The following is a 61,891-nucleotide window of genomic DNA, read 5'->3' as shown; positions in this document are numbered from 1 at the left end:
ACAGGAGGGTTTTAATAAAACTGGATTTTAACACTTTGTTGCAAAACATGCTGAACCTTTAATCTGGATTTTAACAGGTTTCTTTTTTTTAAAGGTGGACGCCACATGTGCGTCTGACTCCGCCCCCTAAATCCCTGCTAATCCAAATATGGGCAAAGACCTTTTTTTTTTTTTTTTTTTTGTACTTACGCTGCGTTCACATGGAGTCTGACAGACAGCACACCGGATGTCTTTTTAGTGGACGAGAGAACAACGCTAAAAACTTGGAGGCAATGGCGTCTGAAGTTGAAATATTTTAACTTTCACCGTCCGCCGCCAGGGAATTCACAACCGGGTGTTTTGACGTTTTGGAAGAAATTAAACATGTTTCAGGTTGCAATGCAATATCAAGAGAAACCAGGATTTTATAGCCATGATAACACTAAAAAATACGCAACAATTATGTAAACACGTGTTGTCATGGAGATCTGAGTGATTTTGCAACAGGAAGTGAACATGTTTGTTCTGACTCCCTCTAGTGGCCGTTAGAGGAACTGCAGCCGGAGGACGACGCTTCACTTTATGATGACGATGACGTCGCTGCTTCATGAGAAAACGTCCTCGTCCTCGTCCTCCGTGATCTCAGGACATAACAATGTGAGGATGCTCCGTCGTCCTCACATGGTGAGGTGGCGGCGCCGGTTGTCAATGACGACACCCTGGAGGAGTAGGAGGAGGAGGAGGGTTGACTGACCTGCCTTAAAAAGGAAAACTATCCTGCGGAGGCTGAGGAGGGACGACAGACGCCTGCAGGAGAAAACCCACATTCCCAAACAATAAGTGTCATTAATGATGATATCATATGTCACAACTTTTATTCTGAAAATCCATGATTTGCATTTGATTAAGTTAGTGTCATTGTGTTGCGTTCAGGGTCTTGCATGTCCTTTTAACTGTTTGTGCACGTTTGGTTTGATCTGGTGCAGTTTTAGATTATCTAAATGAGTATTTGATTATGATATGACCTCATTTACCTTTAACCCCCACACACAGGCCCCAGTGTTTCCCAGCATCCTTTGCACCTGAGCACCTTGTGTGGTCAATAATCTTCTCTTATTAAATCAGTTGTTCCTGGTTGTTGTGATGTGACATTTAAATATTAACACTTACACCGAAAAAAATGTCCCTCATTGACGCTTTAATCTAAAGAGCTGAGGCTGTGATTTGATGCTGCGTTCACTGTACTGTGGTTTTTTAGAAACTCCATGAGGCAAAGACTAAACGACTAAAAACCAGAAAAGCTAAACTTTATTTTAAAAATGTGATCCAACTCACTCAGTCCCGTTGCTGCGGCTCCACTGCAGCCTGTTGCTCTCATCGCTATTAATAGAGTCTGAATCCTAATGTGTGTGTGTGTGTGTGTGTTCATCCCTCTGGGCTTCCTCAACAGCAGAGGAGACGATGTGAGCTGACAGCTGAAGCAAACATCTCTTCATCCTCCTCCTCCTCTTCCTACCCCCGAAGTGTTCATTCCTATATAAGGCCGGTTCCCGCGGTGACACGGTGATAAATGTCTGTAAACGAACACGATCCTCGTTTAAAAACCAAACCATTGATTTGCTGATTGATTTCTAACAGACTCCACACATTTCTCATCGGTCTGATTAGAAACCTCCCAAACACCATGTCGCTCCCTTGAGCATTTAGTCTCCTGTTATTTATAAGTCACTCTGTTCACACTGGCTTACAGTGAAACTAACACAGATGTTCCATGTGAAGGAATTCAAGTCAAATATTTACAATAATTAATGATTCAAATGACATTTTTTTAATTGCTGCTGTGCTGAGTTTCCCACCTGATGACGTCATCATTTATCTGTTTTAATTATTTCACAGATTTCTGCAGATATTCAATAAAAATAAAGATATTTGTTTTAAATGCACAGACTGTTTGCCTCTTGTGCACATCTGGTTTTCTTGTTTTATATCTTTTTAAGTGCTCTTATTTTATGTTTTTTCCCCATTTACAAATAGTGTGCACACAGAGATTGTGCACCTGCAGTATATTGTGTGTACCTTGAAGCTGCAGCACTTTGGAGCAATAAAGTTTATCTTATCTCTGCTCTGGTTTCTCTTCACTATATCCACTTCAATATTGACTAGCACCAGGTTACATCTATGAGTTGCTCCTCCCTTGTTTCTTATATCATTTTATCCATTTAATTACATCCATGTCTGTGTTTATTGAGTTTTTGTTTGATTTTACTTCTCTTGTGTGATCATTTCGTATTTTTATTGTGCTTGGTAAAGTTGTAACGACTTGCAGAAGGACATAAAACTGACTGAAATTATCAACCTGGGGGAATTCAGATCAATTATAAACTCTTGTGTTTGACTTAATTTGTAAATTTTTATGTTGTTTGTATAAATCTATGTTTGTGCACAGTTCTCTTAGTCAGGTTGCTCTTGTAAAAGAGGTTTTTAAATCTCAGTGAGTTTTACCTGGTTAAATAAAAGGATGAATAAATAAATTGAATAATTTTACTCATCTTGGATGCAGGAAAATGTAAACTGTAATCATATGACAATTATAATGACTTAAAAAATAGATAAACACCTGAAATTAAAGGTGTACAGAAAAGAAAATTGAATTTGAGCCCACTTTGGGTCATAAAATTAATGTGATTACTCATCTTTCAGACGTTGTAGGCCAAACTTTGTGCAAAATTCTATTTTTGAGTAAATCCGGGATGAAAGTGTGTATTTTTTTTTTCGCATTGGATAACGCAGGCGCACGGATTATACGTCAGCCTGTACACGATTCACCAGCCACTGATATTGGATCCGTCATCCGTCATTCAAACATCTGAGACACGCACACACACACGGAGCTCGGGCTCGCCCCAAGCTTTGAATATCCCGCCCGCTCGATAACGACCAATCAAATTTGTTTTCCTCACTCGGGTAAACTCGTGTTGCAGCTCGTCACAACTCGGCGCGACAAACAGGACAAACGGCCATTTCTGTACACCTTTAAAGGTGAAAACAACAAAGTATTGAAGAGATGAAGGAGCTGCAGTTCGCCGCCTGGCCGCTGGGCGTCAGTGTGGCGCTGTGTCTCTGTGCGTCAGCTGATCCTCTTCCTTCCTGTGGCTGTGCGGCGGAGTTCAGACTTTGAAAGTCCAATTAATGCAGGTAAGAGTCATAAAATAATAAAAACAATGACTGTAATTGTCTCTGTTGCTCCGCCACCGAGAGCCGCATTCACCTCGGACGACACGGGAAGAAGCAGAGGCCGGGAAGCTCGAGTTGGCTAAGCTAAGCTACAAACCGGTGCGCCCTTTATCGGACATGAACGTCCTTTACCGGCTTTTAAGGGGTTAAACTTATTATTATTAGGGATAATACATTATATTTCATAATTATTTATATGTATTTAACCAGCAGCAGATTGGTATTCATAGTTTGTGTGAGGTTTGACACGATTTCACTGCAGTTTAGTCGAGTGTCCGAAGTTGGAAGCACTAGCCGGTAGCTGTTAGCTCTGCTGCCTCATGTCTTGTTATTTAATCTAAATGTTTCTTCCTCATTCTGGTGTCTTTTTCTCTCAGTCTGTGATCATGAAGAGCTCCAGAGAGGCCGTGCAGTCCGCTGCCAAAGAGTTCCTGCACTTTGTCAACAGAGGCGTGTCTCCATATCACGGTACAGACACAAAAACTGGGGATTTATCCTTTTAATTTTCCACATTTATTTTATTATAAACACACTCCCTTTTCTCTGTTATTTACACTATTCCAACAGAAAATCTGTGTTATAGTATATGTGATTTGATATTCAAGTATTGCACCTCTTAATCCACAAGAATAATCCCATATATTGGTATAAATAATATATAATATAATGTTTTGTGTCTTAATTTAACACACAACCACTTGTTTTTCATAGTATAATTTAGTAATCATGAGTCCTGTTAATTTATGGCGGTGTCATCTTGTTTCTAGTTTATTCTAGCAGAGATTAACAGGTCAGATTATCCTAGTTGAGTTTGATAACAGCGACCTAGTTCTCTGTCCTCCTGTAACATTTAAACCAAGCCATGTTCATGTGTCAGCGTTAAACAGCTCCGACACGACTTTGAGCTCCAGATAAGAGCAGATATGTTTCATCACGTCTCTCACCTTCGCTCTCTGAACCAGGCTGTTAAAAGTCATAAAAATGAACCAGCCTGGAAACAAACGATAAAGTGGTTGAGAAGTAAATGCACAAAATGATACAAAAGCAACTTCAAAATAAAATGTGGGAAAAAAAGATCTTCATTTTATGACCAGAAGAAAAGATTTGTGTTTATTCCGCGAAACTCATATTGATCGATGATTAAAATCCTCTCATCGGCTCTTTCAATCACTGCTTTGATCATATTTTCCCTCTCTGCAGTGGTTGACGAGTGCCGGCAGCGTCTGCTGGCGGCCGGATTCATCGAGCTGAAGGAGACGGAGCAGTGGGACATCAAGCCGGCCAGCAAGGTGAGCGAGAGTCAGTAAAGTCCAGTAGGCGGCCGTATTTATCAAGCGTCTTAGATAATTTAAGTCTTTTAAGTGCTGAGAATGAGTGGAATTTAATCCTCACTCTCAAATTTAAGAATAAAAGTTAATTATCAATTTTCTCAAGTCTAAGAATCACTCCAACTCCTCCAGATATTTAAGAGACCTCTGGACTGGGGGTGTCGTAGTTGCCAGTAGGATCATCCTTGTCATGCATTTAATAAGAATAATAATAATAAGAAGAATTAAAGGTCGTCACATCACAATGCTTTGATTTCTCGCCACTGGAAAAATGCAACAACGTAACGCTGCATTAATGAAGATTAGGAAACATTTGTTTTTGATTCATTCTCAATGTAGGCCTTTATATTTTGTATTATTTTGTAGATTATCCTCAAAATACAGTTAAATATACACTCACATTGGCCATTTAACTATCCACTGAGACATTTCTAAGACATTTCTATATTCTTAGATCAGGATTTCCATTCAGTGACATCATCTGAAATTCAGTTTAATTGAGACTTCAGTCCTACACTTCACTAAAACTCTAAATACGGGCTTGATGACTAACTTTAAATGCAGCTTACAGCAAATAATTTGTTCAGTCGTAAGTCGACTCGTAGCAGAGTTGCTCAGAGTGATTCTAAGAAGCTCGATAAACACGACCCCAGAGGTAGAAACCGCCAGTAGAACCTCGGCCGCCGCCTGACGTCTGCTGCCTCTGCTCTGCAGTACTTTGTCACCAGGAACTTCTCCAGCCTCATCGCCTTCGCCGTGGGCGGACGCTTCCTGCCAGGAAACGGCTTCTCCATGATCGGAGCCCACACTGACAGCCCCTGCCTCAGGGTGAGAACACAACCGTCCAATCACAGCAGAGAATTATTCATGAGATGAAAAATGAAAGAAAAAAAAAGGTTACTGATCGGCCTATTTGATTTGTGTGTTTCAGGTGAAGCCGCGGTCGAAGAGGACGAAGCAGGGCTGCCTGCAGGTCGGGGTCGAGTGCTACGGCGGCGGCATCTGGAACACCTGGTTCGACCGCGACCTGACCATCGCCGGCCGCGTCATGGTCAAGGTACCTGGACTGTTATTGATACTTTTTATTTATCATTAATTAATGTGATGATGATGATGATGATGATAATGATGAGACACTCCTCTTCCTCCTCAGAGCGGCGGGCGGCTGCTCCACCGTCTCGTCCACGTCCCGCGGCCTCTGCTCAGGGTCCCTCACCTCGCCATCCACCTGCAGAGAGACATCAACGACTCCTTCGGCCCCAACAAGGAGAACCACCTGTCAGTCACACACACAGCTGCTTATTGTAGTTACACACCTGGAAAACATTAAATCAAAGTTTTTTTCTCTAGATGTGAAATAAAAAACAAAGTAACAATACTGGACCTGATTAATATTAATAATTAATAATAATAATAATAATAATTAGTACCGTGTGTGTTTCAGTGTTCCCATCATCGCCACTGTCGTCCAGGAGGAGCTGGAGACGGGCAGTTCGTCTTCTGGAGACGCCTCCGCCGCCACCACCACGGTAGAACCAACGTCACACGCACTCAAACGACATGAAATCTTTTATTTACGTGAGACTTTAAACGCATCGTCGTCCTCGTTGTTGTTGTTTATTGTTGTTGTTCGTCAGGCGGAGAAGCACCACCCGGCTCTGGTGAAGGTTCTGTGTTCGGAGCTGAAGGTCGAGCCGGAAGAGCTGATGGACTTTGAGCTTTGTCTGACCGACACGCAGCCGGCGGTGAGTCTGACAGGACACAACCGACCGCCAACTGACCGCCAACCGACTATCAACTGACCTGAACTAAACCGGTCATTGTTCAGTTTCAGAAAATATAATTAAACTTCTCCTCCTCCTCCTCCTCCTCCTCCTCCTCCTCCTCAGGCTCTGGGAGGCGTCTACGAGGAGTTCATCTACTCGCCGCGTCTGGACAACCTGCACAGCTGCTACTGCGCCCTGAAGGTCACGACCAGACTCACCACAGTTTTATTAGTTATATCATTATTTATTTCATTATTTCTGAACTCTTGAGAAGCCGCTCATCTCAATCACACACTTCTGTCTCTCTCTCTCTCTGTGTCTCTGTCTCTCAGGCTCTGGTCGACTCCTGCGCCGGAGACACTCTGTCCAAAGACCCCAACGTCCGCATGATCACGCTGTACGACAACGAGGAGGTGAGATGCTCCGATTCACGGTGACAGTGAACACCTCACGACAGCTGAAACACATAACTGCTTAAAAAGATATTTGGTTGCTTAAGCTCAACAAAATAAAAGTCTTGAACTCCAGAGAGATGGAGAAGATATTTCCTGTACTGACTGTGTGTCTGTGCGTGTGTGTGTCTGTGTTTGTGTGTGTGTGTGTGTGTGTGTGTGTGTGTGTAGGTGGGCTCCGAGAGCGCTCAGGGAGCTCAGTCCAACCTGACCGAGCTCATCCTCACCCGTCTCTCCGCCTCCGCCTCCAACCTCACGGCCTTCCAGCAGGCGGCGCCACTCTCCTTCATGATCAGCGCTGACATGGCGCACGCCATCCATCCCAACTACCAGTCAGTTTCCATGACAACAGTCAAACAAAGACATCAAAAACAATGAAGTTAAAAACTATAAAAATAAATACATATAGTATATATACACAGCTCTGGAAAAAAATTAAGAGACCACTCCCAAAATGGTCAGTTTCTCTGGTTTTACTATTTATAGGTATGTGTATCAACTACCGACAACATTTCTCCCAAAATTGAAATAAAAATATTGTCATTTAGAGCTTTTATTGGCTGAAAATGACTAAACTAGTCTAAATAACAAAACATATCAAGTCTTTTCAGACCTTGAATAATAATAATGCCAAGAAAACATCCTAAACAGTTTTTGTGGGATAATGTCAGTGTTTAATCCCAGCAGTGGTTTTTATAATCTTCTTATAAAGTAAGTAGAATGAGTTGTGTTTGTGTTGGTGTTTAAAAAAGGAAAGAAAAGAATGACTGTCATACATGTAGAGATGCTTTTAAGAAACATTTGTGAAAGTGATCTCTTAGTTTTTTTTCCAGAGCTGTATATAAATATATAATTTTTCTGATCATTTGTCCTCAGGGAGAAACACGAAGAAAACCACCGCCCGTCTTTCCACAAGGTGAGCCGATCGATTATTGATTGGTTATGGTTTATAAATCCTGATTTAGAGTCCGTCTGATACAAGGGAACTAACTTAACTACTTTTTCCTCTCAGGGCCCAGTGATCAAGTTCAACAGTAACCAGCGTTACGCCACCACGGCCGTCACCGCCTCCGTCGTCAGGGAGGTCGCCAGCCAGGTCGACGTGCCTCTGCAGGTACTTAAGAAAATAAGAAAACGTCCTGAGATTTGTTGTCAATCCAAGAAAACTCTAAAATCTGACCTTTAACAAAGACAGTGAAGTGAACACTCATTTAAAAATATTAATCAGGTTCATTGATTTCACCTGTGACGAGTCTGAATCACTACAAGAGAAAAAAAAGGAGGAAAAACTTTATTTATTTTCCACTAACGAGACACAGGAAACAACAAAACTAGTAGACCTTCAAAATAAAAGAGAGAATCACTGTGTAGTGTGGCAGGAAGTGATGGACATTTGAGGCTTTTATTTTGTAAATTATTATGGTCTCATAATGAATCCAGCCAGTGAGTAAAGAGATCTGTCTGATGCCTTCAAGTCCTCCTGGGAATTCCGAGCTCTTACGTGCTCAAGTGGTTTTGGCTAAAAGAAACAAAAAGATGCACTATATCAATTTATATTTGTATTATTTTGAAATTATTTTATGTAAAGTAATTTAAAGCAGAAGTAAGTGATATATTTGTGTTAATATAAGTCTTAAATAGTTATATCTTCCGACAGCAATCACTTACATAGAGTGTTTGGACCGAAACACGGGTCTCCCAGTCCCTCTGCTCTGCTCTGAGCCGAGGAGAAAACATTTATCGTATCCTACAGTTTTTATCCAATGAGGAGAGAGAACGGCATGCAGGGCTGTGTGTGCAGCCAAGGGACGCCGTGAATGTGGCGACGTAGGGACGAGGACTGTTATGGTGCGTTCAAGGAAACTCGTAACTCGTGTTTTTCCGACCTGTGAAGTCGTACCAGTTCGATCTGGTACGAGGTCACGGGTCAGAAGTTACGAGTGGCTGTTATAGTGACTTTCACAGGTAAAACAGGTCGGAAAAACACAAGTGGGTTGCCTGGAACGCTACAAAATCGTAAGTTGTGACTTGAAGCTGTGATTTACGGTTTCAAAAGCCTGCCTGGAACGCAGCATTAGCCAAAACGACCGGATCGCTTACTTCTGCTTTAAATAAAAACATTAGAAGTGGCGGCCATGTTTGAAAAACGTATGAATGAACAACCTGTAACTCTGACCGCTGCAGGACGTGATGGTGCGTAACGACAGCCCCTGTGGAACCACCATCGGGCCGATCCTCGCCGCCCGCCTCGGCGTCCCCGTGGTGGACATCGGCGCTCCGCAGCTCTCCATGCACTCCATCAGGGAGATGTGCTGCACCTCCAGCGTCCTGCAGAGCACCACCCTCTTCAAGGTGAGAAAACAAACACACCCTTTTTTGCATAACTCCAACCGCACGCAGGAATCAAACCTGTGATCTGTTGTGTTCAAAGTCTCTGACAGTCTCAACGAGAAGTGAACACAAAGCAACCGAACAGATATTGGTTATTTTTGTCATTTCATGGACAATATGATGATTTATTTCATCCAAAATAATCGTCCCAGTCAAAAATGAGGCTCCTGAATGCATCATGCAGTCGTGTTTTTATGAAGACGACGACTCCTGCTTCGTAAAACACTGGAAATATTTTTAATATTTGACAAAAAATGGACTTAAGGTTTGTTAAAACTCACGGATCAGAAGAAGAAGAAACTTCCAGCTGAATAAACTAAATCTTTGACTTTTATTTTGACGTCGCTGCAGATGTTTTGACTCTTATTTTGACTTTTAATTGTTTTAATTTGGACTCCACTTCCTGTCTGCTTCCTCCTGCAGGGCTTCTTCGAGCTGTTCCCGGCCGTGAGGAGTTCTCTGGTCGTCGATTAGAAGCAAAAACCGCAAAACTGTGATTTCTCTAAAACTTCCTGATCTGTAACCATGACGGCACTGAAATTGTTTAGAAAATTATTAAAACGCTGAGCAGCACTTTTTCCCGTGGACTCGTCTCTTGTCTTCTATCTCTGTGGAAACGCAGCCGTCCAGATGTGGCGCTCTGGACAGACGGAGCTGCTCCTCCTGAGCCACGTCATGATGCAGAGTGACGAGACACCAGAGCTCCACGCTGCAAAAAGTGACATTTAAAAATAAAAGCAACATTAAAATATGAATCATGGGGATGGAAAATGTTATTTTTGTGCATTTTAAAAGTTATTATATATCTATAATAATGATAATCAGTGTTCCAAAAACATGAAGATAAAACAACAACAAAATAAATACAAAGTAAGTGCCGCATGCAGCAAACTTCAAGAATATAAAAAATTAAAAATAAGGTTTTTCATATCGTTGCAGCTGATTGAAACTAAACCACAGGACTGTGTTTTGTGTTGTTTTTTTTTTATAACATTGACTTTTATTCGAGCAGTGAACAACAACATCACAATATTAAAACCACAACATGAAGAAAAGTTTGTGATTTCATGTGAATTGTTGGTTGATAAAGTTTTCAGTCTGTTTATCAGTCACATGAGCAATTGACCTAATAAAAGATCAATACTTGGTGTCTGGATATAGATACACAAAATATAACATTACCACTGATTTTATATGTGTAGATATTTATACATATATTTATATTCATATTGTCCATCGGATGGATGGATAGATAGATAGATAGATGGATAGGATAGATGAATGGATGGATGCCATGAAGGATAGATAGATAGATGGATGGATGGAAGGATAGATGGATGGAAAGATAGATGGATGGATGGATGGATGGAAGGATAGATAGATAGATAGATAGATAGATAGATAGATTTAAAACACTCTTTATGCTTTTACTTTGAAAGTCAGACTCCAGTTCCTCCAGGGAGGAGGAGGAGGAAGAGGAGGAGGAAGAGGAGGGGGAGGAGCTACAGGTGAGTGACCAGGTGTGGTCTGGTGCTGCAGGTCCAGAGGTTCATGAGCAGGTCAGACAGGAAGTGTTGTAGTGGAACAACAACCTGCTTTTTATTGGCTGTGTTCATTTCTTACAGTGTGGCGCCTCCTCTCGTCTCCACACCAACCCTTCTCTCTCCCTCCCTCCCTCCCTCTCTCCCTCCCTCCCTCCCTCCCTCCTTCTCTTTCCCTCCCTCCCTCTCTCCATCAGTCTCGTGCAGCAGCAGCAGCAGCAGCAGCGTCTCAGACATGGATCCCTGGTGAAGTCTCCCTCCTCCTCCTCCTCCTCCTCCTCCTCCTCCTGGATGGTGGATGTTGGATGTTGGACCATGAGGTCTCCGCGGCTCCGCGCGGCTCTGAGCCTCCTCCTCCTGCTCCTCCTCACCGCCTCCTGCCGCCTCAGCGCGGCCGCCAGACACGGTAAGACTCCGTCCGACAACACTTCTCCTCCTTCCCTCCGGCTCGCGTGAATCACGACTCCCACCACGGCGCGAGTCGCTGCACTTGATCTTGTTCACGGTGAAACGGATTTTTAGAAAAGGAGCAGGAGTTTGGATTTCATGTTTTTTTTCTGCAGAACTCGTGTTTAAAGCAGGAAATGAACTGAACTCAGCTGGATCCGGATCAATAACTGATCAGTTTAGGCCAATAATAATAACAATACCATAATAATAATAATAATAATAATAATAATAATACCTCAATAATACCTAGTAATAATAATGATAACTCAGCTTCTTCCTCTGACGCACACACTCTGAGCAGTGTGTGTGTGTGTGTGTGTGTGTGTGTGTGTGTGTGTGTGTGTGTGTGTGTGTGTCTGCACCAATTGATCGATCATTTTGTTGTCTGCAAACAAACAAATAATCAATCAAACAAACAAACAAACAGAGAGGGGAGGGGGGATGATCTGGTTTGTTGTGGTTCATTTGGAGCCATGCATCCGGTCTCCAGACCAGCAGTGATTATAGTTTATTGATTATATATATTTAATCCAGACCATCTGTTATAGATTATACTGTATATCAGGAAGCAGTAATTCCAATTCATAATATAGCCGACTGAAAACCACTGAAGCTCTTTATTATAACAAATCAATGATCAATGTGTCAGAAATAAACAGAGTCACGTACAGAGGAGGAGATTCTATTATAATATTTAGTATAAACACTTGTGCAACATCTGTTTCTACCTGCGAGGCTTTAATCCACACTGCAGGATCAACAGATGGGCTCCAGTCTGTCCACTCTGCCTCTGGGCTTTAAAACCAGTACGATCCAGTATAACTTCACTGCTGGGAGCCGCCGAGACACCAGATCTCGACATTATGAAGCCATTAAGTCTGTAATTGACTCATAAACGTCCTGAGAGGAACATGTGCAATAAAAGGGGCGACGCTTACACTTACACTGCCATTTACCAAAATAAAAGCGTAAAGCAGGAAATAACAGGGATCAGATGCAGGTGAACGGTCTGTGGATGTGTTGGAAATCGAAGCAACAGATCGTGACTCATATGTGACCTCTGGCCTCCTCCGTCTCCGTCTCGCTCCTCGCCGTAATTACACTCATTTCCTGTTTCCACGGTGCCACAGTGTTTCAGCACCACGGACAGAGAGCAGAGAGTTTCAGCACCACGGACAGCACCAGATCCTTTGTTTTTAATGTGAGAAAGAGACAAAAATAGGAAAAAATCCACTGCTCACACACTCACTCTGGGATTTATATGATTCACTTACACACACATGATCATTTTTAATATTATTTTAACACTTAAACACACTCTAAATGGGCTTCTGTTGAGTTTTATGATGCTTAAACTTTTCTTTGTCATCTTCGTACATGATGATAGTAACATACGTAATATTTTATAATAAAAACCCACTATGAAGCATCATTGAATCTATATTTTGTTATTTATAAAGCTATATTCTAATCAGTATGTAATAATAATTGTGTTTCCATCCTTAATAATTATAATAATATTGTAAAGATGGAAGAGTTGGATGTTTTATTAATGATGAATTATGTTTTTAATGATGCTTCACTCGTTGCCGTGACATGAATGCACATCATGCGGACGGTGTGTGTCTCCATGGCGATGAAGGGGGGGGACAAAATGTCGCCTGGAATCAGAGTGTGTGTCTGTGTGTGTGTGTGGAGCTGAGCGGCCAAAGGTCGACCAGAGAGCTGCGCAGTGTCACAGCCTCAACACCACACAGGTTTGAGTCTGTCTGGTCCAGGCTGACTCATTCCACCTTAAATACCCTCTGGCAGCCAACACACACTCACACGCACACACAGACACTCTCTGAGCTGCAGCAGCCACAAATGCCAGCAGCACCATTATGAAAACGACACTGTGGACGTTAATGGAGGGTAAAAGCGAAGCACAGAGACACTGGCGGTGATGAGTTCAGTGAGTCAGCCTGAATTTTCTCTTCTTCTAATTAAACCTTTTCACTGAAAACACACACTGAATATATATCACACACACACACACACACACACACACACACACACACACACACACACACACACACACACACACACACACACACACAGCTGCAGAGAAACAGTGAAGTCACTGTCGACACTTTCAGCTTTTTAAAAAATCTTAAAAGCTGCTTCAGTTTCCTGCTGTGGATGTGTGTTAAATTACTTTTTTAGATGAAGAATCCTGGACCATGTGGGCCACCGTAGACGGATTATTCAACATATATCACATCGTACACCACAGAGGAGAAGAGTTTCATACTTTGCATTTGTTTTAATTGAAGGATTTCCCCATAGAATTCACTATATAATATAAACAGTTCATATTTGGGCTTTTATTTTGACACAGCCTCGGCCCAGGAAACAAAATGGAGCTGGAGAGGCGGCGGCGTGTGATGGAGCCACAGTCTCTCTCTCTCTGATTGGATCTAAGTGGTGGGAGAAGTTGTGTTGTGTTGTGTTGTTGAGTTTCCCCCAGAGAAACACGAGCTGCTGCTGCTGCTGCTGCTGCAGCGACACAACAACGACTCTGAGTCACTTTCTGCACAAACTGCATCGAGCTGCACGGTTTATTTGTTTCTTTGTCTGTTTCTATGACTCCCAGGATTCAAACGCTGCGGCTGCTGCGTAGCCACACACACACACACACATACACACACAGAGAGAGAGAGAGAGAGAAGGTTTTGCTCTTATTTTATCAAAACAGATCTGAAGAATTTTAATGCAAATCCACTCTGTGCAGCAGCTTCACTCGTCCTGCTGTGTTTATTGTTCTTTGCTGACTGTGCAGACTGTTGAGAATAAACTACAGGAGTAGAATTAGATGAATCACCATGTCTTCACAAAAAATAATAATGAAAACATGCTGTTAAAATCATGATGGAAAATATTTAGTGAGAAAGACAACAACTTATTTTTATATTATAATTATTATTATAATAAATAATGTTTCTGCAGAAACGTTCCTGCCATAAATGTGCAGTGAGACTGAGGAACATTTTTTACAGTGCGCTAATGAGAGATTCAATTAGACAGAATGAGCAGTAATTAGTCCGTAATGTTGTGTTTTACAGGTGACTGATGAGGGAGGGAGGGAGGGAGAGAGGGAGGGAGGGAGATGTGTGGGCGGAGGAGAGAGCAGAGGACGGAGCAGAGATTAGTCATCATGTGAAGTTTGGATGGAGAGAGAGAGGGATGGATGGATCCAAAAACACGCACTTAGCAATAACAGTTAATTATGAGGACGTTTTGTTAAAATCCAGTAAAAGTGGATTTAAAATGATAATTTAAACATATTTTCTGGTGATCTGATTTAGTTTATTTGGATCCCTATTAGCTGATGCAATACTACACATCAACTATTCTTCCTGCTTAAAACATAAAACAATAAGAATACACAATCAAGGCATAAACCAAAACAAAAAGATTTTACAAACAAGAATTATCTACAGTTATATACAGTAATATAACATATGACCAAAAATTAGCAACACACACAAAGAAGCAGAAATGAATCATTTAAAAGTTAGGTAGGCTATACTACAATCTTGTATGAGCAGTCATGAGGTGTTACTTTTTAATTATTGAATTATTCTATTTAATGAACTTTGTGTGTTTGTTGTAGTTTTGATGTTTTTCTGCTCGTCTGTTTGCAGGTTGTTTGTTTGAGAAGAAGCTCTGTCCCAGAGATCAGCTGTGCAACGATGGTGAGTGTTGACCGGCGCTTCGTTGTGACATCACAAAGTACAGGAAGTCAGGAATAAAAAGGACACACGACACGGACGGACGACGTCCTCCTGTCCTGAGTCCAGGCTGCTTCCTGTTCAAACATGATGAGGACGTCGTTACAGGAGTGTGCATGTGTGTGTGTGTGTGTGTGTGTGTGTGTGTGTGTGTGTGTGTGTGTGTGTGTGTGTGTCAGCCTTGAGACACAGCTGCATTATTGATGGCCGAGTGTGTGTGTGCGTCTGTGTTTCCCAGAGACGTCAGAACATCTGGTTACCAAGGTGAACACGTAGAATCAAATTAACGTTTTATAAAATCTGAAACCTCTTCAGATAATCTGAATGAAACCAGTTTGAGTCCAGATTTCATTCAGAAAACCACGACTTCTTCAACATCTGGATCATTTACATAAATACGGATTAAAATCTAGATAAATAAATGTCACATTAGACAAATAAATAGAAACATGTCACAGTCTGTAATCTGTCTTCACACGTTAAACGTTACATCTGAGTGAACTGCAGCAGTTTTGTGTCACAGATGCTGAATTCAGTTTGTTTCACCGCTGCGTTCGAGTGTGTGTTTGCTCTGAGTCATCGCTGGAGTGTGTGTGCGTGTGTGTGCGTGCGTGCGTGTGTGTGTGTACGAGAAGAAAGACCAGTTAGTCCGTGAGGTTCATCACAGTGGCAGCGATAACCTGGCAGACACACACACACACACACACACACACATAGAGGATGTTGAACATAAACAAGGTCTCCCTCCGTCAGCTGCTCGCCGGCCAATCGCAGCTCAGCCTGCTCGTCTCTATGACAACAGTGACATCACTTGCCTGACGACTGTGTGTCTCCCTCGTGTGTGTGTGTGTGTGTGCGTTTGATGCGATGAGACGGGAGGGGATGACTCACCAACACAAACACACACACATTGTGCTTTACTCTCTGTGCAGTGGAGTGTGTTTTCACACTTGTCTCTGCACTGTGTGTGTGTGTGTGTGTGTGTGTGTGTGTGTGTGTGTGTGTGTGTGTGTGTGTGTGTGTGTGTGTGTGTGTGTGTGTGTGTGTGTGTGTGTGTGTGTGTGTGTGTGTGTGAACCCGAGGTGTTTTTTGTCGGTGCAGATGTGGTGTCATCCACATCGATGTGTGTCATATCGATGGCTGTGATTAATATTATACAGCCTATAATCACCAATAACATATATAGGCTATATTTCTATAGAAATAATATATATTTCTAGTAATAATATTCCAGTTACAGTGAACTTAAAGCAGAAGTAAGTGATATATTTGTGTTAATATAAGTCTTAAATAGTTATATCTTCCGACAGCAATCACTTACATAGAGTGTTTGGTCTGAAACACGGGTCTCTCAGTCCCTCTGCTCTGCTCTGAGCCGAGGAGAAAACATTTATCGTATCCTACAGTTTTTATCCAATGAGGAGAGAGAACGGCATGCAGGGCTGTGTGTGCAGCCAAGGAACGCCGTGAATGTGGTGACGTAGGGACGAGGACTGTTATGGTGCGTTCAAGGAAACTCGTAACTCGTGTTTTTCCGACCTATGAAGTCATACCAGTTCGATCTGGTACGAGTTCACGGGTCAGAAGTTACGAGTGGCCGTTATAGTGACTTTCACCGGTAAAACAGGTCGGAAAAACACGAGTGGGTTGCCTGGAACGCTACAAAGTCGTAAGTTGTGACTTGAAGCTGTAATTTACGGTTTCAAAAGCCTGCCTGGAACGCAGCATTAGCCAAAACGACCGGATCGCTTACTTCTGCTTTAAATTATTAAACTATTCTTATAGTAAAATAATAATATGATAATAATTTAGATTTCCTTTATTACTCTGATCCAAAACTATTTGTGTCACTCTCATTTTATTCAACGTTAAGTTTATTTATTTAGCGCAAAAAAAAATTTGTATAACGCTGCACAAGGAGGGAACGAAGACATACATGAGCTAAACAAAAACAAGAGACAAAAGATCAATAGCAGCAGGAATCAAGGTCGGACTTGAAGCAAATAACAGCAAAAAAATATGTGACAAAAGCAGAACGATTATTAGGTGCATGTGGAAAGTAAAAATTCCTTCAGATTCTTTTACTTTGGCGGGGTGCTGACACGCTGCTCTCTTCCTGCCGTTCAGACGGGTTGTTCGGACGGTGCCAGCCTCCTCGCCAGGACCCGGTCCAGTACCAGGTGTCGGTTCCCGTCCTGCACAGACTACAGGAAGTCCTCAAAGAGCTGATGGGGCAAGGTATGTATATTGCATGTTTTGATATATTATATTATGTATAATTATATTTATTCTGTCTTTATAACATGGATGGGCATGGATGAGTGTTTCTGCACAGGGAAAAGTCTCCATCGATAGGTTTAGGGGTCAGAACAAAGCGTGGGAAACCAGAGTGTGATGCAGTGTGTCGTCTGTCTGTGCTCAGGTCTGACGTGGAGGGACGACGTCACCCAGATGATCATCAGACAAGAGCTGAGCAACGTCCCGACAGTCAGCTCCTCCTCCTCCTCCTCCTCCTCCTCCTCCTCATCCTCCAGGCTGCAGGAGAAGACGCCGAAACAGTGAGTCCAGAGAAATAAAAACAGATACAGGAATAACAACAGAAAGAAGGATTTAATTTACAGGCCGCTAATTCTAGAAACAGTCTAGAAATAACTATCAATTTCATAGTAATGTCGTGTTTTTCATAAAGGCAAAAGATTGTTGCAGCCTGCATGCATTTCCTAAGGGACAAATACTTTAAAATACTTTAAAATTTAACTAACTAACTAACTTTTCATGCCACCAAGTCCTTGCAATTGTCAATTACAGTCAGTTATTTCTGGGCTATTTCTACACAATCAATCCTTATTTCTTGGCTATATTTCTCGACATTACTATGAAATTGACTGTTATTTCTAGGCTATTTCTAGACATTATGATGCAATTACTTGTTATTTCTTGACATTATCACGTACTTCGCGGCCTGTAGATTAAAGTTTGACCGGATTTTCTTTTCTTGTCCTCTCCCCCAGGTCCCTCAGACTGCCGGGCCCCGGTCAGCGGCGGCTCCAGGGGCCCCAGGATGCAGCCGACTCCGAGATGCTGCAGCAGTACGTGGACTACATGGTGCTGGATCCGTCCCGCTCCTCGTCCTCGGTCCACATGCAGACGCCCCTGCTGGACCCGTACACCTACCACCAGGTAGAGAGCACGTGTAGCGGGCCGGGGTCTATTCTGCGCTGTGTCTGGCTCAGTGTAGGACAGGACGACCACGTGGATTCAGGCACATTTATTACTCCTGCATGAAAACAGCAGAGCACAGTGGTTTTCTGAAATGGTTTCTTCACAAGGATTACTGTGCCTTCTCCCATTGAATCCAGAGAAAAAGGGCCGAGAACACATAAATAACATCCATTCCCTTAGAAAAAAAAAAAAATACATATATATATATATATATATATATATATAAAAATATATAAATCTGAATAAAACAATATCCATCACATTCCCATCAATATTTTACATTAATAGAATTACAACATAACTCGCATTGGGGGACAAAACAACAAACACAGTGCAACCTCACATACCTGCATGAAAACAACAACTAAATAACAACTTTATTTAACCAGATAAAAGCCCATTGAGATCAGGATCTCTTTTGCAAAGGTGACCTGGCCAAAAAGATCAGCAGCAGGAGACATAGCAGCAGTACATGTCAACACAGATTACAAAGAGTAACAGATAGAATAAAACATACAAATTTTAGAGATGCAACAGTAGCACAACGAACACACAAATGGAAATGGTTTCTTCACAAGGATTACTGCGCCTGTTTGACCACCAGATGTACTATTTTCAGTATGTGAACACAGTAGCCATCACTAGCAATGCAACACAGAGCACTAAGCACTTGATGCAACCACGCTATCATTTTCCGGACCATAAACATCCCCGAATGCATAAAAATTACATTTTACAACACACATTACTTTTAATAATTTTTTTTATTAAAAAAATGCTACAGTACTATCCCTTTAAACTACTTTCTCTTTAAACACATACCAGCCACCCCACACCACAACCCATGGGTTCAGTGCGATTAAAAATAAAGAAAATAATTTGCTTTTACATTTTTACACAATAGCTCCAATAGCAACCACGCTATCATTTTCCGGACCATAAACATCCCTGAATGCATAAAAATTACATTTTACAACACACATTACTTTTAATAAATTTTTAATAAGAAACAGCGACACAAAAATCATATTGCTCCGATTATTATAACAACATTAACCGAGCAAAGAACTGCATACCTTCTCCCATTGAATCTAGAGAAAAAGGGACCGTTGCTATTCTAGTGACGGGTCATCTCAGTGTAATGGGAGAATTCATTAAAGGGATAGTAGCATTTTTTTTAAGTGGGGTTGTATGATCTACAAATAGCCCCTAAGTACTTTAATTGCAGTAGAAGACTCTCTGCTCTCCTCCCGTTAGCAACGCCAGCCCATAGCCCTGCCTCTTTAGGTCCATTCACAACAATGTATGTTGTAAATCTCTGGGCAGGGCTATGGGCTGGCGTTGCTAACGGGAGGAGTGCAGAGAGTCTTCTACTGCAATTGAAGTACTTAGGGGCTATTTGTAGATCATACAACCCCACTTTTAAAAAATGCTACTATCCCTTTAAACTACTTTCTCTTTAAACACATACCAGCCACCCAACACCACAACCCATGGGTTCAGTGCGATTCAAAATAAAGAAAATAATTTACTTTTACATTTTTAACAACACAATGGCTCCAATAAAATAAATTTAAAGATGCGGAAGTTACCCACCCTTTCTGAAGTGAACTTTACCGCCTTTCAAAATAAAAGTTCTTGGAGCACGTATTGGTTCCTATCAAAATAAAAACCGATAGTCATATCCGCCGTCAGTGTGTGAATGTGTGTGTGAATAGGTGAATGTGATGTACTGTAAAGCGCTTTGGGTATCGTTACAGGTATAGTAAAGCGCTATATAAATACAGGCCATTTACCATTTACCATTTATTCTAGGGTAACAACATCTCCATGCTACACACACACACTCTGCCCCCTAGTGGCTGAAACCCTGAGGTGTGTGTGTGTGTGTGTGTGTTTGCAGCAGCAGCTGGGCCTGCAGGAGGAAGAGGAGCGCTCCCTCAACTCCCTGGACGACGGCCCGGCCTTCCCGTCCTCTCGCTCCAGATCCAGAGGAAACCCTGTGGACCAAGACCGGCAGCTCCTCCAGGACCTGGTCTCCTTGTACCTCACCTCCCCTTCCTCCTCCTCTTCTTCCTCTTCCTCCTCTTCCTCCTCACCTGTGCAGTCATTCTCCCGTCACAGGGGGATGGAGGCAGGTTTCCCCTCTTCACTGTCTTCCTCTTCATCCTCCTCCTCCTCCTCCTCTTCCTCCTCCAATTTCTTCCCGGTGCTGGACTTCCCTCTGGACTACGGCGAGGACTACATTTCCCAGGTGTCCCAGCTCAGCAAACAGCAGCAGCAGCAGGAGAAGCAGCAGGAGCAGGAGCCTGCAGAGAAGAAGGCGCAGACGGAGTACGACTTTCTGTCAGGAATGGACGGTGAGAGGAAACACACCCCGACACATCACACTCTGTTGTGTTTTTACTGCTCTGTCTGTTAAAGAGTTGGAGATATGAATGAATGGATGTATTTCAAACGAATGTGTCTAAAATTGAGAAGAAAAACAAACAAATGAATTAAAGGTACAGTATGTAAGAAATCTAAAGCAACTGGGCGTAAAATCCTCCTAATATGTCACAGAGACTCAGGAATAATGTTCATATAACATGATGAACTCACCAACAACAATAGTACAGCCAGAGTATTCGCATTAAAAATCTTTTTTTGCAGACTGCAAATCATGTTTATGTTTTGAATTTACGTGTTGGCATGTTGCACCACCTAGCCCTCTCTCCCAGTCACGGCGGTGTCAGTGGCATTTCAGCCTCCGGTCTGGTCCACTGAGCTGCCGCTACGGCTGGGAGAAAAAATGAGATCGCTGTGTTTTGAATTTGACTGCAGTAACCGTTTTTGGCCGCATTCTTACATATTGCACCTTTAATATAAGCATCATCAAATCATAATATGCACAAGTTTGAAGAAGGAGTAGGAAGAAGTATGTAGAAAAAATCCCCACCCCTTTCTACTCATCATGGTTTATATCTCTCTCTATCTACTACATAAATCTCCATATCAACTTATAATATCCAATATGTTTAGCTGTTTTTATCCTTCATCTTCCATATACCTATTTAGAAATAATTTTTATACCTCTTTTTAGATATATTTATGTTTGTACTTTGCTTTATCTCTTACTCGAGACTATAATAATATACATAATAATAATAATCTGTGTTGTGTTGACAGAGCGCTCTCTGCAGAGACTCGCTCTCCTGCTCGACCGCTACGGCCTCGACATGAAGGACTTGTTACCGGAGCAGAAGGACGACGTCCCTGCCGCTCTGAAGCAGCTGCAGCTGGAGAGTTCCTACGGCCACAAACAGACCAAAGGTGGGTCAAAGGTCAAAAACCTTAAAAACCTCCATAAAGAAAAGAAAAGACACATGTCTTTATTCTTATGTTCTGTCTTTGTGTTAATCAGATAAATACGGAAACGACGCGGCGGCTGCAGGAAAGAAGGTGAGACGGTGACAAACATCATCGCTGCTGCTGCAGAGAGAGAGAACCAAGCTTTAACTTCCTGTCTTCATCTTATCCAATCAGATCTCAGAGGGATCCGTGGCGAGCAAGATGGCCGCCGCTGAGGCCCCGCCCTCCACCACCGCCGCCACCACGCCCCCCAAAGCAGAGGGCGCCAAGAAAGAGACGACGTCCAACCAGGACAAACCAGGAAGGAAGGAGGAGGCGAAGGAGGGAAGAGTGGAGGGATACGGCTACATCGTCACCAACCAGAGGTAAGGAGGGAGGGAGAGAGGGATGGATGGATAAAGGATGGATGGAGGGATGGATGGAGGGATGGATGAATGGATGGATAGATAGATGGATGGATGGATGGATGGATAAAGGATGGATGGATGGACGGATGGATGAATGGACGGATGGATGAATGGATAGACAGATGGATGGACGGAAGGATTGATGGACAGATGGATGGAGGGATGGATGGATTGATGGATAGTTAGTCTGTAATCTATGGATGGAGGGAGTGAGGAAGGGAGGGAGGGAGGGAGGGATGGATGGATGGACGGAAGGATGGATGGATTGATGGACAGATGGATGGATGGATGGATGGATGGATAGATGGATGGATGGATTGATGGACAGATGGATGGATGGATGGATGGATGGATGGATGGATGGATGGATGGATAGATGGATGGATTGATGGATGGATAGATGGATGGATTGATGGACGGATGGATGGATGGATGGATGGATGGATGGATGGATGGATGGAAGGATAAAGGATGGACGGAAGGATGTGGTTTCAGCTTATGAATGTTTTGCTGTTGAACGTCTGTGTGGAGGAAATTAAAGATGAAGAAAGACGAAAGAAAGAAAGAAGAACGAGTGGCTGAGTCTGTTTATGTGTGTGTGTGTGTGTGTGTTGTGTGTGTGTGTGTGTGTGTTGCAGCCCCCTCAGTCTGAACGACGGGGTGCGACTGCTGCAGCTGCTCTCGGAGCGGATCGGCCTCTCCGCCGGCTCCTTCATCAACATCAGGTAGGACGGCGGCCGTGACTCCGCCCACTTCTGCACCTGGCCCCGCCCACTTTACCCTACTAACCTGCCTGCACCTGCCCGCCCCGCTCGCTCGGTGCCTCTGGATCGCTGACCCGAACCCCTCTGCCTCTTCCTGCCTCCTCATCGTCACCTGACTAACCTTTCTCCTCCTCCTTCCTCTCCTTCTTCTCCTTCGTCTCCTTCTCTTTCTCCTCCGCAGCGTCGTCGGTCCTGCCATCACTTTCAGGATGAGACCGAACTCCAAGAACCTGACGGCTGGAGACGTGGCGGACGCAGCAGGTGAAGTGTCTGAAAGCTTTTATTTTGAAAAACTAAACAGCTTCATCAATAAGACGGACAATTAAATAAAGTTTTGTTTTGAAATATGCATATTCTAATCCTTCGCATATATTGCCATATATGACATTCTGTGTTGAGGTCTGGGGAAATGTATAAAAAACAAACATAGACCCTATAATTAAACTTAAAAAAAGAGTAATTAGAATAATAAACAACGTGTGATATTGTGAACCTACAAACCCACTATTTATAAGATCCTGTACATTCAAATGATCAGATTTTATGTTCTTAACAACAATGGAGATCATTTTTCAAGTAAAGAATAACAGCCTTCAGTTATTTAAATTAAGAAAAGGAAATTATAATTTGATTGGGTTATTGATTTTCAACATGTGTAAAGTGAGAACAAAAGTAAGGACAGTTTAATAAAGTTATATTTAAATGTTTCACGCCTCCAGTTGCAGAGAAGAAGGTCCTGGAGTCGGAGACGGGCCTGAAGGTGCTGCAGAGTGGCGTCGGAGAGGTGGGTCAACCTGTCAATCAAACTCCGCCCCCTCCCCAAGGCTCGACCTTATTGGCTGACACACGTTGATTTTTCCCGCCCACAGAGGAATGATGGGAAATCGTTGCCCCTGGTGACCCGGGTCCAGCCGGGCTCCCGCTGGCTGTTCGCCACCCTGGTTGCCATGGCGTGCATCGGCGGCATCCTGGTGGCGACCATGACCATCGCCTGCCTGCGTCACCACGCTCACCGTCTGGCGGCGAAGAAGCTCGGCCTCGGCCCCGAGGGCGGCAGCTTCACGCACCAGGAATACCAGGTGAGGGGGAAGATGGTGGACTCACTCCACTGATGGCTTTCAATATTTATTTCCATAAAAACCAACTCCATAAAACCAACGGGAGAACTGATGAAACACCAGTTACATTTCTGTTTCCACTCAGCACTAAGGATGTCACAATTACTTGTTTTCACAATTAACCGTAGTATTAAACACCACAATTAAAGCAGAAGTAAGCGATCCGGTGGTTTTGGCTAACTTCTTGTCAGCCGATGGAGTTAGCAGTCCCCGCCCTCGTCCCTACGTCACCACATTCACGCGCATCCCTTGGCTGCACACACAGAGAGGACCGCCCCTTTATGCCGTTCTCTCTCCTCATTGGATAAAGGTTGTAGGATACAAGGAAAGTTTTCTCCTGGGCTTACAGCAGAGCAGAGTGACTGACAGACCCGTGTTTCAGACCAAACACTCTATAGAAGTGATTGCTGTCGGAAGATTCAACTATTTAAGACTTAGATTAACACAAATATTCCGCTTACTTCTGCTTTAATTAATCGTAAAGATTCCTAAATACCGTCACTTAAAAAAAAAAAGATCATGTATGAACCGTATCGGCAGATGTGGCGCCAAAGTAAAGGTAAATGCACAGATACTGGTCCATTTACCTACGTACGTAGCATTGAATTGGTAGGAGTTTAAATGCTGGTGTCATTTGTAATTAAAAAAAACATTTGGTATCGATGACACTTCCCCTGGCGGATTAATCATTGGTCATATTTTAATAGATATTTAAAATATTTTATAATTAGTAATGTAACTATATTTGATTTTACACATTAATAGTGTTGTGAAATTAGTTAATGCATAATAATCGTGATAATCGTAATCGTGATTATTTCTCTGACAATAATCGTACCAAGAAAATCTATTATTGTGACTGTTACGGCCCGTAACAGTGACATCCCTAGTGACCAATATATATAATATATGTAGACCTATAGGGAGCTGTCCAGCTGTCTGTGTATTGTTGTGTTGTGTATCTGTTTGTATTTGTATTGTATGTTGTATTTGGACATGGATTGTATTGTATAGGACATAAATTGCATTGATAGATTGTAAATATGTCGTATGGACCCCAGGAAGAATAGCTTTGGCATTGCCATAGCTAATGGGGATCCAAATAAATCAATCAATCAATCAATCAATCAAAAACCAGGACCTGTGTCGCCAGCACATGGCCTCCAAAGGCGCCTTCGGACGCCTGGAAGCCGCCGCGCTGGGCGCCGTGGGCGGAGCCAGCGGAGGAGGAGGAGGAGGAGGGGCCGGTGGAGTGGGAGCAGTAGGAGCAGCAGGAGGAGCAGTAGGAGGAGCAGACTCCAGGGTGAGCAGTGTGTCGTCCCAGTTCAGCGACGGAGCACAGCCCAGTCCCAGCTCGCACAGCAGCACGCCGTCCTGGTGCGAGGAGCCGGCGCAGGCCAACATGGACATCTCCACCGGACACATGATACTGGTCAGTACCGGTCCGACACACACACACACACACACACACACACACACACACTGGTTTCACGGTATTGATGTTCGATACCACAAATTTCTCAAAGGAGTTTAACCCTCTATGGTACCATGTTGCCACCACTTTTTGGCCTGTCACATCTCCACAATTCATCCCATTTAATGCTGTAAAACTTTAAAAAAGAGAGGAGACCTTAGAGAACCAATAACAATGCTTTAATTTATCACATGACTTTCAAGAAGCCATACTGAAACCCTTTTTTGCAGACTTTTTCAAAGGAAACAGGTTTGCCATTTTGCTCCACTAAAACGGTCTGAAAACATAACTTCCTGCCCCTTTTTCACCTGGAAAAAAATATTTACACTAATATATTAGTAAATGTTGCCTACAGTCAAAAAATCCCCCAAACTTCCAAAAATAAATAATTTTTTTGAAATTTCTTTAGATTATGTTTATTTAGTCTATTTTGAGACATAAAAACACTCCAAACATTTTTTCTCCCACTGGCATCATAATGCGTACCATAGAGGGTTAAATCGAAAGCAACTGGACTTGGTTATTTGTCTAGGAAGACGTTTCACCTCTCGTCCAAGAGGCTTCATCAGTTCATGTTCGCATCTGACCAGGCTGGGACTAAGATGCTACATGAACTGATGAAGCCTCTTGGATGAGGTGAAACGTCTTCCTAGACAAATAACCAAGTCCAGTTGCTTTCCTAATTTGCCTGGTAAATCTAAAAAAAAAGTAGCATATTTCAAGTCATAGCTTCCTAAGGATACAAGACATCAGAGTAACGTATTCATCTATTTATTTAAAACTCTGAAGTATATTGAGGTAGCAGCCTCATTTACAATATAGCCGAGCTAATACAACAACATTAAAAAACAAACAGAGGACACAATCATACAAAATATGTGAAAATGGTGTTTCAAACACTAAAAAAAGAACAAAAGTAGAATAATAAAACCATAAAATAAATAAGAAAGGCGGAAGAAAAAGTAGTTCCGTGTTCCTGTTAATGATATACATGACCACATATGACTGAAGTGTCAAAAGTATCGATATTTTCATTTGAGAATTGATTTTAGCAAACAGACCCGGTATCGGAAGTATCGATATTTCAGTTATCGATCCGCACATCACTGTTTGGCGGGGCGTGTGGCGTGTGGCGTGTGGCGTGGAGAGGTCAGCGTGTGGCGTGGAGAGGTCAGCATGTTGCTCTCTGACTCCAGGCCTACATGGAGGACCACCTGAGGAACAAGGACCGGCTGATGAAGGAGTGGGAGGCGCTGTGCTCCTACCAGGCCGAGCCCAGCGCCGTGTCCGTGGCCCAGAGCGACGCCAACACCAAGAAGAACCGCTGCCCCGACTCGGTGCCCTGTGAGTCCAACACACACACACACACACACAGAGTACACTCTCCATTTTTATTTCTGTGTATTTGTCTAGAGACGGGCCAGCCTGGTGACTACATTTGTATGTATGCAAATTTTGTGAAATAGTGCTCACATAATTACATCTATGTACAGTATCTATCTATGTACAGTATGTGTGTGCAAAATATGTGCACTTGGGCAATGTGCAATATCCATTCAGCACATTAAAGCTCTAGCACTTTAGCACTTAAATCACTTTAGCACTCTAGCACTTTAACATTCAATGATCACTTTATTCTTATTCTTGGTCTGTCACGAGTCATTGTCTGTCTATGATTTACTGTACCTGTCACTTCTATTGTTATTGTACTTTTTTATATCTCTGTCTTATTAATTACAATGTTAAACACTAACCTGCCTAAAGGGCAAATGATGGAAATGAGCTGATTGCTATAATCCTGCATATTTACATGAAAGTGTCCATTAATGTGTACTGTCCCCTGATTTTTATTATAATCAAAATTAATATTCATTCATTCATTCATTCATTCATTCATTCATTCATTCATTAATATTCATTCCATCAACCACAACATGACCATCTGTTCTGGATCCAGACGACCACTCCAGGGTGAAGCTGAAAGCCGAGGTCAACCCGTCGCGCTCCGACTACATCAACGCCAGCACCATAGTAAGAGCTCCGCCCCCTTCATGATGTAACACACACACACACACACACATGTAATGCAGTCGACCTGATGTGACCTCTGTTTGCCCCCCCTCTGTTTGCCCCTCCCTCTCAGATCGAGCACGACCCCCGGATGCCGGCCTACATCGCCACCCAGGGTCCGCTGTCTCACACCATCGCCGACTTCTGGCAGGTCAGCGCTCACTGCTCCTGATGGCGGCGGCTGCACCTGAACGCACCGTGAAACACTGACCCTCTATGTGTGTGTATGTGTGTGTGTGTTGCTGTAGATGGTGTGGGAGAACGGCTGCACTGTGATCGTGATGATGACGGCTCTGGTGGAGGACGGAGAGAAGCAGTGTGACCGCTACTGGCCCGACGAAGGCTCGTCCCTCTACCACATCTACGAGGTGAGAGAGCAGCACAACCACACACACACACACACACACACACACACACACACACCTTTCATTATTACAACAGTGTGTGTTTTATTTATTTATGTATTTGTTTATTTAGACGGGACAGTGCATATTGATGTTACATTACACGGACTTAGCACTGCTGCTAAATTTCATCCGTAGTCCCCAAACAATACAACAATTGACATAAAAAATCCATAAAAACAGAGGACTGATAACAAAATAAGTAGATTGACATGATTGCAGGAAGGTTGGACATGATTCGTTGAGTTGTAAAAATATACAATTACACACGTTCAGACTAGATATGATTACTTTACCCAGACTGAGCATGGTTACATGATTGCACCCTGACTACCTTATTACACACATACCGGCCATAGACATTCACAAATAATAACTAGCTACACTATTACACACGCACCGGCCATAGGCATACAACTGCACACACAAGAAAAACCCAGATTAACCCTCCTGTTGTCTTCTGGGTCAAATTGACCCAATCTGTTCCCTTCCTTCCTTACTTCCTTCCTTCCAGCCTTCCTTCCCTTCATCCTCACTTATTCTTCCTTCCTCTTTTGATCCAATTGACCCTCCATCTTTCTTTCCTTCCTTCTTTCCTCCCTTCTATCCCTTTGTCCTTCCTTTCCTTCGTCCTTACTTCTTCTTCCTTCCTCTTTTGATCCAATTGACCCTCCATCTTTCTTTCCTTCCTTTTCCCTTCCTTCTTTTCTCCCTTCTTCCTTCCTGCTTCCTTCCTTGAATTAATCTATTCCCTCCCTCCATCTTTCTGTCCTTCTTTTTTCCCTTCCTTCTTTCCACAATCCTTTTTCCCTCCCTCCCTCCCTCCCTCCCTCCCTTCCTTCTTCCTTCCTTTTTGACCCAATATGTTCCCTCCCTCCATCTATCTTTCCCTTCGTCCTTCCTGCCTTCCTTCCTTCCCTCCCTCCTTCCTTCTTTCCTTCCTTCCTCCCTTGACCCAGGTGGACAACAGGAGGGTTAAACATGATTACAGGTGCTCACAAGTTTGTTTGTCTAATATCCAGTCTGTAAGTTGTGCTTTAAAAGTCCTAAAAGTCGGACACTCTCTAATATTGATGGGTAGCTTGTTCCATCCTAAACATCCTTGGATTGATAACATGTTTTGAGAAAATGTTGTGCGTCTAAATTGTGTGTGTGTGTGTGTGTCCTCAGGTGAACCTGGTGTCCGAGCACATCTGGTGCAACGACTTCCTGGTCCGAAGTTTCTACCTGAAGAACGTGCAGACGCAGGAAACCAGGACGCTCACCCAGTTCCACTTCCTGAGCTGGCCGGCCCAGGGCATCCCCACCTCCACGCGGCCCCTGCTGGACTTCCGCCGGTACTGCAGCCGCCCGACACACACATTTATTTATGTTTTAGTAAAAATATGTCAACCTTTTTCTAGACGTTCTTGTAAATATTTACATTTAAAGCAGAAGTAAGCGAACCGGTGGTTTTGGCTAACTTCCTATCAGCAGATCAAGTTAGCAGTCCCCGCCTTCGTCCCTACGTCACCACATTCACGCGCATCCCTTGGCTGCACACACAGAGAGGACCGCCCCTTTATGCCGTTCTCTCTCCTCATTGGATAAAGGTTGTAGGATACAAGGAAAGTTTTCTCCTCGGCTTACAGCAGAGCAGAGGGACTGACAGACCCGTGTTTCAGACCAAACACTCTATATAAGTGATTGCTGTTGGAAGATAGAACTATTTAAGACTTATATTAACACAAATATTCCGCTTACTTCTGCTTTAAATATATAAAAATATGAGTAAAATAATATTCAGATTACAGATTTCCAGTTCTGGAGCTTTGGATGCCATCACACAACGTTTGCTGTAGTTGTTGTGAGATAGTAGATTATAAATTAATATTATTTATTTACTGGTTAATAAAAATAAATATTAGATTTTTAATCAAATTCTAATGCAAAAAATAAACAAAAAGCATTTACCTTGAACGTGATCGGCCAGCTGGAGCTCTCCCATCGTTCAGTCTTTCCTCCCCCACTCCCTCCTCTTCCTCCTCCTCCTCTTCCTCCTCCTCCCTCCCTCCCGTCCTCTCACCCTGTGCGATGGAGGTCAGCGGGGCCCTGGTTTAATTTTGAACATATCTGTCTGTGTCATTCTTGTGGTTTGCAGCTAGTAGTCTGGGTCCAGTTGCATAGTCACAAAAATGATCATGGACTGATGTGGCTGCAGCAGGAGGTCCATCGCCGAAACCCCACCCCCCTTTCCCACCCACTCACTCACTCACTAACCTACCCATCATGCATCATGCCTCTGAGAAATGGAAATGTCCTCAATTTTTATTTTGAAAAAACCCCCAAAAAACTTCAGAATTAGGAGGAAGCATTCAAAGCCAGTGATGGTCGTCTTGTTTCTCATGTTTTTGCCTCAGGAAGGTGAATAAGTGCTACAGAGGACGCTCCTGCCCCATCATCGTGCACTGCAGGTGAACCCACGTCTTTGTTTTTTCTTAATAAGATGAAATAAAGTTTAATTTAGATTAAAAAATAACACATTTAAATGATTCAGATGCAGACACATGGCCTGCACTGTAGTACCACCTCAGCCCACTAGGTGGCAGAAACCTGCTGTGGTTTTTGCAGCAGAGCAGGTCTTGGATCAGATTAATTGTTGATTTTAAAGTTTATTGTGAAATTTCAAGCAGAATTTCATCATTTTGATTTTTTTTTTAAACTCTGTCTTGGGATGCTGTTTCCATAGCGACGGCACAGGCCGGACAGGGACGTACATCCTGATCGACATGGTTCTGAACCGCATGGCTAAAGGTAAGGCTGATGCAGAGTCACGTTTCTTGGCACAGTGTGAATGTTTTAATGTAAAAGTGCCTCTCACCTGTTGTTGTGCTGCTGCTGCAGGTGTGAAGGAGATCGACATCGCCGCGACACTGGAGCACGTCCGTGACCAGAGGCCTGGGATGGTTCGCACTAAGGTGATTCATTCAGTTATAAAATGCACAATAACACAGAAATGAACAGGTGTGTGACTGCTCCTCTGAATAACTCAGCCATCTTTAACTGTAACTGTCCTTCTTCTTGTTTCCAGGACCAGTTTGAATTCGCTCTGACCGCCGTGGCCGAGGAGGTCAACGCCATCCTCAAGGCTTTGCCCCAGTGAAACCAGTTTGACCTCCTCCCCCCTTTGACTCCTGCACTCAGACTTACCTTTGCTTTTCTCTCTATGATGATGATGATGATGATTGTCATGATCGGGCGAGGCCTCCAATCGTAACATCGTGACCTTAAAGGTGTGGAAGGCCGATTTCTAAGTGTTTGTGCTGTGATGTGTTCAGGGACGATCAGAGCTATTCTAACAAACTGCATCAAAAATAAAGAGATAATGAAGCTGCATGTCCCAACACTAACATTCCCAGCTTCGTTTAACAGCCACCGGAGACGACTCTGAAGGGATGAGTTTGGAATCTGCTCGTTTCCACATCTGTCGCTTCCCTCCCTCCTCACACCACTAACAGACTGCGTCCTTCTCTTTGTGCCATTCAGATCATTTGAAGTGATAGATCGTTGTTTACCTCATGCAAGTCAGAAAATGAAATAAAAAAATTAATAAAAAGAAAGAAATGCTGTTATATGAAAAAAAAAATGCTATTTTGTATCTGTGGGACCGTAAATAAATCTTTTTGTGTTTAAGTGCTGCAATCACTCGGTTTGACTTTTTATTATTCACAGCCAGTTTAAAACCCTTTAATGTATGGTGTCCACTGTCCGTGGGCAGAAATTTGAAAGCCATTTTCAACTATTTAGGTTTTAGTCATGCCCCAAACTCTTGTCTACAATCCCATATGATTATTATCTTTGTACCTTTTTGTCATTTTGAGGTATTGTATCATAAATTCATAATGACGGACTGAGAGATGCACAAAGTTGGTCAGGAATAACAGCTAAAACCTTATATGTCCAGGGAATCAGACAGGTTATCATACAAATAATAAAATAAATTGATTTCGAAAGATACAGCAAAGAAACACGCATGAAATCACATGGAAAATGAACGTGGGTCATTTTTGATCCATGTCGTGGTTAAAATAAGAGTTTGTTACTTTGTTATCTAATAATTCATGCATGAAAGGGATAAGTTGTTGCAGTGTTCAGGGAGTGTTCGGGGACGTCCGTTTTCTTGCGCTGAAGCTGAATAAACGTAAAAAGTGCGTTTCAAAGTAGAATTACAATAAAACAGAGCGCAGGTTTTAATTTTATAAACAAAATCGATCAGATCAGCTGACAGAAGTTGCCGTTGTGTTATTTTTTCATTGTTTCAGGCGAGTCGTTCAGTTTTGTTTGTTTTTTTCAGTTGCACTTGAACGCACCGCCGGCTAACGCCTGCTCCCGCCGACGGGAAATTCAAATCGTCACTTTGGCCACGCCCCAAGCTCGCGGACTATAAATATGACGCGCTTCACTTCCTCCTCTCAGTACTGCCTTCAGCAACCGATACTTCACGTCGGAGAGAAGGAGAAAAACAGTCGTAACAATGGTGAGTTATCAAGTTTGAACGCATTTTACATAGAAATGTACCACTGGGTTTTTAAAACTGTCAAAAATCTGTCTGTTGTTAGTAGGGGAAATGAGGGGAAAAAAACAATTGAGAAAAAGAAAACGCCCTTTTTTTTTCTTTTTAAGGCAATTGTATAGGATGGTTTAACATCACATAATTAATCGTGCATTAGAACTATTAAAGATGCATAAAATGGGTTTAATTCTACGTCAAGTCGTTTGTCGGCCATGTTCCCGCCTGTGTGAGTAGGCCAAGCTCTGAGGATGATGGGTGTGTGTGATCTGCGTCAGTGAACGCACCGCAGAGAACTGAACAAGCCAACAACAGAGACGACGTCATTAAAACTGTTTAAAGGTGTACTGAAATGGCCGTTTGTCCTGTTTGTCGCGCCGAGTTGTCACGAGCTGCAACACGAGTTTATCCGAGTAAGGAAAACGAATTTGATTGGTCGTTATCGAGCGGGCGGGATATTATATTAACTGGATACCGGACCGGAAAATGGCCGCCGTTCATTTCAATGGATTTATGGCGCATACGCCGAAAAAGTTTCTGACTTCCGGGTTTACTCCCGCGTTATGCGGCCCATAGAGCAACATATGCTATGTTATGTGCTTAGATAATTATGTTATGCTTACAATAAAGCAAAAAAAAAAAAAGCATGTCACTCACTACCCGATGCTGTGACAGAGCATGCGCAGTTGAGTCACCCCCCATAATGCTCTGCGGCCTCCCATCATGCCCTGGGGCAATGACAACGAGCAACGAGCATGGATGTATTGGCACCGAGCAACCGCCGTTCTAGTTTTGGCGCTGCGCGTTCATGTAGACTTTTACAGGACTCACACGGACTTTAAAACAAATCAAGACGGCCGGTCGTAGGTTTACTGCGAACGTTTATATGATCGTTAAATCGTTTTGACAGTTAATATATATGTTACACAGAAAACGAGTTGGTCCGAACCTGTAAGCTTAAATCACAATGGAAAATAAATCATAATTAACTGTATTTTTGTTAAACATGACAGATGACCCCAGAACACCTCAAATAATGTAATGAGGGCTTTACTCTTACCTTTTTTATATTGAATAGTATATTTAACTTGCTGCACAGTCACCAGTTGTATTTACAGGATGTTGGTGGAGGTATTATAAACTTAGTCACACGTGTTTTGTTATCAACCACACTGTGATTAAAGAAAATTAGAGCTCTTTGGCAAATGCATCTTCCTTTTAATAACTGTCTGTACTGGCTGTGTTCATAGTTTCATCATTAGGCCTTCAGGTGGATGAGACTCTTTGTAATTCAACAGTTTATCCTTACAATATTTCCACAACACGCAGAATATCAGTGTCCACTAAATACAGCTGTTACAGAACCAGACATTTTAATTAAACACGATGCCCCAGACACAGTTGCAGATGTTGGATTTGGTAGAAGAAGAAAAAAAGTCACAAGCATGTTTGTGTTTTTCCAAACAATTTAATAATATGATTAAGTGATCATTTAGCATACTGACACTGAACAAACACACACTGACGACGGTGAGGAGGAGGTCCACGGTTCTTCCTCCGGCCCCGGTGGAAGACGGGGAGCAGCTGCACCGTCAGGACACACACGACACACACCGACCATGGAGGAGTCTGGACAAGTCTCGGTTTACATTTTACCACCACAAATTAACGTTGACGTTGTGAACGGAGCAACAGGTGTTGAACATGAGCCGCGATGAGACACTGTTGACAGATACACATACAGCATAAATGATGTATCAAGCTAAAATTACTGAAAAATATGAGTTTTACAGGGAAAGTAATGTAAAACAGTCCGGTTTCACGTCAATAAATGCAGTCATTACGAGGCGATCTCATCAATTAAAACGTTACGTTTAAGAATACGAGTTGACAAGAGACTAATAACAGACATTAACTATCATAAAGTTAAATTAACTCGATGTGACCAAACAGAAAAGTGGAAACACGACCCAAAGGTGAGTTTTTGAGTGATTTTAGCGCCGGACAGTCTCATTAGTTTCAGGCATCCTCGGTCCCGAGACACACACGACCGCACACTGCGAGTGCACGGACTCAGCCGTGACGTCACGGCCAGAAATGAGACTTTTCTGTGGCTTTTCTAGCCGTTAGAAAACATTTTGAAGGATAAAAAGTCCATGACTTAAAAATATAGAATACAAAGATTAGTAATTAACGGAGGTTACAGCTGGAGGTGTCCTGTGAACAGTTTTACAGGCTTGGGTCTATGGGAAAAATCCTTTCTGGGCCGCATGGGATTTTTTGTTGCAGTACCACGGGTGGCCACTGGGAAAAATCGGCGTGCCTGCTGAGAGCATTACAGGGGGGCTGGCGAGCCCGAGCTCCGTGTGTGTCTCAGATGTTTGAATGATGGATTACGGATCCAATATCAGTGGCTGGTGAATCGTGTACAGGCTGACATATAATCCGTGTGCCTGCATTATCCAATGCGGAAGAAAAATACACACTTTCATCCCGGATTTACTCAAAATTAGAATTTTGCACACATTAATTTTATGATCCAGAGTGGGCTCAAATTAGCTCTTTTCTGTACACCTTTTAAAGTGGTTTCAGCTTTGTCTGACTTTGTTCCTCTTTTCTTTCTCTCTCCGTGCAGCGTGAATGTATTTCTATGCACGTCGGCCAGGCCGGCACCCAGATGGGTAATGCATGCTGGGAGCTCTACTGCTTGGAGCATGGCATCCAGCCGGACGGTCAGATGCCCAGCGACAAGATCCGCGGAGGTGGAGACGACTCCTTCAACACCTTCTTCAGTGAGACCGGCGCCGGCAAACACGTCCCCAGAGCCGTGTTCGTGGACCTGGAGCCGACCGTCATAGGTAAGCGTGTCTGCAAGTTATGAAACTTAACGAGCAGTGTAATTGGGTTTATGCCTGAAGGAAAATGGGTCAATAATTGAGCTAAATCTTGTTTTCTTGTTGCTCCTCAGATGAGGTCCGGACAGGAATCTACCGCCAGCTCTTCCACCCTGAGCAGCTGATCACCGGGAAGGAGGACGCCGCCAACAACTACGCTCGTGGTCACTACACAGTCGGCAAGGAGATCATCGACCTGGTTCTGGACAGAACTCGTAAACTGGTGAGTTTTGTTTTTAGAAAAAATATATATAAAGTGTGTTGTGTTTCCAATATGACGACATTTTAATAATTAAACGGTGTTTCCCTGCAGGCCGACCAGTGCACCGGCCTCCAAGGTTTCCTCATCTTCCACTCCTTCGGCGGAGGAACCGGCTCCGGCTTCACCTCCCTGCTGATGGAGCGTCTCTCCGTTGACTACGGCAAGAAGTCCAAGCTGGAGTTCGCCGTCTACCCGGCGCCCCAGGTGTCCACGGCCGTGGTGGAGCCGTACAACTCCATCCTGACCACCCACACCACGCTGGAGCACTCGGACTGCGCCTTCATGGTCGACAACGAGGCCATCTACGACATCTGCCGCAGGAACCTGGACATCGAGCGTCCCAGCTACACCAACCTCAACCGGCTCATCGGACAGATCGTCTCCTCCATCACCGCCTCTCTGCGCTTCGACGGCGCCCTCAACGTGGACCTGACCGAGTTCCAGACCAACTTGGTGCCCTACCCCCGTATCCACTTCCCCCTCGCCACCTACGCTCCCGTCATCTCAGCAGAGAAGGCGTACCACGAGCAGCTGTCCGTCGCCGACATCACCAACGCCTGCTTCGAGCCGGCCAACCAGATGGTGAAGTGCGACCCTCGCCACGGTAAATACATGGCGTGCTGCCTCCTGTACCGCGGAGACGTGGTGCCCAAGGACGTCAACTCCGCCATCGCCACCATCAAGACCAAGCGCACCATCCAGTTCGTGGACTGGTGCCCCACCGGCTTCAAGGTGGGCATCAACTACCAGCCCCCCACCGTGGTTCCTGGTGGCGACCTGGCCAAGGTGCAGAGGGCCGTGTGCATGCTCAGCAACACCACCGCCATCGCCGAGGCCTGGGCCCGCCTGGACCACAAGTTCGACCTCATGTACGCCAAGAGGGCCTTCGTCCACTGGTACGTGGGCGAGGGCATGGAGGAGGGAGAGTTCTCCGAGGCCAGAGAGGACATGGCCGCCCTGGAGAAGGACTACGAGGAGGTGGGGACCGACAGCGTCGGAGAGGAGGATGAAGGGGAGGAGTATTAGATCCCCCAAGATGAACGCCAAAAAAGTGTCGACGCTGAACCGCTTGGACTCGTTCCTCTCTGCACATTCCACTTTCATGTCTCATTTTTATTCATCTTCACCAATAAAGAGAATAAATTGACGTCTGTGTGCTGTGTTTACTTGACTCATGTGACTATGAACAGTGTTAAAGGTCAGTTTCTAAATCCCTGAGATAGAAGTGTGAAGTTTACATCATCAAATCAATCAAAGGTCTTATTATTCTCACTATCAAGAGCCCAACCCCAAAAAACTTCAGAATTAGGAGGAAGCATTCAAAGCCAGTGATCGTCTTGTTTCTCATGTTTTTGCCTCAGGAAGGTGAATAAGTGCTACAGAGGACGCTCCTGCCCCATCGTGCACTGCAGGTAAACCCACGTCTTCGTTTTTTCTTAATAAGATGAAATAATGTTAAATTTAGATTTAAAAAATAAATCATTTAAATGATTCAGATACAGAGACATGGCCTGCACTGTAGTACCACCTCAGCCCACTAGGTGGCAGAAACCTGCTGTGGTTTTTGCAGCAGAGCGGTGCTCGGCTCTCATTTGTTTTTAAAGTTTATTGTGAAATTTCAAGCAGAATTTGATTCTTTTGATTTTTATTTTTTTCTTGGGATGCTGTTTCCATAGCGATGGCACAGGCCGGACGGGGACATACATCCTGATCGACATCGTTTTTAAAATGCCTTTTTTTTAAATTGAGAAAACACATGTTAAAAGCACATTCCATTTAGAATGTCCATAAAAACCTCAATGTTTTCAGCTCCTGGATGTTATCTACAGCTTATTTGTGACATGATTGCAATATTTCAGGATTGTTTCTCAATTTGAATGATGAACAGGGATCTAATGCCTTTCAATCTGTAGGGTGGACTGACATAGGAAGCATAAAGACCAGTCACGACATTCCATTATGGCTAATTTGAAATAATAAATAAAGATACTGTAACATGAGATTGATAAAATGAGCATTAACAAGTATTCACAAAAGTAAAAATCTACCAAAATAATGAAGCTTACCAGTTTCTCAGCATTACTCTAAGAGAGGATCTTAGCCAGCTATACTACGCTGGTGAAATAAGTCAGTCCTAATCATATGCTTTATGTGGGAGCTGTGAACCTAAACTTCCCTATATGTATATAAAAGCTGAACATTGCTTACTAAGGGCGTTCTACACTAAAAATTGTTAGTTTACTTTAGGAGCACAATGTAAAATGTATTCAGTATCAGGTTATATAAGCCTTAAATAATGTACAGGGTCCAATGTGATCCATTTTTATATTGAGAACAGTAAAAACATTTTTCCTTTGACTTTAAGTTGACTTCTAATATGACCCAGAATGGGTCATACATGTAAATTCACCTAGTTCTAGGTAGGCCTATATTTTGACCAAGACAATATTTGGCTATTTGGTCTTTCCTGACACCACTGTGGTATGAATTACATCGTATTATTTAACTACTTGTAGGCTATATTTGTTGCACTCTGTCTGATGTTCAACAAATCAGTATCAGTATAGTTTTATTAATGTTTTTGCATTAATAAAACCCAATATCCTGTCACACAAGCAGCTCCATGTTGTCTCAGAAGCTGTAGATCACATCCAGGAGCTGAAGGCATCAGGGGATCTGCCTGAGTTTATATGGACATTCTAACTGGAATGTGCTTTTAGCATGCGTTTTCTCAATTAAAAAATGGCATTTTAAAAACATTTTTATTTTGGATACAAAGTGTGATCTCACTTGTGTCCAGGGTTTAAAATTAGCACCCGCCACTCGCCAAATGCGGGTAAAAATATGATTTGGCGAGTAAAATTATTAGGCCACTCGCCATTGGCCGGCAGCTGGAATATGCCAACTTCACTATATAATTGTCATCATAAATGCTGAACAGTGAAACGAACACAGTTTACAGCTGCAGGAGATCTACTGACTGTGTTTCGAATGTCAGAGTTGTCCCTCGTTATCCTCCGTGATTCAACATTTAAGAAATGTATCAAGTTTTCTGCTGTAACGTTCGCGCTCAGTCGGTCATTCAGAGGAGGCGGTCAGAGGCGAGCGACGTTAGTTTGTGGTAACGTGTTTATGTGGCGACACATCGCGATGGTGAGAGGTAAGGTTACCAGGGTTACCACATGTCCCCGACAATATGGAATCATCCCGTATTTGCAGATTAAATAACCCCGTCCTGATTTGCATCAATACGGGACCGGGTTTGTCTCGTATTTCCGAGTTCACTTGAATGCAGCATCACCCCGCTCGCAATCCTGTGAAGAGGTGCCGACTCTGCCCGTGATCAGGTGAAACTCTGAATTTCTGCCACTCTCGTCTGTGATCAAAACACAAACACTGGGCTCGACAGTGTCAGTGACACTCTGGGCCGTGAAGTATACCCCCGCAGCCCCCGCCCGTAAAGCCTTTCCACCATCAACGGTCTTTTTTTTTCTTTTTTCTTTTTTACCGCAACATATGATTCACGTCATGATAACTTCTGTATTTAGGCTATTCAAACTTCCACAGTCCATAGTTCTCTTTGTTTGATATTTCAAAAGAAAGTTGCATCCTTCTATAGGCTACTGTAGGATGAACAGTAGAATAGAATAGAATAAACTTTAATGTCCCACAGGGGAAATTTGTTGTGGACTCAGTGCATGGTAAAAAAGCTGCCTTAATATACATAAAATACATAAATGACAGTTGACATGTACACACACACTCATGACACACCCAGTCAAGGGTTTAACAAGATTAAAAAGTAAACAAACAAACAGACAAACAAGCATCAGTTATTGCACATCTCCCAGATAAAAAATAAAAACAAGAGTTATTGCACACCTCCCAGGTCTCAGCGTACACCATCTACAGAGCTGTTTAAAAGTTTGATGGAGGTGGGTACAAAAGAGAATTTAAAACGATTCAGTCTGCATTTAGGGAGTCTATACCTTCTACCGGAAGGCAAGAGCTCGTAGTTTTCCAGAAGGATGTGGGACGGGTCTGACAAAAGGCAATCTACATTTTAAAAAAAACAACAACAAAAAACCTGTGTTCACACCACTTATTCAGTCTGAATTAAATGTAGGCTAAGTTTCAAAACTCACATCACTATATCTTCCTCTGAAAGCCTATTTATGTAATGTCTGTTGTCATTCCATCAGCTAATCTAAACCTATTTTTTTATATACTGTATATATTTATTGCAACAATTTAGTTTAGGAGGCAGGTGTGTGTTGTTAAGGCAGCTGCCTAACTATAATGCAATGGGGAAAACACTGCTGATTTTAATGACTTTGTATTGTGAGCAGTTCAGTGGCCGGTGAAAACATATTTTGGCCGGTAAAATTTTTGAGCTACCTGCCATTGGCAGGTCGGTCAAAAAGTTAATTTTATACCCTGCTTGTGTCTTATGATAGATTTATTTGTATGACCCTAAGGTACTTCCATGCCAAAGGGGACCTTTGCATCATGACTTGAAGTCAAAGGCCTTTTTTTGGGGCTTAACCTCCCTACTACTTTGGCCACGCCCCCAGCTCGCGGACTATAAATATGACGCGCTTCAGTTGCTCCTCTCAGTACTGCCTTCAACAACCGATACTTCACGTCGGAGAGAAGGAGAAAAACAGTGGTAACAATGGTGAGTTATCAAGTTTGAACGCATTTTACATAGAAATGTACAACTGGGTATTTAAAACTGTCAAAAATCTGTCTGTTGTTAGTAATGGGGGAAAAAAAACAATTGATAAAAAGAAAACGCCCTTTTTTTTCTTTTTGAGGCAATTGTATAGGATGGTTTAACATCACATAATTAATCGTGCATGTAGAACTATTAAAGATGCATAAAATGGGTCGTTTGTCGGCCATGTTCCCGCCTGTGTGAGTAGCGTTATGTGACGTGGGACGAGGCCAAACTACTGGCGCAGTTTCAAAATTGAAGGAGGATATAAAAAAAAAACCGTTAATCTAGATGTTTTTTTCACTGCTGTTCGGTATAAAGCGGTAGCTGTAGCGGTTTGGGGCCATGTTGCTGCCGCTCGTTCCTGCGTCATTTGCAGGAACTGAGAGCGAAACTAGTGGGCGCCATCTGATAATGACGGCGGCGGCCCTGTCCGTGAACGTTACACAAAGGTAGGGCTCTTCTGCAGCGAGCAGCGTGGTGGGAGGAAGGGAGGGGAGGGAGAAAGGGGGGCAACAGGACCTCCTTCTGCCGGTATGGATGTTTTCACACTCCTCCCTGATGGGTGGATTTTCTTTTTTCCTTTTTTTTTTTTTTTTTTTTTGCAGCTCAGTTTCGGGGGAGGGTGAAGCAGAGTCTGCAGCAACCTGCTGGGTGACTCAGCAGGCAGCTTTCATCACCTGAGGCCAGGGATTTACTGAAAATTCGCCAACTTGAATACATGCTGACACGATAATCTTTATAGGCCTACTTTGTTTTGTTTTTTTATCTAAAAATGTCAAATCAACAAATTAATAACTCAGTTGTGCCAGTGATGTTTCTTATTATAAAAATCAAACCAGGGCACATCGTCATGGTGTCAAGCTCTGAGGATGATGTGTGTGTGTGTGATCTGGGTCAGTGAACGCACCGCAGAGAACTGAACAAGCCAACAACAGAGAGACGACGTCATTAAAACTGTTTAAAGTGGTTTCGGCTTTGTCTGATCTTTGTTCCTCTTTTCTTTCTCTCTCCGTGCAGCGTGAATGTATTTCTATGCACGTCGGCCAGGCCGGCACCCAGATGGGTAATGCATGCTGGGAGCTCTACTGCCTGGAGCACGGCATCCAGCCGGACGGTCAGATGCCCAGCGACAAGACCTGCGGAGGTGGAGACGACTCCTTCAACACCTTCTTCAGTGAGACCGGCGCCGGCAAACACGTCCCCAGAGCCGTGTTCGTGGACCTGGAGCCGACCGTCATAGGTAAAACACAGACTTCACTAGACATCATGGCTGCCACGCGTAATCTGCGTCCGTTTGACGCATCAAACGGACGCAGATTACGCGTGGCAGCCATGATGCGCTCGCGTACGCGTAGTTTACTCGTAGTATAACGAGGGCTTAAAGGGATAGTTCAACATTTTGGCAAATTGGCCCATTGCCATAATCGCTATAGTCATAGCAGTAGGTTCATTACCTTTAATTGTAGGTGTAAGCTATTTTCAGTACGGCGGAGCGCAGCAGCTGGCTGCTCAGAGCTACGCTATGGAGGCTAATGGAATTTCTTGGTTTCCCTCATTAAACTCATCAAATTCAACATCCCAAAACTCCACAGCGCTTTTGTAGACAAATTGTGACCTGCACAACCACCACGCTATGAGATAATGACGGAACGATACAAAACGGAGCCGTTTTCGAGGTAAATACAGGGTAAATACGGAGACGGCTTGCTGAAAAACTGTCCCTGAACGCAACGCGCATCAGCGGTTTTGTATGAATTTACCTCGAAAACGGCTCCGTTTCGTATCGTTGCGTCATTATCTCATAGCGTGGTGGTTGTGCAGCTCACAACTTGTCTACAAAAGCGCTGTGGAGTTTTGGGATTTTGTATTTGATGAGTTTGATGAGGGAAACCAAGAAATTCCCTTAGCCTCCATAGCGTAGCTCTGAGCAGCCTGCTGCTGCGCTCCGCTGTACTAAAAATAGCTTACACCTACAATTAAAGGTAACGAACCTACTGCTATGACTATAGCAATTATGGCAATGGGCCAATTTGCCAAAATGTTGAACTATCCCTTTAAGGCGTGTCTGCAAATTATGAAACTTAACAAGCAGCATAATTAGGTTGATGCCTGAAGGAAAAATGGGTCAATAATTGAGCTAAATCTTGTTTTCTTGTTGCTCCTCAGATGAGGTCCGGACAGGAATCTACCGCCAGCTCTTCCACCCCGAGCAGCTGATCACCGGGAAGGAGGACGCAGCCAACAACTACGCTCGTGGTCACTACACAGTCGGCAAGGAGATCATCGACGTGGTTCTGGACAGAACTCGTAAACTGGTGAGTTTGTTTTTAGAAAAAAATATATATAAAGTGTGTTGTGTTTCCAATATGATGACATTTTAATAATTAAACGGTGTTTACCCGCAGGCCGACCAGTGCACCGGCCTCCAAGGTTTCCTCATCTTCCACTCCTTCGGAGGAGGAACCGGCTCCGGCTTCACCTCCCTGCTGATGGAGCGTCTCTCCGTCGACTACGGCAAGAAGTCCAAGCTGGAGTTCGCCGTCTACCCGGCGCCCCAGGTGTCCACGGCCGTGGTGGAGCCGTACAACTCCATCCTGACCACCCACACCACGCTGGAGCACTCGGACTGCGCCTTCATGGTCGACAACGAGGCCATCTACGACATCTGCCGCAGGAACCTGGACATCGAGCGTCCCAGCTACACCAACCTCAACCGGCTCATCGGACAGATCGTCTCCTCCATCACCGCCTCTCTGCGCTTCGACGGCGCCCTCAACGTGGACCTGACCGAGTTCCAGACCAACTTGGTGCCCTACCCCCGTATCCACTTCCCCCTCGCCACCTACGCTCCCGTCATCTCAGCAGAGAAGGCGTACCACGAGCAGCTGTCCGTCGCCGACATCACCAACGCCTGCTTCGAGCCGGCCAACCAGATGGTGAAGTGCGACCCTCGCCACGGTAAATACATGGCGTGCTGCCTCCTGTACCGCGGAGACGTGGTGCCCAAGGACGTCAACTCCGCCATCGCCACCATCAAGACCAAGCGCACCATCCAGTTCGTGGACTGGTGCCCCACCGGCTTCAAGGTGGGCATCAACTACCAGCCCCCCACCGTGGTTCCCGGTGGCGACCTGGCCAAGGTGCAGAGGGCCGTGTGCATGCTCAGCAACACCACCGCCATCGCCGAGGCCTGGGCCCGCCTGGACCACAAGTTCGACCTCATGTACGCCAAGAGGGCCTTCGTCCACTGGTACGTGGGCGAGGGCATGGAGGAGGGAGAGTTCTCCGAGGCCAGAGAGGACATGGCCGCCCTGGAGAAGGACTACGAGGAGGTGGGGACCGACAGCGTCGGCGAGGAAGATGAAGGGGAGGAGTATTAGATCCCCCAAGATGAACGCCAAAAAAGTGTCGACGCTGAACCGCTTGGACTCGTTCCTCTAAGTTCTGCACATTCCACTTTCATGTCTCATTTTTATTCATCTTCACCGAGAATAAAGAGAATAAATTGACGTCTGTGTGCTGTGTTTACTTGACTCATGTGACTATGAACAGTGTTAAAGCTCATTAAATCAAGATAAAGACAAAAGTCTTATTAAAGATTCTCACTATCAGATACATCTTTTTTTTTTTAAAGTATATATTTTTTGGCTTTTTTGCCTTTATTCGATAGCACAGTGAGACAGACAGGAAAGGGGGAGGCATAGAGAGGGGGAACGACACGCAGGAAAGGTCTGCCCGACGCGGGACCCGAACCGGGGACGCCCGCGCCGAGGACGGCGGCCGCCCCAACCACCGCGCCACGCACCGCCCCACTATCAGATACATCTTATAACTTTAAATTATCAATAACTGATAAGATGGATTTGATTAATGATTTAATGTCCGTCAGCAGATTCTTTTCTGTGACAATTCGAGCCTTTTAAAATGGGTGATGATACCCCTCCAGTATTTAAAATTGTCTCTTTTGGAAACTATATTTATTTTAATTAAGATGAAGCTCAAAAGTTTCCACAGGAAGCAGATTAAATCTCCATTTTGTTTAAAAGCTCTTCTGCAGAATGATCGGGTCAAAGCTGCCGTGTCACCGGTCCGGTCGTGTGGTGTTTTCTGGGATGAGTCCACCGAGAGTTTGATTTCTGGGTCACAACTGGAGAAACAAACTGAGGTAGGAGACAAAAACTGTGTTGTGTTTATCAGTGAACGCTCGATGTCCAGATTCCTGCGGCAGATGTCGTAGATGGCCTCGTTGTCGACCATGAAGGCGCAGTCCGAGTGCTCCAGCGTGGTGTGGGTGGTCAGGATGGAGTAGTACGGCTCCACCACGGCCATGGACACCTGGGGCGCCGGGTAGACGGCGAACTCCAGCTTGGACTTCGACGGCATGGTTCTGAACCGCATGGCTAAAGGTAAAGCTGATGCAGAGTCACGTTTCTTGGCACAGTGTGAATGTTTTAATGTAAAAGTGCCTCTCACCTGTTGTTGTGCTGCTGCTGCAGGTGTGAAGGAGATCGACATCGCCGCGACACTGGAGCACGTCCGTGACCAGAGGCCTGGGATGGTTCGCACTAAGGTGATTCATTCAGCTATAAAATGCACAATAACACAGAAATGAACAGGTGTGTGACTGCTCCTCTGAATAACTCGGCCATCTTTAACTGTAACTGTCCTTCTTCTTGTTTTCAGGACCAGTTTGAATTCGCTCTGACCGCCGTGGCCGAGGAGGTCAACGCCATCCTCAAGGCTTTGCCCCAGTGAAACCAGTTTGACCTCCTCTCCCCTTTGACTCCTGCACTCAGACTTACCTTTGCTTTTCTCTCTCTGATGATGATGATGATGATTGTCATGATCTGTCTGTCGGGCGAGGCCTCCAATCGTAACATCGTGACCTTGAAGGTGTCGAAGGCCGATTTCTAAGTGTTTGTGCTGTGATGTGTTCAGGGACGATCAGAGCTATTCTAACAAACTGCATCAAAAATAAAGAGATAATGAAGCTGCATGTCCCAACACTAACATTCCCAGCTTCGTTTAACAGCCACCGGAGACGACTCTGAAGGGATGAGTTTGGAATCTGCTCGTTTCCACATCTGTCGCTTCCCTCCCTCCTCACACCACTAACACACTACATCCGAGAGCTGGAGGTGGAGAGGGTGAGCAACTTCAGGTACCTGGGTGTCCACATCAGCGAGGATTTCACCTGGGCATTCAACACCACACAGCTGGTCAAGAAGGCCCAACAACGTCTGTACTTCCTCAGGAGGCTGAGGAAGTTTGGGATGTCAACGAACATCCTCAGCAACTTCTACAGCTGTGTGGTAGAAAGCATCCTGACCAGCTGCATCACCGTCTGGTACGGTAACACCACAGTGATGGACCGCAAACGCTTGCAGAGAGTGGTGAAGACGGCCGAAAAGATCATCAGGATCCCACTGCCCTCTCTGCAGAGCATCCACCAACGCAGAGTCCACAGGAGAGCTGCCTCCATCCTCAATGACCGCACCCACCCCCAGCACAACTTGTTCACACTTCTGCCCTCAGGCCGGAGGTACAGAAGTGTGAAAAGCAGGACTTCTAGGCTGAAAAACTCCTTTTTTCCCTCTGCCATCAGACTCCTAAACAATAGGAGTCGGTAACTCATTATTCACACAGTAGCACCACATTTGCACATGCACAATTTGCACACTATTTATTTATTATTTATTTATTATTATACATAGTGCATATTACACACACACATCATACCTCCTTCTCTCTAATTTTATTTCTTTTATTATTATTATTATTGCTGCTCATTGTTGTTGTATTGTACTATTGTTGTTTTGTAATTGCTCTTTTTATTAATTGCTGGCTTCTATGACGAGGACAGCAAAGTAAGAATTTCATTGTCAGGGAAACTCACCTTTCCACTGTGCATATGACAATAAACACTTTGAACTTGAACTTGAACACTGCGTCCTTCTCTTTGTGCCATTCAGATCATTTGAAGTGATAGATCGTTGTTTACCTCATGCAAGTCAGAAAATGAAATAAAAAAATAAATAAAAAGAAAGAAATGCTGTTATATGAAAAAAAAAAATGCTATTTTGTATCTGTGGGACCGTAAATAAATCTTTTTGTGTTTAAGTGCTGCAATCACTCGGTTTGACTTTTTATTATTCACAGCCAGTTTAAAACCCTTTAATGTATGGTGTCCACTGTCCGTGGGCAGAAATTTGAAAGCCATTTTCAACTATTTAGGTTTTAGTCATGCCCCAAACTCTTGTCTACAATCCCATATGATTATTATCTTTGTACTTTTTTGTCATTTGAGGTATTGTATCATAAATTCATAATGACGGACTGAGGAGATGCACAAAGTTGGTCAGGAATAACAGCTAAAACCGTAGGCCTATGTCCAGGGAATCAGACAGGTTATCATAAAAATAATAAAATAAATTGATTTCAAAAGAAACACGCATGAAATCACATGGAAAATGAACGTGGGTCATTTTTGATCCATGTCGTGGTTAGAGTTTGTTACTTTGTTATCTAATAATTCATGCATGAAAGGGATAAGTTGTTGCAGTGTTCAGGGAGTGTTCAGGGACGTCCGTTTTCTTGCGCTCAAGTTGAGTAAACGTAAAAAGTGCGTTTCAAAGTAGAATTATAATAAAACAGCGCAGGTTTTTCGGCGTATTTGTAATTTTATAAACAAAATCGATCAGATCAGCTGACAGAAGTTGCCGTTATGTTATTTTTTCATTGTTTCAGGAAAGTCGTTTAGTTTTGGGTTTTTTCTAGTTGCACTTGAACGCACCGCCGGCTAACGCCTGCTCCCGCCGACGGGAAATTCAAATCGTCACTTTGGCCACGCCCCCAGCTCGCGGACTATAAATATGACGCGCTTCACTTCCTCCTCTCAGTACTGCCTTCAGGAACCGATACTTCACGTCGGAGAGAAGGAGAAAAACAGTCGTCACAATGGTGAGTTATCAAGTTTGAACGCATTTTACATAGAAATGTACCACTCGGTTTTTAAAACTGTCAAAAATCTGTCTGTTGTTAGTAATGGGCGGGGGCAATTGAGAAAAAAAAACTTTGTCTGATCTTTGTTCCTCTTTTCTTTCTCTCTCCGTGCAGCGTGAATGTATTTCTATGCACGTCGGCCAGGCCGGCACCCAGATGGGTAATGCATGCTGGGAGCTCTACTGCTTGGAGCACGGCATCCAGCCGGACGGTCAGATGCCCAGCGACAAGATCCGCGGAGGTGGAGACGACTCCTTCAACACCTTCTTCAGTGAGACCGGCGCCGGCAAACACGTCCCCAGAGCCGTGTTCGTGGACCTGGAGCCGACCGTCATAGGTAAAACACAGACTTCACTAGACATCATGGCTGCCACGCGTAATCTGCGTCCGTTTGACGCATCAAACGGACGCAGATTACGCGTGGCAGCCATGATGCGCTCGCGTACGCGTAGTTTACAGCAAGTATAACGAGGGCTTAAGGCGTGTCTGCAAATTATGAAACTTAACAAGCAGCATAATTAGGTTGATACCTGAAGGAAAAATGGGTCAATAATTGAGCTAAATCTTGTTTTCTTGTTGCTCCTCAGATGAGGTCCGGACAGGAATCTACCGCCAGCTCTTCCACCCCGAGCAGCTGATCACCGGGAAGGAGGACGCAGCCAACAACTACGCCCGTGGTCACTACACAGTCGGCAAGGAGATCATCGACGTGGTTCTGGACAGAACTCGTAAACTGGTGAGTTTGTTTTTAGAAAAAAAAATATATAAAGTGTGTTGTGTTTCCAATATGACGACATTTTAATAATTAAACGGTGTTTCCCTGCAGGCCGACCAGTGCACCGGCCTCCAAGGTTTCCTCATCTTCCACTCCTTCGGCGGAGGAACCGGCTCCGGCTTCACCTCCCTGCTGATGGAGCGTCTCTCCGTCGACTACGGCAAGAAGTCCAAGCTGGAGTTCGCCGTCTACCCGGCGCCCCAGGTGTCCACGGCCGTGGTGGAGCCGTACAACTCCATCCTGACCACCCACACCACGCTGGAGCACTCGGACTGCGCCTTCATGGTCGACAACGAGGCCATCTACGACATCTGCCGCAGGAACCTGGACATCGAGCGTCCCAGCTACACCAACCTCAACCGGCTCATCGGACAGATCGTCTCCTCCATCACCGCCTCTCTGCGCTTCGACGGCGCCCTCAACGTGGACCTGACCGAGTTCCAGACCAACTTGGTGCCCTACCCCCGTATCCACTTCCCCCTCGCCACCTACGCTCCCGTCATCTCAGCAGAGAAGGCGTACCACGAGCAGCTGTCCGTCGCCGACATCACCAACGCCTGCTTCGAGCCGGCCAACCAGATGGTGAAGTGCGACCCTCGCCACGGTAAATACATGGCGTGCTGCCTCCTGTACCGCGGAGACGTGGTGCCCAAGGACGTCAACTCCGCCATCGCCACCATCAAGACCAAGCGCAGCATCCAGTTCGTGGACTGGTGCCCCACCGGCTTCAAGGTGGGCATCAACTACCAGCCCCCCACCGTGGTTCCTGGTGGCGACCTGGCCAAGGTGCAGAGGGCCGTGTGCATGCTCAGCAACACCACCGCCATCGCCGAGGCCTGGGCCCGCCTGGACCACAAGTTCGACCTCATGTACGCCAAGAGGGCCTTCGTCCACTGGTACGTGGGCGAGGGCATGGAGGAGGGAGAGTTCTCCGAGGCCAGAGAGGACATGGCCGCCCTGGAGAAGGACTACGAGGAGGTGGGGACCGACAGCGTCGGAGAGGAGGAGGATGAAGGGGAGGAGTATTAGATCCCCCAAGATGAACGCCAAAAAAGTGTCGACGCTGAACCGCTTGGACTCGTTCCTCTAAGTTCTGCACATTCCACTTTCATGTCTCATTTTTATTCATCTTCACTGAGAATAAAGAGAATAAATTGACGTCTGTGTGCTGTGTTTACTTGACTCATGTGACTATGAACAGTGTTAAAGCTCATTAAATCAAGATAAATTCAAAAGTCTTATTAAAGATTCTCACTATCAGATACATCTTATAACTTTAAATTATCAATAACTGATAAGATGGATTTGATTAATGATGGTTTAATGTCAGCAGATTCTTTTCTGTGACAATTCGAGCCTTTTAAAATGGGTGATACCCCTCCAGTATTTAAAATTGTCTCTTTTGGAAACTATATTTATTTTATTTAAGATGAAGCTCAAAAGTTTCCACAGGAAGCAGATTAAATCCCCAATTTTGTTTAAAAGCTCTTCTGCAGAATGATCGGGTCAAAGCTGCCGTGTCACCGGTCCGGTCGTGTGGTGTTTTCTGGGATGAGTCCACCGAGAGTTTGATTTCTGGGTCACAACTGGAGAAACAAACTGAGGTAGGAGACAAAAACTGTGTTGTGTTTATCAGTGAACAGCAGCAGCATTGACGGTTGATGAGATAAGAGCAGACGGTTGAGACCAAAACATCCAAATCCTGCACTTTCATCACCTTCATGTTGCATTCAAGACCTGCAGGAAATCCTAGTGATCTTTAAAAACTGGCATCAAATGTTTATTTAGTTTCTAAATCACTGAGACAGAAGTTTGAAGTTTACATCATCAATTCATTGCTGAATATACTAAGATTTTGCTTTTAATATTGCATAAGAATTACTGCAGCAAAGGTCAAAGAGCATGACTTTCAAAATAAAGCACAGAAGAACTAATAATGGTAAAGAAAAATAAGTCAGAAACAAATTATATAAATCCTGTTAGTACCGGTAGATTGATTATTAGTTTTGTCTTGATCAGATTTAAGATATGAAGGTGAGTAAATGAAGTGTGAGCTGTGTAGTTTGGAGTTCACACAAAGTAAAACAACAGAAACGTGTCTCAGTTTTATTGTTTCAGGACAAAGACACAGTGAAAATCAATTGATCACTGATACTTTATTAGATTCAGAGGAGTTTTATCACGGTGTGAATTTGTATTAAATATCTAAATGTCACAATTTGTGGATTTTAGACTTAAAAGAGCAAACGGATCAATCAGAGCTGGTTTTGTTCTTTGTTTCTGATTTAATACTCCTCTCCCTCTTCCTCTCCTTCGTCCCCGACGCTGTCCGTCCCCACCTCCTCGTAGTCCTTCTCCAGGGCGGCCATGTCCTCTCTGGCCTCGGAGAACTCTCCCTCCTCCATGCCCTCGCCCACGTACCAGTGGACGAAGGCCCTCTTGGCGTACATGAGGTCGAACTTGTGGTCCAGGCGAGCCCAGGCCTCGGCGATGGCGGTGGTGTTGCTGAGCATGCACACGGCCCTCTGCACCTTGGCCAGGTCGCCACCGGGAACCACGGTGGGGGGCTGGTAGTTGATGCCCACCTTGAAGCCGGTGGGGCACCAGTCCACGAACTGGATGGTGCGCTTGGTCTTGATGGTGGCGATGGCGGAGTTGACGTCCTTGGGCACCACGTCTCCGCGGTACAGGAGGCAGCACGCCATGTATTTACCGTGGCGAGGGTCGCACTTCACCATCTGGTTGGCCGGCTCGAAGCAGGCGTTGGTGATCTCAGATACAGACAGCTGCTCGTGGTACGCCTTCTCTGCTGAGATGACGGGAGCGTAGGTGGCGAGGGGGAAGTGGATACGGGGGTAGGGCACCAAGTTGGTCTGGAACTCGGTCAGGTCCACGTTGAGGGCGCCGTCGAAGCGCAGAGAGGCGGTGATGGAGGAGACGATCTGTCCGATGAGCCTGTTGAGGTTGGTGTAGGTGGGACGCTCGATGTCCAGGTTCCTGCGGCAGATGTCGTAGATGGCCTCGTTGTCGACCATGAAGGCGCAGTCCGAGTGCTCCAGCGTGGTGTGGGTGGTCAGGATGGAGTTGTACGGCTCCACCACGGCCGTGGACACCTGGGGCGCTGGGTAGACGGCGAACTCCAGCTTGGACTTCTTGCCGTAGTCGACGGAGAGACGCTCCATCAGCAGGGAGGTGAAGCCGGAGCCGGTTCCTCCACCGAAGGAGTGGAAGATGAGGAAACCTTGGAGGCCGGTGCACTGGTCGGCCTGCGGGGAAACTCAGCGTCAGAACTCCTCTCATACTCGGCCAGAAGAGTTAATCTCTAGCCGCCGAACTCACCAGTTTACGAATCCGATCCAGAACCAGGTCGATGATCTCCTTGCCGATGGTGTAGTGACCACGGGCGTAGTTGTTGGCTGCGTCCTCCTTCCCGGTGATCAGCTGCTCGGGGTGGAAGAGCTGGCGGTAGGTTCCTGTCCGGACCTCATCTGAGGAGCAACAAGAAAACAAGATTTAAAAACCAAAGACACACTGACAGTCCTTCCTTCCTGCAGCAGAACAACAATCTGACCTATGACGGTCGGCTCCAGGTCCACGAACACGGCTCTGGGGACGTGTTTGCCGGCGCCGGTCTCACTGAAGAAGGTGTTGAAGGAGTCATCTCCACCTCCGATGGTCTTGTCGCTGGGCATCTGACCGTCCGGCTGGATGCCATGCTCCAGGCAGTAGAGCTCCCAGCATGCATTGCCAATCTGTGACCCAGCTTGGCCGACGTGGACAGAGATACATTCACGCTGCAAGAAGACATCAAACAGTTTTTTTTTTAAAACAAAAAGCCACTCATGTGCAGATCTGAGGCATAAATTAAATAATAACCCGTCCTCACCATGTCTTTGTCTCTTGCAGCAGACCCGTGTTCACCTGAGATGAGTGGCTGGGGATGTCGTGTCAGGTACGAGTGCAAGAAGCTGCTTTATGGTGCAGCATCACTAGGCAACAGCTTGTGGCGTGTTGTGGTAACCGGAGGAGCTGGAGACGCAAACACCACCTCCTTCAAATGAAACAAGAGGAGGAGGAGGAAGACAAAACACAAAGAGGACAATCCACTGATCTCCTTACACAGGTGAGTAACTACCAACAAGAGGCGGTGAAATATGAAACATCCCAGATTGAAAACACTCCATCAAATATCTGTCACGAGGCAGAAAAACGAGTGGAGGATTGTTCATGAACACAACCTCCATCCAGCAGAGGGAACAGACGCCTCCTCTCTCTGACCTGAAGAGGCTTTTGTTTCACATCGTCTTCATTTGCAATGCAAAGGCGTCCGAAGGGAAAACGTTAGAGAGCTTCTCTGTGTGGCGTTACATCGACGTGTGTTCTCCTGCAGCGACAAATGAACATGAACAAGACATCTGATGTGTGACCTCTGCAGCTGGATGTCACCGCAGAAACAGTTGTAAAAGGAACATGTTTGTGTTCAGTTTCCATAGTTACAACGATCTCGTCAGGTGATCCTGATCCAGGAGGCGTGCCTGCAAACACAGTTCTCTTCAGCTCACAAAATAAAGGTGGTGGCCTCTCATTGTTACTGGGTATAGACTTTAGGCCCAAAATCAAACAGACACATGCTGCAGTTTTACTTTATTCTCCTTTTTATATCCTTTTCATATGAATGTTTCAGTTTTATGACAGTTGTATTTTAGATTTAACTCCTAAATATGAACTCTCCAAGTCCGGTCTGTCCTCCTCTGTGTCTCTAACCCTCCTCTCCTCCATGTGCATTTGTTTTCAACGAAGAAGCCGGTGAGAAATCAATCCATGGAGCGGTGGATAAGGTTATTTATCATCTACCATGTTACCATCTGTATATTCGTGTCGTCTTATCTGTCATAAACAAGATTTTACAGGTTACAGGGCGCGTTTGGGACGCTAGAACTAGTTTAACCAGCACTAGTAAGGTACAAATCCTGCATACTCCCTCTTTATTATTCCTCCTGGGCATCTGACTAGTGCAGTGCAGCTCCCAGCATGCATTGCCTATTATTTGGACCCTGGACAGAGAGTTAGCTGCTGCAGCCATTTCACTGCACAGCTCAGTCTGGACTCCACACCAACAGGCTTTGTTGTCGATAGACGTGTTGGGTTAACTGGGTTTAGCAGAGAGGGGGGAAAGCCGATAATTCAGCCGTGGAACACAATGTGCAAACATCCCTCCGCCACACATCAATAAGCCTTCGTCCTGCACCAAGATAATGTGTAACCACGACCACCACGGGCTGCACACAGAGCAAACGGTGCACATTGTTTTAGAGACAAATGAAGTCAGGGCACTGTGAGGGCTTCAGGTCTCCATCAGTTAATGTAACTTTAGAAATATAGTGTCTGTTTTGTAAGTTAAAGAAGTTTTGTGCTTCAAGATATGAAATATAAATGAAATATGGAAAACAAAGCAGCTCAGTTTGATGTTAAATCAGGTGGAAATCATGTTTATCTGCAGTTTTTAAAGTGATGACAATGGAGTTTAAAAAAAAAAAAGTTTCAGTCCCAGTCTCTGTTGTTTGATCCACCACCACCACCACCCGCCGCTGCTCTGTTGTGTTTTCCACATGATTGGGTGTCCTGTTGTTATGGAAACGTCGAAGGTCACACACCACAGTCGCTGATATAGGTATGCAACCGACAGCGTGGATGTACAGAGCAACATGTCCTGTCTGTGTGGCCTGATACACAACTGTGTGTCTATAACTCTCTCCACACACGGATGAACATAAACACACACAAGCTTCAGTCGCTTATGTAATGTAGGCTAAATGTAAAGGCGGTTATAACTGGGTTATATAATAAAACACAGGCTCTTTGTCACAAAACTGCACGTTAACCCACAGTAGGAAAGTAGATTATGGTGCGATCAATAGATCAAGGGCACGGGTGGAGTTCAAAATCTTTATTTTATTATTATTATTATTATTATTATTATTAATGATAATAATAATAGCTTTTATTTAGGACTTAAAATAGGTCCATATAAAAAGTAAAAGTAAAGTGTGTGTGCAGCTCCACTCAGCTGGTTGAGCAACTCCTCCTCTTCACCTCCAGGTGTCGCTGTCAAAGCTGCAGCAGCTTCCGCTTCACTTCCTGTCTCGTCTCAGGTGTGTGAAGTAAACAGACAACCTGAAGATCACCTGAGTCTACGAGAACTTCGCTCCAAGTCTCTGTAAGTGCGATAAAACTTTCACTAAACTGACGAACAAAGTTTATGAAGAAGCTGTTGAAGCTGCAGAGACGTGATGACGTAGAAAGAGACGTTTGGATCCGCTCCGTGTGTCCATGGTAACGGAGACAGCAGCTAGCTCAGCGGCTAACAGCTAACTGGTACTAGCAGGTGAAACAGGAAGCGTGTGTGTGATACTACACTGTGAGTGTTTTCATGTCAGGAATAAGATTTAATTTCTAGACTTTTAGATCAGTAGCCTATCTAATGAGAAATGATTGATTTGATTAGAAACATGTTGAAATGTCCTCAGAATGAACCAGACACTGTGTAGTCTGTCATTTAACTTCATGTATGGAAACAAAACACAGGTCATATGTTTGATACAGGTGTGTGTGATGATATTATGAAGCCTTAGTCTTGTTTGTCCCTAAGAGACACACAACAGTCCACCACAGAGCCCAGTTCACTGACAAAAGACAAGTGTAAAGTTTCCAGAGGTTTATTTGACATTAATAATGAAAAGAAGCAGGAGAGTAAATGAAGACAGACTGTCGGAGCTATTTGTTACTTTTGTATTATTTAATCACTTATTATTTAGTTATTTTTTGTGGTTTAGTTTGGGGAATACACCTTTAGTTTGTTTATGATAGTATTGATTAAGTTTATTTTGGTATTTAACCATGCTTATATTTTGAAGGTACTGGGTAGCTGGAGCACACCGGGTGAGTTTACATACAGCGGGGAAAATAAGTATTGAACACGTCAACATTTTTCTCAGAAAATATATTTCTAATAGAGCTATTGACATGAAATTTTCACCAGATGTCGGCATCAACCCAAGTAATGCACACATACAAAGAAATCCGAACATTAATGTCCATAAATTAAGTTATGTGTAATAAAGTGAAATGACACAGGGAATAAGTATTGAACACATGAAGAAAAGGAGGAGCAAAAAGGTATGGAAAGCCAAGAAAGCAGCTGGAGTTTGTCAGTATTTAGAATGTAATCCTGTCTCCTATCAGTGCAAAGTAATATCTGCTGGTTTAGTCCTGATTGATGCCTTTTAAAAAGGTTTCTCACCACCAAGGTGTCAGACAATAAGTATTGCATGGTGGGCAATGGCAAAGAGCTGTCTAAAGAGCTACACAACCTTACAATTGCAAAACAGGAGTCAAAACAATAATCAGAAGGGTTCCCTAACAGTCCAGGACACTGGTGGAGAGCTTCAGAAAGACCTGGGATCAGCAGGTACAGTTGTTTCAGAGAAAACAATAAGTAATGCACTCAACTGCCATGGCCTCCATGCACACACACCATGCAACACATGGCAGTTGAGTGCATTTCTTATTGTTTTCTATGAAACAACTGTACCTGCTGATCCCAGGTCTTTCTGAAGCTCTCCACCAGTGTCCTGGACTGTTAGGGAACCCTTCTGATTATTGTTTTGACTCTTCTGTCTGAAATCTTTGGTTGTGTAGGTCTTTAGACAGCTCTTAGACAGCTCTTTGCCATTGCCCACCATGCAATACTTATTGTCTGACACCTTGGTGGTGAGAAACGTTTTTAAAAGGCATCAATCAGGACTAAACCAGCAGATATTACTTTGCACTGATAGGAGACAGGATTACATTCTAAATACTGACAAACTCCAGCTGCTTTCTTGGCTTTCCATACCTTTTTGCCCCTCCTTTTCTTCATGTGTTCAATACTTATTCCCTGTGTCATTTCACTTTATTACACATAACTTAATTTATGGACATTAATGTTCAGATTTCTTTGTTTGTGTGCATTACTTGGGTTGATGCCGACATCTGGTGAAAATTTCATGTCAATAGCTCTATTAGAAATATATTTTCTGAGAAAAATGTTGACGTGTTCAATACTTATTTTCCCCGCTGTATATGGGTTGGCAGACACAGGTGAGCTAGGCACCTGGGAGGGCAGTTGGTTTTTTACCAGGGCAAGAGAGGCGGCAACGAGCCATTGTTCTTTGTTTGTTTGCCAATGGAAAATAAACCCAAGAAACTTTCATTTTTTGCCTGGACAATGGACTCTGTTTATTATGCGTAAATTCACTCAGTGTCTCAGTGGCCGTTTGATTTGATTTTGTTTCATTATAGTTTTGATATTTTTGAGTTTTTTGATTATTGACACTGAGGACAAATAGCCACTACACAGACAGAGACTCAGCAGCAGCCTCCATGTTCATCATCTCTGTCTCTTCTGACACAGACAGTCCCCGTGAGGACAAGCGGATCCGATGGAGTCTTCAGGACCTGGACGGAGCTGCAGGGAAAAGAGGAGGTGAGGACCAGACCAGACTTTGTGCTCTAACAGTATGTGGAGATGTATGTTAGTGTGTTCATGCAGACAGGCTGGATTGTTTACTTTGTGCTTTTGTCTTTGAGTGGCCACAGAACTAGATCATATGATTACAGTTTATTTCACTTTGTAGTAAAAACTAAAAGCTCCTTCATGTAAAAGAATTAGTATAAGAAAGTGTTTGTCAACTTTATTAATGTTCTCAATGTAAACTGCAGGTTTTCTGTGATTTAAAACTAACCTGGTGTAATTCTATACTTTGACCAGCAGATGGCGCCAAACCACCATCTGGAGCCAGGAGTGACCACCTCAATGTTTCTGGAGAAAACACAATGTAAGTGTGATTTGTAGCTGAAGTGTTGCAGCTCAAACATTTCTAAATGTCAGGATGAGTGTGATAAATGTTTTTTGTGTATGTGTTGTCCCAGGTGGAGAGTTAGAGGTGTTTGTGTACATCACACTGAAGATGAAGCAGGAGGAGCTGACTGTCTGTACAGCAGTAAGAGCATTTCTTTGTCATTAATGCTAGTTGAGATGAGCCCAGGATCTTACATCTTTTATTCATTGGATAGTGTGTTTGTTTGACTCTAATCTTTGTCTCCTGTGTAGGTGTTGAACCCTGAGCTGACTGGCTCCAGCTGCCATGTGCTTGTACTGCTGCCACCTCTACTTGGTAAGAAACACTCAAGGCATACACAGAGAATCTTTATTTACTTCACAACACACATAGTCACACAGTTACCTCCATCTTGTTCAGTCTGAAAGACAAAGGACACATTCAGCATGAGTTGCAGGTAGTCCTGTCTAACACTGCTTGTCCATGTTCTCTCTTTCAGGAGCTGCTGTCCACCTTGAGTCCAGAAGAACTTCACCACCTGTTCAAAGAAGACATTGAAGACTCAACAATGTTAATCGTGTGGAAATGTTTGAGATCCATCCCTGGTTTGTGCCATGTGCTTCACTGGGTAAGTCGGCCATCTTGTAGACCAGGCCATGTGGCTGCAGGTGTTTGTTTCAACCAAGAGCACTTTTGACTGAGTCAAGTCTGGTGTACTGCTGCTTGGTTGGAACGAAGACCTGCAGCCACATGGCCTGGTCTACAAGATGGCCGACTTACCCAGTGAAGCACATGGCACAAACCAGGGATGGGATCAAGGTTAAACGATGTAAAGTTGTTTGTAAATGAAATAATGTACAGAATAAAAACCAAACCTGAAGTAAAAGACGTAAGATCTGTGCTCCATAGCTCCATCACTTATGTTGGCAAAGTCACATACCCTTCACATTCACTGACGCTCCAGTGCAGAATGACTATTTGTAGGACACTGCTCTTCTGTTTGCTGCAGCTGCTCATCAGCAGAGTGCAGACACCTGTGCTCGGCCAATGGAGAAGCAGCTCCGCCTTCCTGGAGGACGTCACCTTGTTAAGCACCAAACTGGAGACATCTGGGGCCTCATTTATCATTGTGGATACACCTTTTTTTACGTCATTTTCCCCTCGTTTTGTGCGTACGCACTTTTCTCCGCCAAATTTGGGATCTATCAAGCCAAAACCTGACGGGGAAAAGTGCGGACATTTACACCCATTTTGACCCTGGCGTACGCCTTTTTTGAGGAACAGGAGGAATTGGCGACACCGTTGCTGAGTCAGAGAACTGCAGTGTGAGAGGGAGAGAGGAGCGGAGTACATTTAGAAGAGCACAGAGGATTTTTTAAAGTAATTGTGGTAGTGGTGGACCGGTGCTGGCAATCCAACCCGCTCTATAATAACACTAGACTATATGTTAATTGATAAACAGAGCGCATTGTGGATTTTGCTTTTTTGATTAGGCTATATGTGACGTCCGACAAGGATCAAACCATCCAAGTTTAAAAACACACCGGCAGCAGCGCACACTGATCTGCAGCTACTGAGACTGTTATTATTCTGTCACCTGAGTTAACGAGGTGCACGTGTGTTTGGAGCTGACGAGAGGAGAGAATAAAGAGTGAGACAACGCGGCCCTGAGGAGGAACTGTGAAGGACTCAGCTGTAATGGAAAATGACCTAAACCGAGTCCAGTTAGAGCTGTAACTGTGTAGTGGGAAGGCCTGCAAAGTAATGGTAACTATCGTCCTGCTTCCTACATTGTTTTAACATCTAGGTAAAAAAAAAAAAAAAAAAAGATTTTCTGGGATAAACGGGCAGATTAAGATTCTTCTTCTTTCTGCTCCCTTTTGTTGAGATTTGGGAGGTTTTTGTTTTTATTGTAGCTTATTAAAATGCAAGATCATTTTTCTGACTGATTTATTGCCCGTGTATCTGCTTTCGGAGAAGCGGAGAAGTTCCGCTTCTTTCCCCCGTCCTCCGCCGGTTGTCTCCGTTGTCACTTTGTTGTCACAAAAGTTGCTGCGCCACAGAGAGCACATGGCTAATTAAATATGCACGTGCTGACCATATAGAGTTGTATATAGGCGTTCCGGGGGCGGAGTAAGAGGTGTGTTCACGTGTGCACCATTCTTGAGTCCTGTGTGATTTATTGCGGAGAGTTGTGCGTACGCATAGTTTGATTGATCTGAAAAAGGTGTAAATATTTAGGGTGTACGCCATTTTCGTCTTTTCGCCGTACGCAAATATTTAGTAGCAGTTTTACACCCTCTTTGATAAATGAGGCCCCAGGAGTAAATGAGTCCGTGTGACAGTCAGATACGTGCAAGAAATACATAAGTAAACAATAATGGTAATGGTACTTTATTTGTCACATATACAGCTAGTACAGTGAAATTCTTTCTCTGCATTTAACCCATCCCTGAGGAGCAGTGGGCAGCCACGGTGCAGCGCCCGGGGACCAACTCCAGATTATGAGCCAGTGCCTTTGGTCAGTGGCGCTGACTGGAGTAAACAATAAAACAAGCAATAAAGAAAAGATGCAATAAATAGACACAAGTTGTGGTAGAAAAAAAAAGATACAAATACAAAAAATTTAATAAATATTCACAAACATATGTATTGTTGACCATAGCTTTAGTATGTACAGTTACAATTAGCTAGTCATAAAACCTATCTACACATGGCTACACATCAATGAGGTCCCAAAGGGAACCCCAGAAAAACAAACTACCCTTGTGTGTGTGTGTGTGTGTGTGGGGGGTGTGTGTGTTTGACTTTATAGTTTGCTATAAAGTCAAACTAAGGAGTCAAACTAGCTATAGAGTCCAACAGCATAGATAAAGCATGGTGCTGATCTATGCTGTTTGACTCTATAGCTAATTTGTTCTCATTATGCTAGAAATAGACGCCTAGATCTGCATGGTGCAGATCTATGTGTCTGTTTCTAGCATATTGAGAACAAATTAGCTATAGAGTCACACAGCATAGATCAGCTATGCTGTTTGACGGTGCTGATCGGTGCTGATCTAGGCAAGGTTTTCTAGCCGAAAATGAGTCAAACGTGGTATAGAGTCAAAACAGCATAGATCAGCATGCTGCTCTATGCTGTTTGACTCTATGTAATCATGATGCTAGAAAAACTTGCCTAGATCAGCACCATGCTGATCTAGGCAAGTTGACTCTATAGCAGAGTTGCCCCCACCCACACACACACACACACACACACACACACACACACACACACACACACACACACACACAGAGGGATCGATATAGATAGATATAAAACGCATCGCTCTCAGAGATGTTAAAATAAAAACTAAAATCGCAGGGGTCTGTCGGTCCCTGAACATCAGGATCCTCTCATGATCAGAGCTCTGAGTTTTTTTTGTTTTTTTTTACACTTAGTGTATGTGCAATATTCTCACACCTCTGCATCATCCAGTCGTGGCGCAGTGGTATCTTCTCCTGACTTCTGACATGGTGATCACTGGTTCAAGTCCATGTGTTCCTTTTGGTTTGTGTAGAGTAGAGAATACTTTATTCATCCCTAGGAGGGAAATTCAAATTAGTCCAGTAGCTCACACGACAATGACACAAAAAAGAAAGAAAGTAAATGTGTATATATAGTCAGTACAAGTTCCAACACATCAGACACCAGATCAAGTGGTGGCGCAGTGGTATCTTCTCTTGACTGCTGACACAGTGGTTGTGTGTTCAAGACCATGCACAGCGTTTGTTATGTATAGTGTTGTGCAGCCGTACAAGTCAGTACAAGTTCCAACACATTTCATCTCAGATCCAGTGGTGGTGTAGTGGATCTCCTCCTGGCTTTGGAGGGTTAGGCAAAGAAACTTAATGAGAAAACCTCTCACAGTCTCCGCTGGGGATCAAACTCGTGGTCTACTGTACCCAAAGCGGCAGCGCAACCCACTGTACCATTAATCAGTGTGACAAGGACATTGGTCATAGTGTATCTGACATCGTCAAAGCAGCACAAAGAAACTTAAGGAGAAAACCAAGAAGCCAACACCCGGACTTGAATCCACAATCTCTTGAGTCCATAGCCAGAGGAAGATCCACTACACCAGCATTGGATCTGAGACCAGATGTGTTGGAACTTGTACTGACTCGTACGGCTGCACAACAACATACATAACAAAAGCTGTGCATGGCTTTGAACAAGCAACGTTTGTGTTTACAGGTAAGTAGCCGATCCACTGCCCTAACCACTGGATATGGTTCTTGATGTGTTGGAAATTGTACTGACTCGTACTGTGGCACAGCACCATATACAAACCATGCACAAACCAAAAGCAGCACATGGACTCAATCCTGCGACCTCTACATTCACTAACATGAGTAAACCCACTGCGCCACCAGACCACCAACAGCTCCCAGTCTGAACATGTGGACTTTGTACTGCAGAGTGATTGAATGTTGAGCTGAAGAGATGGAGTTATCTCATGGAGATGAATAAGTGAATAATTCTGACAGTCTCCTTCATTGACATGTTTGGTTGGTCTTTGTTGATGAGATTGTTTTGGAGCAGGATGATGATGATGATGATGGTGAAAACTGTGCGTGGACTCGAACCAACGACCACGGCGTGGACAGGCCAGGAGCGACTCCATTACACCACAACTCCATGAAACAAACAAAACAAAAAAAACTGGGAGTGCTGATTGTGAGAGGATCCTGGTGTTCAGGGACCGACAGACCCCTCAACCTTTTCCAGCATCATGAGAACAAACTAGCTATAGAGTCAAACAGCATAGAGTTTATGTTTATCTGCCATTATCTCCACACAGACTGTTAGAGGCCTGTTAGGGGGTTAGGGACACTGGATAAATGTTAAAGTGAGAGAACAGAGAGCTTCAGGGTGGAGTGGGATGAACAAATATAAAAACAGCTCTGACCTCTGACCCAGTTCATCTGCTAATTGTGTTCCTTTGACAGAGGTGACAACCTTTTCGTTGAAGTGGAGAAAATCTGGGGTGTATCACACTATTCCGGCTGAGTTGAAGAGGCGTTTTCGTGGTTGCCGTGCTGG

The 61,891-nt window shown here is 44.1% G+C and overlaps 6 protein-coding genes across 6 annotated transcripts; 5 read left to right on the top strand and 1 right to left on the bottom strand.

Moving 5' to 3' along the window:
- Positions 1–3,084: 3,084 nt before the first annotated feature.
- Positions 3,085–9,735, top strand: dnpep (aspartyl aminopeptidase). Its single transcript, XM_083985136.1, has 15 exons — positions 3,085–3,174; positions 3,591–3,681; positions 4,414–4,502; positions 5,256–5,369; positions 5,473–5,598; positions 5,695–5,819; positions 5,986–6,070; positions 6,179–6,286; positions 6,431–6,508; positions 6,640–6,720; positions 6,931–7,091; positions 7,636–7,675; positions 7,772–7,873; positions 8,944–9,111; positions 9,574–9,735. Exons 1-15 carry the CDS (start codon positions 3,169–3,171, stop codon positions 9,622–9,624), a joined length of 1,425 nt encoding a protein of 474 aa, XP_083841262.1. The 5' UTR covers positions 3,085–3,168; the 3' UTR covers positions 9,625–9,735.
- Positions 9,736–11,006: 1,271 nt separating this feature from the next.
- Positions 11,007–31,187, top strand: LOC310997792 (receptor-type tyrosine-protein phosphatase-like N; the record flags this gene model as incomplete). Its single annotated transcript, XM_083987584.1, has 23 exons — positions 11,007–11,097; positions 14,828–14,878; positions 17,042–17,152; positions 17,337–17,401; positions 17,954–18,094; positions 20,040–20,496; positions 21,305–21,448; positions 21,540–21,577; positions 21,662–21,852; positions 22,533–22,619; positions 22,840–22,919; positions 23,378–23,442; positions 23,528–23,737; positions 24,915–25,208; positions 26,447–26,594; positions 27,208–27,281; positions 27,394–27,471; positions 27,569–27,688; positions 28,895–29,061; positions 30,124–30,177; positions 30,453–30,517; positions 30,608–30,681; positions 30,795–31,187. 23 exons carry the CDS (start codon positions 11,007–11,009, stop codon positions 30,864–30,866), a joined length of 2,877 nt encoding a protein of 958 aa, XP_083843710.1. The 3' UTR covers positions 30,867–31,187.
- Positions 31,188–32,182: 995 nt separating this feature from the next.
- LOC310998416 (tubulin alpha chain-like) lies at positions 32,183–36,576 on the top strand. Its single transcript, XM_083988453.1, has 4 exons — positions 32,183–32,240; positions 34,909–35,131; positions 35,242–35,390; positions 35,481–36,576. The coding sequence occupies exons 1-4, from the start codon at positions 32,238–32,240 to the stop codon at positions 36,453–36,455; spliced, it is 1,350 nt and encodes a 449-aa protein (XP_083844579.1). The 5' UTR covers positions 32,183–32,237; the 3' UTR covers positions 36,456–36,576.
- Positions 36,577–40,049: 3,473 nt separating this feature from the next.
- On the top strand, positions 40,050–43,658 carry LOC310999411 (tubulin alpha chain-like). Its single transcript, XM_083989822.1, has 4 exons — positions 40,050–40,107; positions 41,167–41,389; positions 42,316–42,464; positions 42,555–43,658. The coding sequence occupies exons 1-4, from the start codon at positions 40,105–40,107 to the stop codon at positions 43,527–43,529; spliced, it is 1,350 nt and encodes a 449-aa protein (XP_083845948.1). The 5' UTR covers positions 40,050–40,104; the 3' UTR covers positions 43,530–43,658.
- A 3,391-nt stretch (positions 43,659–47,049) lies between these two features.
- LOC310999400 (tubulin alpha chain-like) lies at positions 47,050–49,084 on the top strand. Its single transcript, XM_083989811.1, has 4 exons — positions 47,050–47,109; positions 47,266–47,488; positions 47,739–47,887; positions 47,978–49,084. Exons 1-4 carry the CDS (start codon positions 47,107–47,109, stop codon positions 48,953–48,955), a joined length of 1,353 nt encoding a protein of 450 aa, XP_083845937.1. The 5' UTR covers positions 47,050–47,106; the 3' UTR covers positions 48,956–49,084.
- A 1,127-nt stretch (positions 49,085–50,211) lies between these two features.
- Positions 50,212–51,633, bottom strand: LOC311000223 (tubulin alpha-1A chain-like; the record flags this gene model as incomplete). The annotated part of the gene is made up of 3 exons (XM_083990878.1): positions 51,498–51,633; positions 51,266–51,414; positions 50,212–51,192 (listed from the first exon to the last, which is right to left on the bottom strand). The coding sequence occupies exons 1-3, from the start codon at positions 51,616–51,618 to the stop codon at positions 50,212–50,214; spliced, it is 1,251 nt and encodes a 416-aa protein (XP_083847004.1). The 5' UTR covers positions 51,619–51,633.
- Positions 51,634–61,891: the final 10,258 nt, after the last annotated feature.

The sequence above is a fragment of the Trachurus trachurus genome (genome assembly GCF_905171665.1).
Source record: "Trachurus trachurus genome assembly, chromosome: 2".
NCBI classification, from domain to species: Eukaryota; Metazoa; Chordata; class Actinopteri; order Carangiformes; family Carangidae; genus Trachurus; species Trachurus trachurus.
Note: the sequence above shows the minus strand (reverse complement) of the source record. Positions and strands in the feature narration are given on the sequence as shown.

What these genes read in the sequence shown, in the direction of transcription:
- dnpep (XM_083985136.1), top strand. An exon ending in AGGCGTGTCTCCATATCACG is followed by an intron (nt 3,682 to 4,413) that starts GTACAGACACAA and finishes CCCTCTCTGCAG; the next exon opens with TGGTTGACGAGTGCCGGCAG. An exon ending in CCTCCGCCGCCACCACCACG is followed by an intron (nt 6,071 to 6,178) that starts GTAGAACCAACG and finishes GTTGTTCGTCAG; the next exon opens with GCGGAGAAGCACCACCCGGC.
- LOC310999411 (XM_083989822.1), top strand. An exon ending in CCTGGAGCCGACCGTCATAG is followed by an intron (nt 41,390 to 42,315) that starts GTAAAACACAGA and finishes GTTGCTCCTCAG; the next exon opens with ATGAGGTCCGGACAGGAATC. An exon ending in TGGACAGAACTCGTAAACTG is followed by an intron (nt 42,465 to 42,554) that starts GTGAGTTTGTTT and finishes GTTTACCCGCAG; the next exon opens with GCCGACCAGTGCACCGGCCT.
- LOC310998416 (XM_083988453.1), top strand. An exon ending in CCTGGAGCCGACCGTCATAG is followed by an intron (nt 35,132 to 35,241) that starts GTAAGCGTGTCT and finishes GTTGCTCCTCAG; the next exon opens with ATGAGGTCCGGACAGGAATC. An exon ending in TGGACAGAACTCGTAAACTG is followed by an intron (nt 35,391 to 35,480) that starts GTGAGTTTTGTT and finishes GTTTCCCTGCAG; the next exon opens with GCCGACCAGTGCACCGGCCT.
- LOC310999400 (XM_083989811.1), top strand. An exon ending in CCTGGAGCCGACCGTCATAG is followed by an intron (nt 47,489 to 47,738) that starts GTAAAACACAGA and finishes GTTGCTCCTCAG; the next exon opens with ATGAGGTCCGGACAGGAATC. An exon ending in TGGACAGAACTCGTAAACTG is followed by an intron (nt 47,888 to 47,977) that starts GTGAGTTTGTTT and finishes GTTTCCCTGCAG; the next exon opens with GCCGACCAGTGCACCGGCCT.